Here is a 71,270-nt window from a genome sequence, read left to right on the forward strand (position 1 = left end):
CGCAGCTAGCGCTACTAGCGCTACCATACAGAAGGGAAAGTTCACGTGCTAGTTTGATGTACTAACTTACAAGAGTGGGCGCTTTCATGCGGCAATACCCCATCACCTTCTTCTTTTTATATTACTCTCAACGGCAGCATCATCTTCATCTTTCGGTAAGTGATGAGTACTCTAACCTATTATACTATAGTTGGTAACTTGGTATATAGAGGCTTTCGGATAGACCTATCATTCCATCCCTATACCAACTATCATTAAACTACACCATGGAGAAAAGAAAAAAGAAAAAAACCATTAATACCAACTACCATCACGTAATTAGAGTACATAATTGATACATAACCGTACCAAATCTGTCTCATTGACGAGGATTGTTCATCGACTTCATTATTTGAATCATAGTACTCCAAAGCAACATTCTTTTGCAATTTAATTAGGATAGAGTTTAATTATGGGGGGTCTAAGAAAATAGTCTCGATTTACGTCCATAGGTTTTTTTTTTTTCTATTTAAAAAGAGGATCAAAGGGTTTCACTTCTGCCCCTATGTTGACTCGAACCCATGACTTCGTACATAGGTAGTGGGTGCTCTAAACACAATATTGGTGCAAATCAAGAGTACTCTATATAGGAATGTGATAACCGGGCGGTGTACGTGTTGTGTGAAATATCACACCGTTTTTTCTGGTCATATATATTCGATCCTCACAGTAATTTACAGAGAAGAAGAAAGAGGGAGGGAAGAGTTTTCTGGTAGGAGTCTCTTTCAAGCCATCGGTGGTGTTATAATTAGTTTTGTTCTCCATGCATACCAGACAATGAGCCATTAAATGTGTCATTGGAAGGAATATTTTGTACTTATAACCCATCTTGTCCTCATCTCACTCACCCTCTCCCTAATAGCTAGCCAACTCTCTTTCTCTCTCTCTCTTTTATCCATATGCATCGTCCTCCTCGGTTCTCACCCGTTCATCCTCAGACCTCAGTACAGGCGCCTACACCACTGAGATTACTTAAACCCCAAGCCATCCTTGTCCTTTTCTTCAGATCATTTCAATAACAGAAGGGCATTCTTGCCAATTCAGGAATTACTTTTACTTCTACATACATATATACCCTCAACTCCATCATTACCCACTGCACCAAAATAATGAAGAACAACCAAGAGTACTACTTGCAAGAATCCGTCACTTTCCCAGGGAAACCCTCCCCGTTCGCAGCAGAATGCTGGTTCGACGATGCTTGCATTCTCGACATGGACTACTTTGTCAAAACGCTAACCGGAATTAAGGCCAAAGGCGTACGACCCGACCTCATCGGCTCAATTATCACCCACTACGCCTCCAAATGGCTTCCCGACCTCTTGGGTGATGTCTTCTCTGACCAAAAGAGCAGCCTGACCAACTTTGAGTCCTCCCCGGAAAGCGTTACAGCCTTGTGGATGAGAAAAAGGTTCTTCGTCGAAACCCTAGTCGGGGTTCTGCCTCCGGAGAAGGACTGCATCCCGTGCAACTTCCTCCTCCGGCTGCTAAGGACCGCCAACATGGTGGGGGTCGAGCCCTCTTATCGAGCAGAGCTGGAGAAGAGGATTTCGTGGCAGCTAGACCAAGCGTCACTAAAGGAACTCATGATTCCTTCTTTTAGTCACACGTGCGGGACATTATTGGACGTTGAACTTGTTATTAGGTTGGTGAAGAGGTTTGTGAACCTGGAGGAGTCTGCTGCTAAAAGTGGAGTTGCCATGGTGAAGGTGGCGAAGCTCGTGGATTGTTACCTTGCTGAGGCCGCTGTGGATGTGAATCTGAGCTTGCCGGAGTTTGCGGCCCTCGCTGGAGCTCTGCCTAGCCATGCTCGAGCCACAGATGATGGGTTATACCGAGCCATTGATACTTATCTCAAAGTAAGTTATAATAGCATCATTTGAGTAGTTCATCACTTAATTAATCACTAAGAATTTTGGATAATTAATTTGAGTTCATTAATTAAGATGAGTTGGATGATTCACTCTGTATCTATAACGGAAACAAGATAAGAAAGAGGGGAGCTTAGGACGTAGACAGTACAGAATCCAGTGAAAGAATTAAGCTTATCTGTTAACTGGTCCTGAAGATCGAATGGAGCCATATATGGCTGTGTTGTCACCAGCAAGACATCTGAAACTGTTTAATTAGGTGGCTTCTTGGACGACTCTATTAGTAAAATGACATAAATGCCCTTTGTTATGTACACAGTGGTCGGCCTACCCAGCTCCAAAATTTGGTTTATCCGTTGTTCCACTCTGCTGCATAATTAACGTTGTGCATATATATATATATATATATGATTAAATTAATTAGGGTCCCTGCCTTTTTCAATATATATCACATTGTTCTTTCATAAGTAAGGATGTGCTATCCGGGAATTTGCATCCCGGAGGACGGACCGTTTATTTTTAAGGTCTTAGTGAATTAGAGTTCATTTAACTATTTGATTACCAGACAAATTCATAAGTTTAATGCACATTTTAGATCGATGACCGAGTAATAGCATCCAATTGGTTAGTTTTTACTTTTTAATTAGAATTCCCCTGAAAGAATAGTACGTAAGAAAGAGGAATTACGATGATTGAATTGCATATATATAGACTATAAATATCTAGCATGTTGTGTTTAATTATAAACTAACTGATATATGCTTCCTTAATTCCGGCCATATATTGCTGCATGCAGGCACATCCTGGAGTATCCAAGCATGATCGCAAGAGTCTGTGTAGACTAATTGACAGTCGAAAGCTCTCCCCTGAGGCATCTCTTCATGCTGCTCAAAACGAACGCTTGCCGGTCCGAGCTGTAATCCAAGTCCTCTTCTCCGAGCAAACCAAGCTCCACAGAAACATCGACTGGAGTGGCTCGTTCAGCGGCAGTGCAAGGAGCCCAAACCCCTTAGCAGATCCAGGCGCCGCCAGATGCCACTCAAAGCGAGACATGTCGAATCTGCATACGCAGATAAGGAGTTTGAAAGATGAGGTCCTTAGGCTGCAGAGCCAATGCAATTCAATGCAAATGCAGATGGAGAGGAAATCAAGGGAGAAAAAGAAAGGGGTTTTCAAGTGGAATGTTTTTGGAATACCTTCATTTAAGAGCGGGAGTGGTCTGGTGAGGATTAATGAGGGTGGAGAAGGGGAGGTTGGGTATGGGAAACAAACGCCAGCGATGGATATGAAGACCAAGTTGGTTAGAGGTAGAGTTACTCCGAAGTGGAGGAATTCTATGTCTTAAATGTTGAAGGGGGTTGGAAATTGGTTGGCTTTCGTGCTTTTTCTAGCTATGGGACTGATTACATTTATGTTGTATGTAGTATTAAGTGTATTGTGCAAAGTTTTTAAGGAAAAAAAAAAAAATTGCATGTGTCGTGCATTGACAAGTATGATCTGAAATTAACAAAAGAACTTAACCCTGATGTCATGATCGCATTCGTTTATACTATCTTTCCTATATGCTAGTGGAAAATTACGATCGCAAATGCGAGATTTTTTTTATTTATAGTTTAATAATCAACTTTTCTTCTGATAGATTGCACCAAACACATGCATCTTGCATGCCTTCCTCGCTTGTGCATGCACATATTTGAGTTTGCGTGTTTGTTGACTTTGATATTACTTTAGGGCATCTCCAACAGGTTATTTATTTCAAAATAAATTTAATATTTAGTTAATTTTATGCTAAAATTCTACTCTAGCAAAATACCTAAACAAAAGTTAAATTTAACTTTTGCTAAATTCTCTAGCTATATTTAGCTAGGATGAGAGACAATTTAACTAAAACCTAAATTTAACTTGGGATTTAGGTATTCTGCTGGAGCATAACTTAATAGCTAACTAGTTATATTTCACTTTTAGCAATAAATATAAGTATCACTGCTGGAGATGCTCTTAGTCCATATTGAATAAAAAATTACCGATCAAATTCCATTGTTGTAGTATATAAGTTGCATAAAATAATGCTCATCTAATAATAAGTGCAGAGATCTTCACGCGCGTGATCAATGGTGAGCATGAAATTCATGATCACTCACCACTGGATTTAAATTTAAGGGTTTACATTAAATAAAGGTATTTTAAGTGTTCTAATATCAATAATTGAATCTAGATCAAATAGTAGATGATCATGAAATTTTTAGTCACCTGGTGACGAGGTGAACAGTAGTCGTAATAAGAAGTAACACGATAATTGTCAAAAATCAAGTGACATAAGATATATGAATAAGCATATGTAAAATCAACATGTGTATATACACACACACAATTATATAAACGCAAGCATATGAAGTCATTAGAGGCCCAAATGATGAAAGAAGTTGAAGAATTGGAATAAGATTAAGGTTAGGTGAAGGGTTCGACAAACAAAAAAAAACATATGTGTTCTTGTGTTCTCTACACTAAATAGCTTAACAGAAAAACAATTTTTTTTTTTTTTTGATCAGATAAACAACTCAAATGCTACAACTAGTCTTTCGAAAGTCAAACTCACAACCTCCCACTTACGAAGAAGACTCTATGCCACTAGACCAAATGGTACTGGGCGAAAAACGTTATCTTTGTTATATACATATTGATATTGAGATTTTTTTTTAAAATAAATAAGATGATGATGTGTAACGTCCCGAACCTGAATTCACCGGTTTACTAGTCATTTGGACGGTAAACGATCTTTACTTTCACTTTTACTATCGTTTCAGTACTTGTAGTGGCCCTAAAAGTTGACTTTTTGGTCGGGTCAAAATTTGAGAAAATGTTCTGTATGAAAGTTGTAGAGGACGTTAAACCGAGCGCGTGCATATGTGGTACGTAAAAATTGGAGTTCGTATGCGAAAGTTATGAGCGAAATACGAAAATTACTATTCATAGTAAGTTTCTATAAAAGGTGGAAACTACTGTGGTAAGTTTCCATTTTCGGAAACTTACCGAGTTTTCTCTCTCCTCTCCCCCGATCCTTTCCTCCTCTTCGGCTTGATTTTTCCTCCACCGATTTCTTCCTCCTCCGGCCACCCCACGACGGAATCTGGGCACCGGCAAGCTCGCCTACCTCCTCCTCCTTGTCACACCTGCGGTGTTGTTTTTCGATGACTCGACCGGAGGAGCTCGGATTTGAGCCGTGAAGCTCACTGTAGCAATTTGGAAGTTCCGGCGATTTCGACCGTTTCCGGCCACCAAACCACCGTCGAAGGTGCGGCTTTTGCCAAGGATCATTTTGCCACTAGCCTTGAGCCACGATTTGCAGTGTAGAGGGAGAATTGATCGAAACCCGATCCTAGGGTTCTTGGAATTTCTGGGTTTTCTTCACCGGCCAAATTCGATCACTTAAAGGTAAAATTGGAACATGTTGTAGTTATGAAAATTGTTGGGTCTATTGAGTAGGTGGTGCTGCCAAAATTTGGTGGCCATTGGAGGTGGTGGCCACCGGCGCGTGAGCCCCACGCGCCACCACGTGGAGGCGTGTAGGGCAGTGTTTTAATTCCAGTTTTTAGCCCATTAAATTCTATAAATGTTGTAGAGCTTGTATGTGAAGTTTGGTGATTTTTGGAGAAACTTGGAATTAATTATGAATTTTTGAAGTTTAGGGTTTCGATTATCGAATTACGAGAATCCGACCGTCGGATATCTCTCGGTTCTGCCTTGGAACCTTTAAATTAACGAATTGGTATTAGTGGTATAATTTGGGTTGAATCCGAGGAGAAGTGGAGATGTAATTATGATCAGGAATTGATTTTAGGAATCATATTATTTTGTTGAATAACTATTCACAGAATATAATTGTGTACAGGGCGACGTACCGAGCTATTGCTCGATGAAGGAACTCGTATGCGTGATCGTCGGAATAGTACTGTGAGTGGACTTTTGTTTTTAAGAATTGATGCATGCGTTGTTTATTAAATTAATTAATGCTTTATTTAATTAACAAATTACTTTTCGAGCATATGAATTGATTTCGGAATTTGATTTCGGTTTATCTCGTGGATTTGCTTTCACTAATGATTTTTAGAGATTGATTACGATTTATCTCGATTATGACTTGCGGATATTAATTTGTTATGCTCGGATTCGAATTTATAATTTTTGTTGATTTTCGACGAATTATTTTTCCGAGGTGATTTCCGGAATTCCATATTTATTTTCATTCGTCGATTTGAGATTTCTGAAAGATTTTCGAAATGGGATTTCGATAGAATTATTTCTTGTTTATTTATCGACTTTCGGTTTTGGCATTGGGAATGCCTCGATGATGATTTTGGAATTGGTTTTGTTTCGAACTATGGAGATACTTTTGGCGTGTGGGACACGTCGTTGGAAATTCATTTGCGAGAGTTGGGGAAGCCTTATGTATTTATGGATTTATGGTTATCGGATTTCCCTTTTGCCATACTGTGGGTGACTATTATCATTGCTAGCATTGATCTTCCGCCTTTGTGGCGAGGTGATGGGATCACCGAAGCCCGTCCGCCTTTGTGGCACTGGTTATTGTCTTTGTGACAGTAATGCTGAAGCCCAGTATCCTAATCGCTACACATAGTGGCGTGTGGGTATATAACGGGAGTATATGGGAGTACTTTAGCCTAGGAGGCTATCACCCGAGCCTGAGCGGCTTATTCGTATGGCTATCATCTTCCCCTACTCATTATATTATTGCTGGGCTAGCGGGGTCTAGTCCGATTCCCTTAACCAGCGGGGCTGGTCTTATTTTCATGAGTATCAGAGTTCTTTTCTCTTTGCTTGGTTGTGGCTAGCGGGGCTAGTCGGTTTTCTTGAGCTGAACTAAAATTGTTGTGTTTCTTTAAATTGTTGCATGCATCGGGTTTTTAATGAAATAAATGTGGGAAAGTATAAAATCCTTTTTCTTTTCAATTATTTATTTTTGTCCACTCACGCTAACGTTTTATGTACTTTCCCCTGGGTCCTTCGGTTTCAAATGCCCAGTTTGCAGGCGAAATTAGTTGAGGTCGGGCGTACATGGAGTCGAGTCATAGCCAACAGCATTGCTTCCGCGTACTCATTCTATTTCTGTTTTCTTTGGTACCTAGTGGATTAGTATTGCTCGATATCCTATGAGATTAATATTGTTTTTGGGTTGAGACTGATATTTGTGAAATTGGAGTTGTGATTTGGGGAGCAGATGGCTCCAGGAGATTAAGGATGGATGATTTAGAAGTATAAATGTTTCCCTACAGGTTTTGGGTAGCCTACTTTTAGGGGAAGTTCCTCCAAATTTTTGGTAGAATTTCTTCTAAAGTGAGCCCCGCAGGGCCACTTCGGATTTCGGGGTGAAATCCAGGGGCGGGTCCTGTCATGATGTATCTCTTAACAAAATTAACCACTTAAAACAACACACACACACACACAAAGAGAGAGAAAAGAAAATCTAGCGGTGCCATATTTACATAACTAATCAATTCTTCTAGTTTCTAAAACATCTTAGCCTATCTAGATTTATATAACAACAAAATCTAACAATATTGTGCCCATGCCAATTGGCACTATCATAGCCTAAAGAAAAGGTTTCAATCGAGGCCAATAAGCAATAACAAATTTTATTTCAGAAACAATAATTAACAAATTCCAACTTGTGCTTCTAAGGCTTCAATTCTTTTTGTGCCTATTTTAGGATGAAAGTTGTACTTATAAATTTTGAAAAAGCTCATTTACCTCTTGCCATCCATAATTAAAACTAATATTAAATCATGGCAGTTGTGTTCAAGACAATGAGTGTTTTGTGCCTAATTATGTTTGCATTAGTTTTGGTTGAAGAAGTAGATAGCACACGGTATATACACTACGAACCTATTGAAAGAGGTGATCCCACTCCTGGATGCAGCCCAAAGTATCCACAGAATTGCAACCATGGAGATGCAAATCATTATCAAAGAGGTTGTAACCCGCAATTGGGATGCAGGGAAGGTCCCCCGAAACCTGAGGTGTAAATGCAACCAAAGGATCAGCACTATGCCTGCGATGACAAATTAAAGATCATACCTATATCTAAATTAATACAGCCATCATAATCCACATTGTATCAATTACATATTTAAAGACGCTATATGAAATAAATTGAGAAATTGTCTGTGTACTTTATCGTCAATTTAATACCCCAATCGTACTACTACCCTTTTTAGTGGTCATTTACTGTGTGGCGTTTAAATTTGTGTTGGAGTACTAATGTTATGCCCAAGGTTCTAAAAACCGCTAGACGCTAGCCGGGCGGTGCCTAGGGACAAGAGCTCACGCAACTAGGCGGTTTTGTTTTGTTTTTTTTTTTTTTTCATTTGTTTTTTATTTTTATAGCACATAATTATAAAAATAAGAACATATAAAGACTTAAAGAGTAATAAAATTGAAAAAAAAAATGACACCATTTTCACAAAATCTAAATAGTAGAAAATTAGAAAAAATAAAAGATAAAAAGCTTGCTACACAAAGCACATTATCTATTGTCCAAACCAAAAAAAAAAAGTTAAAAAAAGCAAAGCACAATATCTCTCTCTTCTATAAAAAAAAACCAAAAAAAAAAAAACAATATCTCTCTCTTGAAATCCCAATCTCTATCCTTAATACCTTATGAAAAAGAAGAAAAAAAAATTCTCAATCTCTATCTTTTTCCCTCTCCATCTCTGCATACCCAGGCTAGGTACCACCATTTTCCTCTTCTGCTCTTCTTCTTCTTCAACCCAAACCCATCACTCCTCTTTCTCTCTGTTAATGTTAGAAACCGAAGGCTCTAATTAACGTAAAGAATGAGAGAGAGAGAAAGAGCGAGACACAAGAAGTATAGTGGTTCGTCTCCCGCCTTAGCGGGAGAGTACGTCCACTTGAATATTGTACTATGTGTGTTTGGGCCTTGCGGCCCAAAGGGGATTACAAAGTGTGTAATGGGATGATGATCTAAGAGGGTGAAGGTCCCTTTTATAAGTAAGGAAGCCTCCCCTCTTACACTTGTTTTCCAATGTGGGATGCAAAACACTATTCTAGTCTAGAAAGGTTCACTATAGAGGCAACTTGGCAAGGCCGGGAAGGTGGCTTCCCGTCGAGGTATTGGCCGCTTCTGACTACCGTGGCGTAGCTCGGATATCGGGCTACAAGATGCAAGTCGCGATTGGATCCCACCATGGCATGTGGGCCCCCAAAGAGGATGTTACTTATGCTTGGTGCGATAGCAAACTAGCTTGCTAGTAGAGGTATCTACACTCTCATTTCTCTTTGTTTCAGACAAAAAAAGCTCTTGCCTTTGAAACCAAGAAAGCTCCCATCTTTGAACCCCTCCAAAGCTGCTATGTCATCCACATTCCTCTAAGATTTATCCATCAGACCCATCTCAGTATCTCTCTACCAGATCCATCTTTCTATTTTTTTTTTTCAATCCAAAATGATGTTGTTTGTGCACATCTACCCATATCTGACCTCCCGAGTCTACTCGAAATCGATCACTGCCGCTTAGCCCAACCGCTTAGGCGCCTAGTTGTCCGCCTAAGCAGCCGCCCAACCCTAACCCATCCAAATCCACCGATTTTCCATTCCTCATAGCGGAGACCCACCGCCCAGCGCCTAAGTTGCTGAGTTTTAGAAAATCGATTATGCCTAAAAAAAAACTTATAAAGTTTGGGCCTAAAGCGTGACCCTAATTGAGGGGAAATAGAAAAGAGTGTAAAGTACAAAGCAATGGGAGCTTTCAACTACTTTCTCCTAAACGGAATAACCACTTAACTCCGGTCACCAACTTTTTTTATCTGAGATTGTTTTCAAGCAACATCCTTCGATTGTTAAAGATTAAAGAAACACCTCTTTTTTTTTAGAATGTTCCAGTCACCCAAATCTTGCCCCACATGTCTTGGTCTCTCTTTCCCAACCTTCACTTGTTTCTCTGGTCATTCGGGTGTCACAGTTAGAGTCATTCCTAATAGCTCCGATTCAGCCGAGGCCGTGGTGTTTCATATTTGATCCATGCAAATCTACTGACCCAATAACTAGGAGAAGTCCATCTCGCTCTATCTTACTTTTGTTGGCCCATGTTAACATTGTCGAGTTAACGTTAGAGAAAAGGGGAGAGACAGAGACAGAGACGATGTATGGTGGTTCGTCTCCCGTTAAATGTTTGACTATATGAGTTTGAGCCTTAAGGTCCAAGTGGATTACAAAGGTTGTAATGGAATAGTTATCTAAGTGGGAGGAAATCCCTTTTACAAGTAAGGGATTCTCCTCTCTTAAACTTATTTTCCAATTTCTAGTGAGGGAATTTTTTTTTTTTTGCCATTTTAAGTTTTTGGCCGCCATTTTAAGGGACAGTTTATGAGACCCACTTTTCGACTACATATCGGCACTTGACTGTTTAGTTTTTAGGTTTCTATGAGTACATAGGTTGCTTGTGCAAATTTTCATCCAAATTTATAATGGTTAACGTACTAAACTAAATAAAAAAAAAGGACGAACCAAAACTAGCAATGCCATATTTACATAACTAATCAATTCTTCTAGTTTCTAAAACATCTTTCTAAAACATCTTAGCCTATCTCGATTTGTATAACAACAAAATATAACAATACTGTGCCCATGCCAATTGGCACTATCATAGCCTACATAAAAGGTTTCAATCGAGGCCAATAAGCAATAACAAATTTTGTTTCAGAAACAATAATTAACAAATTCCAACTTGTGCTTCTAAGGCTTCTATTCTTTTTGGGCCTATTTTTGGATGAAAGTTGTGCTTATAAATTTTGAAAAAGGTCATTTACCTTTTGCCATCCATAATTAAAACTAATATTAAATCATGGCGGTTGTGTTCAAGACAATGAGTGTTTTGTGCCTAATTATGTTTGCATTAGTTTTGATTGAAGAAGTAGATAGCACACGGTATATACACTACGAACCTATTGAAAGAGGTGATCCCACTCTTGGATGCAGCCCAAAGTATCCACAGAATTGCAACCATGGAGATGCAAATCATTATCAAAGAGGTTGTAACCCGCAATTGGGATGCAGGGAAGGTCCCCCGAAACCTGAGGTGTAAATGAAACCAAAGGATCAGCACTATGCCTGCGATGACAAATTTAAGATCATACCTATATCTAAATTAATACAGCCATAATAATCCACAATGTATCAATTACATATTTAAAGGCGCTATATGAAATAAATGGAGAAATTGTTTGTGTACTTTATCGTCAATTTAATACCCCAATCGTACTACTACGCTTTTAAGTGCTCATTTACTGTGTGGCGTTTAAATTTGTGTTGGAGTACTAATGTTATGCCCAAGGTTCTAAAAACCGCTAGACGCTAGTCGGGCGGTGCCTAGACTAGCGCTCACGCAACTAGGCGGTTTTGTTTTTTATTTTATTTTATTTTTATAGCACATAATTATATAAATAAGAACATATAAAGACTTAAAGAGTAATAAAATTGGAAAAAAAATGACACACCATTTTCACAAAATGTAAATAGTAAAAAATTAGAAAAAAATAAAAGATAAAAAGCTAGCTAAACAAAGCACATTATCTATTGTCCAAATAAAATAAAAAAGTTAAAAAAAGCAAAGCACAATATCTCTCTCTTCTATAAAAAAAAAACCAAAAAAAAAAAAACAATATCTCTCTCTTGAAATCCCAATCTCTATCCTTAATACCTTATGAAAAAGAAAAAAAAAATTCTCAACCTCTATCTTTTTCTCTCACCATCTCTGCATACCCAGGCTAGGTACCACCATTTCCCTCTTCTGCTCTTCTTCTTCTTCAACCCAAACCCATCTCTCCTCTTTCTCTCATTTCTCTCTGTTTCAGACCCAAAATTTTTTTGCCTTTGAAACCAAGAAAGCTCCCATCTTTGAACCTCTCCAAAGTTGCTATCCCATCCACATTCCTCTCAAATTTACCCATCAGACCCATCTCAGTATCTCTCTACCAGACCCATCTTTCTCTTATTCTTTTTTTTTTCAATCCAAAATGATGTTGTTTGTGCACATCTACCCATATCTGACCTCCCGAGTCTATCCTAAATCGACCACTGCCTTAGCCCAATTGCTTAGACGCCTAGTCGCCCGCCTAAGCAGCTGCCCAACCCTAATCCACCCAAATCTACCGATTTTCCATTCCTTACAGTGGAGACCCAGCGCCTAAGCGGCTGAGTTTTAGAAAATCGATTATTCGTAAAAAAAAAAAAAACTTGTAAAGTTTGGGCCTAAACCTTGACCCCAATTGGGGGGAAATAGAAAAGAGTGTAAAGCGCAGAGCAATGAGAGCTTTCAACTACTTTCTCCTAAACGGGAGAACCACTTAACTCCGGTCACCAACTTTGTTTATCTAAGATTGTTTTCAAGCAACATCCTTCGATTGTTAAAGATTAAAGGAACACCTTTTTCCCAAATCTTGTTAACCCCACATGTCTTGGTCTCTCTTTCTCAACCTTCACTTGTTTCTCTGGTCAGTCTGGTGTCACATTTAGAGCCATTCCTAATAGCTTTGATTCAGCTGAGGCCGTGGTGTTTCATATTTGATCCATGCAAATCTACTGACCCATTAATTAGGTGAAGTAGATCTCGCTCTATCTTACTTTTGTTGGTCCATGTTAACATTGTCGAGTTAACGTTAGAGAAAAGGAAGGAGAGAGAGGGAGGGAGAGAGAGAGAGAGAGAGAGAGAGAGAGAGAGAGAGAGAGAGAGAGAGAGAGAGAGAGAGAGAGAGAGAGAGAGAGAGAGAGAGAGAGAGAGAGAGAGAGAGAGAGAGAGAGACGAAGTATAGTGGTTCGTCTCCCGTCTTAGCGGACTACGTACGTCCACTTTAAATGTTTGACTATGTGCGTATGGGCCTTGCAGTCTAAGTGGATTACAAAGTTTGTAATGGAATGGTTATCTAAGTGGGAGAAAATCCTTTTTATAAGTAAGGGAGCATCCTCTCTTAAACTTATTTTCCAATTTCTAGTGAGAGAATTTTTTTTTAGCCATTTTAAGTTTTTGGCCATTTTAAGGGACAATTTATGAGACCTACTTTTCGACTACATATCGGCACTTGACTGTTTAGTTTTTAGGTTTCTATTAGTACGTACATAGATTGCTGTGCAAATTTTCATCCAAATTTATAATGGTTGAGGTGCCGAACTAAATTAAAAAAAATGGACGAACCAAAACTACCAATGCCATATTTACATAACTAATCAATTCTTCTAGTTCCTAAAACATCTTAGCCTATCTAGATTTGTATAACAACAAAATCTAACAATATTGAGCCCATTGCCAATTGGCACTATTATGGCCTAGATAAAAGGATTCAATCGAGGCCAATAGGCAATAACAAGTTTTGTTTCAGAAACAATAATTGACAAATTCAAACCGGTGCTTTTAAGGCTTCGATTCTTTTTGTGCCTATTTTTGGATGAAAGTTGTTCTTCTAAATTTTGAAAAAGCTCATTTACCTTTTGCCATCCACAATTAAAACTATTATTAAATCATGGCGGTCGTGTTCAAGGCAATGAGTGTTTTGTGCTTAATTATGTTTGCATTAGTTTTGATTGAAGAAGTAGATAGCACACGGTTTATACACTACAGACCTATTGAAAGAGGTGATGGAGTAATTCCTTGATGCAGCCCGAGGTATCCTTAGAATTGCAGGCATAGAGATGCAAATCATTATGAAAGAGGTTGTAACCCAGAATTGGGATGCAGGTCAAGTCCCCCGAACCCTCAGGTGTAAATGCAACCAAATGATCAACACTCTGCCTGCGATAACTGATTTAAGATTATATCTATATCTAAATTAGTATAGTCATAATAATCCATGATGTATCAATTACATATTTAAAGATGCTATATTAAATAAATTGAGAAATTGTATGTGTACTTTATCATAAATGTAATACCCTAATCGTACTACTACCTTTTTAAGTGGTCATTTACTATGTAGCGTTTAATTTTGTTTTGGAGTACTAATTATATGTCCATGGTTCTAAAAATCGCTAGACGCTAGTCGGGCGGTTGCCATAGGACTGGTACTCAGGTGACTAGGCGGCACCTAGGCGATTTTGTATTTTTTAATTTTTATTGCATTTTTTTTATTGCACAATTATATGAATAAAAATATGGTGGTTCTATTCATACCTCCCATAATATTATTTGGACCTCTTTGGATACTTTTTACCATCAAACATTCAATTTTTCCCCTCTATCTTTTTTCTCTACACCTCCTCTCATTTGTGAAAATGATTCAGTAGCAAACAAAGAAGATGATGCCCAATTTCAAATAGTTGCAGAAAGACATCAACTTGACAAAGATAAATACGGGGTCGTTAAGGATTTTGCAACAAAGGATAACACCAGTTGATTAAAACGGCTTGCTCAATTGATCTTTTCCATATGATAGCTGGAGCGGTGGAGCCTCATAAAGTTGTTTGGGTGGCCCTTTAGAAATTGGGTGCTGTGCATAAAGGCTTATTGGAATGTAATGTCTAGTATTTGATTGAATATATTATTTGTGTATATGTGTTTTTTTTTTCTTCTGTTATGCTTCTGATTTTAGTGAATCAAAAGAAAGAGAGAAGGTCTTAGGTAGGGCTGCCACGTGGTGGGGCAGTGAGGCCCTCCAATCACCCCCTAGCATGGGGGTGTTTTGGGTATTTTATTTTGCAAATTGAGGACAGTTTTGGAACAAGAATTTTTTTTTTTAAGTTTTGATTGGTGGGCCGCACTGCCCTACCACGTGGCAGCCCCTACCCAAGACTTTTTCTCTGGGGATATAGAGAAACTAGACCAGACGAGACACATGGATGAAAGAAACTGGATATGAGAGACGCAAAATAAGATTTTTTTTTTATCTCAAGAGGGACAAAATAAGATTTGTAAATGTTCAAAAATAAGATGAGGTCTAGATACTATTATGAGAGGTGTGAACAGAAGCACTCATAAAAATATAGTAGCATGTGCCCACACTGTATGTGTGTGGGTGTTTTATTTTTTTGATAAGAAAGTGGGTGGTTTCCTAACCAATGCAAAACAGTTTTTTTATAACAATAACTACTATTTGTTTTATTTTAAGGAATTTAATTTCTTTTTTATTTTTTTAAATTGACATTATTGTCCCTGTTGGTTATTTCAGTTTCTAAAGTGTTTTAAAAATTTTCAGTTTTGGAGAGCAAGCTCTCTTCTCTTAATAATATTATACATAAAGACTTAAGGAGTAATAAAATTGAAAAATTTAGGTTGTGTCCTGTAATGTTTTATGAAACTATTTTTGTAATACTGAATTGTAGAATGAAAACAGGGAATTAAACTACAAGTTTTTAAGATCTAAATACATGTTCGGTGCAGAGTATTGTGAAGGAGATTGAACAAGAAGAACCAAATCCCCCAATTTTGTTTATAAAATATATCATATGAAATTGCAAGCTATTGAATCTTTAGTTCAAAAAGATAATTCAATCAAATGTCCCAACCTTAGTTGTTAATTCCTCTAACCCGTGAGATAATCCAATTATATTGAAGCATAAATGCGAAGCTTTCACCCTAAATCATCCGTATAAATTAGATCTGACACATGAAAGAGGGATTTTCTAAATCCTTCATTCTTCTCTACTGCATGATTCTGCAAGTTTCAATTGATTGAAAAAGACGGGGAAGAAGAAAGTTAAAACAACAGATATAGTAGATGAGATCATGAGAAGAGAGGATAAGTCTCAATGGAAATTGTGGGAGAGAAAGAGAGAAAGATCGATAGAGAGGAGAAGAGTTTGTGGATCTATGTGCTTAAAGGTAAAAAATAAATAAATTGTTCAAATAAACCCTAATTTGTGCATCCTCGCGACATACCTGCAGCATCCTCGCGGTCTCGCGACATCCCCGCAGCAGTCGCATCCCCGCAGCGGCCCCACAACAGTCCTCGCGACATCTCCGCAACATCCTCGCGACATACCTGCAGCATCCTCGCGGCCTCGCGACATCCCCACAGCAGTCGCATCCCCGCAGCGGCCCTGCAACAGTCCTCGCAGCATCTCCGCAGCATCCTTGCGGCATCCTCACAGTGACTCTGCAGTATCCCTGCACTGCCCAGCCAACAACTTTTCCAGTCAAGATTTCCGGCTATTTTTCAAGGTAAACTTTTCTAAAAGTTCCCGGTTTTGAAGTTTTTCAATTTCTTCTTCTTTTCTCGGGGACTTCCAACATCCCTTCTTCTACCCCCCCCCCCTTTCTTCTTCATAGGGGAGACCAATAGCCGAACTGTGGCGGTTCGTGCTCACTCCAAGCTTAGAGCTTGTAGATGTCACGCCCCGAATTTTGAATAACTAATTCAAATCCGAAACATGAATAAAAGCAACTAAACCAAATAAATGTTCTGAATTTTTTTCTCATAAAACAAACACACCTCACACCACTCAATAATACATACCCAAATCCTCAAGGATTTTGTTTATTACAGCACACTCTCTCCAATTATAAATGTAAGCTCAGATGAGCATAACAAACCTCACAAACGAAAGCGAGTAAAACAAATGCTGCTACTCTAAACAGCTCGATCACCGCCCTGGTTATCCTGACCTGCAGGATTATCCGCTACACCGTTTGAATAGTGTACCGGGATTGCAACAACACAAAACCCGGTAAGCTTTTCGCAAAGCTCGTATGAGTAAAGGAAATAAAACAGTAAATCAACAACTTTTACTCAAAACATTCTCAACTCAAAACAAAATATTCCACCTCCGTTTCCAAACCATTTTCCAACAAATCTCATCACTCACCACTCGACACATCTTATATAATAAATATGTATTCATGATCACGATAACTCGCTGTATTCATGTCACATTATGGCAGACAGACTAGAGCTCTAACTGATCGTATCCACTAACCCGGCCAAAGGCGTGGAGTTCCGATTTTTCTACCCACGACCACATTTGGTGATCCACGACCAATTTGATGATCCACGACCCCTGACTCGTAAGTCTTTGGATCCACAGTATAAATACCAAACATTTAAAGGAGACGCACTGAACCCAAAATGTTACACGATACACAATACTTTTCAAAACAGATATTTATTTCCATAAAACCTTTTTCACTTTAATCACAACATAATAAGGAAATTAACGACATTTGGTTCGTAATATGAACCATGTGAGATTTACTCACCTCTAATCCCGCTGCGTCTTCTTAACAGCTCAAAATACGATCCACAATCGTCCACCAACTCAAACCGTCAATCACCTAGTCAGATACGATCTTAACTTAGCAATCATTCATAAACCACACATATACGGAAATCCAACGGTCGGATTCTAATTTAATGATGATCCAACGGTCAGATCGAATTTATATGATGATCCAACGGTCGGATCCTCACGGATCGCCCTTAGGATCATCCTCCAAAATTATCACGAAGATCCAACGGTCAGATCTTCTTGAATCACTCTAACAAACATCTCCTCAAAATTATACGAAAATCTGACGGTCGGATTCTCACGAATCGCCTTCCGAATCACCATTTCTCAATTATACGAAGATCCAACGGTTGGATCTTTGCCCGTGACCACACAAAGTCATCGGGACAGTCATACGATCAACATATCTAAATTTGAAGTAAAACCGATGGTCAGATCTTCGCAGATCGTAAACTGAAGATAAAACGTAAAAACGTTAAATAGTAACGTAAAAACGTTAAATAGTAACGTAAAAACGTAAATCTACTATTTATCAACTTTTTCTAACATAACCTTGTTATATATCAAAACGCTCGTATGGATGCGTAGATCATCGCCTAGATAATGAAAACTCAAAAAAGGGTCCGACGCGCCGCCACACCCGGAGGTCAGACGGCGGTCAACGTGGCGGTCAACGTCAACAACCTCAGATGGCAAAGTGACCAACTACAAACTGGTTCAAAATGAAGGGTTGATCGACTTTCATACCTGGAGCTAAGCGAGATTCGGTCTAGATCGTCCTAGATCAAGCTTGGAAGTCGGATTAATCCTGTGCGTCCGATCAGATTTCAGATTAAATCAGGGACGTCGAAAAAGTCAAACCTTGATCTAGTGTTCTACACTCAAAATCGTGATGAAAGACTTACATGGCGATGATCAGGGGGATGAGGAGATCACGAAAATGGGGAGGATCGGCCCGTGCAACGCCGACACGGCCAAGATCCGGTCGGGTCGAATGCTAGGCTCTGGGGGGCTTCGATCCACGTCTGGGGGCAGCGGCGATGGCACCAGGCGACTGGACGGCTCACGGCGAAGCCAGGGATGGCCGGGTCGTGGCCGGAGGACGGCGGAGGACGAAGATGGGTCCGGGTCGGGTCGAGCGTTTCGGCCGCGTAGGGAGGGGAGAGAACGGAGAGTTTGGGGGACCAAATTACAATTTTGAGAAAATTTCATCCTTCCGAAAAAAATTCAGGTTTTCCACCTATTTATAGAAAATTCTCAAATTTCAAATATTCATAACTTATTCATACGAACTCCGAATATTACATTCCACATATACACGCGATCGTATCGACCAGCTCTACAACTTAGAGTTTGTTGAGAAGAAAACGATCGACCACATACATCGTCGTTTCTATCTAATCCAAAACCCCTCTTGGAATCGGATTTTCTTGGAAGCGACTACGCTCAGAAAGTCCCTAATTTCTTGGAAGCGACTACGCTAAATTTTTTTATAGTTTTTCGTGGTAGCATTTTTCGCTCCGAAACTAACCCTATTTTCTTGTTGTTTTTCAGGATGAGTAACCTGAACAAGTTGAGCTTCGCTCCACTAGAGACAACAGGCGCTGGATACCACAAGTGGGTCCGTGATGTGCGCCAGCTTCTTAAGGCTGATGGGATCCTGAGTACGATCCAAGAGCCAAGTCAGGACGTGCGTACTCCTCAACAAGCTGCTGCTTTTGAAGAAAATAGAGCTACGAGAGAGGCGAATGAAGCTAAAGCCATCATTCTCATGACAAGGCACATGAATGACGCGCTCCAAAATGAGTACCTCAATGAGGAAAACCCAAGAAGACTATGGGTAGAACTCGAGCAGCGTTTTGGCAACGTCCGTGATTCCCTGCTTCCAGACTTAGTAGTGAGATGGCATAGCCTCCGCTTCTGTGATTTCAAGTCTGTACTTGACTACAACTCAGAAGCACTTCGTATCAAGTCTATGATGGAATTCTGTGGACAGAACATCACTGATACGATGTTGATCGAGAAGACTCTCTCCACCTTCCCCGTCCCTGCATTGATGATAGCCAAAAACTATCAGATTGATGTCAATGCTAGACATATCACAAGATTTCATGAGCTAATTGGTGCCTTGAACGTAGCTGAAAAGCACGACAACATACTTGTGAAGAATTATAACTCCAGACCCGTGGGAACCAAGTCAAATCCGGAGTCTAATTATAGTCGCGCCTCCAAGGGAGGACGCAAGGAGCGAAACCCTAAGAGTAGGGATAATTCTGGACGTTCTGGTCCATATTCTCTCCCTAAAGAGGAAGGAAATCGCCAAGATAGGCGTGCACGGAACCATGGAGGTAAACGTGTGAAGAGAGAGAGAGGACAAGCCTCCGGTTATGGTGGTAACGCCACCAAAGGAAATAACCGTCTACAAAACGCTCCCAGAGCGCCTCGATCAAGGGAACCTGACCATAATGATGCTTGTCTCAGATGTGGATCAAGTGGACATTGGGCAAAGAAGTGTACTGCATCCCAAAACGTTGCAAACACATACAAGATGTATCGTGAAGAAAGGGAGGAAAATTACATGGAACAAGAAGATCAAGATGGAGATCTCGATCTAAGGGTGGAAGACTACAAGGATCAAGACCCAGAAACTGGCGATTTTGATTAAGTCTTTTTATTTCCAAGAGAATGGATGACACGGACATCCATTCTTCAGAGTGAGAAGAAGCAAGAATCGAAAATTGATTCCAGGACTTAGCAAGACCGCAACAATTGCATCATCTGGAGCTGCAGCCGTCTTGGGGAGCCATAGGGCCGCCCAAGTCCCATGTGATGACGCCATTAATGGCGCCAACCATGAGCATGACGCCATGGTTGTTCCTCCTAGTGGCCATGACGCCACACACACCAATTTCCATGGCTCTAACGCCATAATGGGAGATGTAGTCACACACTTTGCTTCTAATAGCGCTACAGACGCTCAGGCCCAACCAAAATCCTCATTGGTTGCTTCTAAGGCCCCTCGCTCTTTCTGCAAAGCCTGTTCCTTCGGGAAATTAGGACCGAGACCGTTCTACGCAAAGGATCCCAAAATACTCATTCCGTTCTTACAGAGAATCCAAGGGGATATCTGTGGACCAATTCAACCATCATGCGGACCTTTTAAATACTTTATGGTATCGGTTGATGCGTCGACACGCTGGTCACATGTCGCGCTATTATCCACTCAAAATGCTGCTTATGCTAAACTCCTCGCCCAGATTATCCGTCTACGGGCTCACTACCCTGACCATCCTATTAAGTCAATTCGACTTGATAATGCTGGGGAGTTTATATCGAAAATGTTCGATGACTATTGCATGTCACTGGGGATTGATGTAGAGCATCCAGTTCCCCATGTTCATACCCAAAATGGTCTCGCAGAAGCCGCTATCAAACGACTATAGATGATAGCACGGACATTGGTTATGCGCACCAATCTCCCTGTTTCTGCTTGGGGATATGCAATATTGCATGCAGCGACGCTAATTCGTCTACGACCCACTGCCACCCAATCTTACTCTGCGTTACAGCTAGTGACTGGGTACGAGCCTGATATCTCACACTTACGCATTTTTGGGTGTGCCATTTATGTGCCTCTTACGCCGCCACAACGTACTAAGATGGGTCCACAATGACGAATGGGCATTTATGTTGGATATGAATCTCCAACGATCGTCCGCTACCTTGAACCCTTGACAGGCGATCTCTTTACCGCTAGATTTGCGGATTGTCACTTTGATGAGACAGTCTTCCCATCGTTAGGGGGAGATAAGAACACAGATGTTCAACAGGAACGACAGGAATTGTCGTGGTCTGTCCCCACTATGTCTCATCTCGATCCACGTACCGCACAGTCCGAACTTGAAGTGCGAAGAATAATCGAGCTCCAGAACGTAGCAGACACTCTGCCGGATGCATTTTCTGATGTTGCCAAAGTGACGAGATCACACATACCTGCTGCAAACATGCCTGCAAGGATCGATGTCCCAAATACTGGACACCACGCCACTCCTGTGACACCAGGAGATGGCGCCATTGCCCAACATGACAATGATGTGGCATCTATGGCCGCAGGTCCCGCAAGAAAGCGCGGTAGACCGATTGGTTCGAAGGATACTCGCCCTAGAAAGAGAGCGAATGAGGCACAAACAAATCCTTTGATCATCGATACTCAAAATCCGTCCCGTGAGAATGTTCCGGATTATGGTTATGTCCAAGAGACATCATTGGGGGACGCCTCAATGTCAGAACCTATCCCTGAGAACGTAGAGATCTCTGTTAATTACACTAGTGTACATGGGACGTGGGAAAGAAACTCCATCATCATTGATGATGTATTAGCGTATTCAGTGGCGCGTGAGATTATTGAGACCGATGACATCGAACCACGCTCCGTTGATGAATGCCAACGTAGAGCTGATTGGCCAAAGTGGAAAGATGCGATCCAGGCAGAACTTGATTCTCTAGCGAAAAGAAAGGTATTCGGACCAGTTGTGCCAATACCGCCGAACACCAAACCAGTTGGTCACAAATGGGTATTCGTTAGAAAGCGTAATGAGAAAAACGAGATTGTAAGGTACAAAGCTCGCCTTGTGGTGCAAGGTTTCTCACAACGCCCTGGAATCGACTACGAGGAGACCTATTCTCCCGTAATGGACGTCATAACGTTCCGCTACCTTGTCAGTTTGGTAGTTTCTGAAAAACTGAACATGCAGCTTATGGATGTGGTTACTGCGTATCTATATGGGGATCTAGATACAGAGATATACATGAAGATTCCAGACGGAATTCAGTTACCCAAATCAAGTTGCTCTAAACCACGGAGCGCGTTTGCGATTAGATTGAAACGCTCACTATATGGATTGAAACAATCCGGACGGATGTGGTATAACCGTCTAAGTGACTACTTGATTGGAAAAGGGATATGTCAACAATGAACTATGTCCATGTGTGTTCATAAAAAGGACAAGTTCCGGATTTGCAATAGTAGCGGTTTATGTCGATGACATGAACATAATTGGCACCCTTAAAGAGTTAAGGGAAACCGCTGAACACTTGAAATCCGAGTTTGAGATGAAAGATCTTGGGAAAACACGGTTTTGTCTCGGTTTAGAACTTGAGCACCGTAGAGATGGTATCCTGATTCATCAATCAGCTTATACCCAAAAGATGCTTAGGCGTTTCAACACTGACAAGATTAAGCCTTCAAGCACCCCAATGGTCGTCCGTAGTCTTGATCCAAGGAAGGATCAATTTCGTCCAAAAGATGACGATGAAGAAGTGCTAGAGGCAGAAGTGCCCTACCTAAGTGCAATAGGCGCATTATTGCACTTAGCACAATGCACAAGACCGGATATATCATTCACTGTGAACTTGCTAGCTAGATATAGCTCTGCGCCTACACGACGCCATTGGACTGGTGTTAAAGATATCTTTCGATACCTAAGTGGTACGATCGATATGGGCTTGTTCTATCCCTACAGAGAGAAGATGGATTCGGACTCATCATGTACCAGGGATGCCACACATGGTGGACTGCGTTCCCTCTCCCCATTCCAAAACGATATAAGTGTTTTGGAAGGTTTTGCTGATGCTAGGTACCTCTCTGACCCACACAAAGGTCGCTCCCAAACTGGTTATGTTTTCACCATGGGAAAGACCGCGATATCTTGGAGGTCTACAAAACAGACCTTAGTCGCTACTTCTTCGAACCATGCAGAGATTATTGCTCTTCACGAAGCAGTTCGTGAATGTATATGGCTTCGATCCATAGTTACGCATGTTCGAAGCAATTGTGGTTTGAAGTCTTCCACAGATGAGCCAACAAGCATTTATGAGGATAATGCTGCTTGCATTGAACAAATGAAGCAAGGCTACATCAAAGGCGACAACACCAAGCACATATCGCCTAAATTTTTCTACAATCAACAACAACAGAAGCTCCTCAAGATCAAAGTGAACCAGGTTCGATCTGAGGACAATGTGGCAGACTTGTTTACTAAGTCATTGCCCAAATCCACGTTCGAGAAACATGTGGCAAGAATTGGCTTGCGGAAATTATCTGAACTCCCATGATCGTAGTCATCAGGGGGAGGTGCAGACATCAGGGGGAGATGTCTACATATTCGTCTCGAAACGTGAAGGGTGTGTTGTGCTCTTTTTCCCCTTCGACCGAGGTTTTTTTTGTCCCACTGGGTTTTTGTTACTCTGCAAGGTTTTTTAACGAGGCAACGAGAGAAGCACCGCGTGTGGGCAACACAAGGGGGAGTGTTCAAGTAAACCCTAATTTGTGTTTGGCCCAAACTCTAGGTTACTTGACCTAGTGGTAATAGGGTTTAATTAGAAGAATCTAGAGATTATCTTTCCTTGTATGATTGAGACTCTATGCATTGTAATCCTCTATAATCTATATAAAGAGGCCCCTGTTATCAATGAGAAGACACAACAAATTTCTCTCAATTTCAGTTTCTCTACAACATAAATCACTTTCTTTAATTGCAGGGTGGGTTGTTTTCAGGAAACAATGAAAACGTCAAAAAGTCATTTCCCATATTTATTCCACTTCCACTACCTATGTACGGAGTCATAGGTTCGAGTCACCATGGGGGCAGAAGTGAAACCCTTTGATCCTCTTTTAAACATAGAATATAAAAAAAATTTCCCATATTTATTCATAGTTCCTAAATTGTTTCATAAAATTTGTTTTTCCTGTTTTTCAAATTTAATACACCAAACGCTAATTACATAAATTTTTGAATTCGTAAAATAAAAAACAGTATCGTAAAATGATACCGAACGGGCCCTTAGGCTCTTACCAACTCCACCCTGTACTGGTTATCGGTGGAGTTGCTTTTAAGAAGACAAAGATTTGATAATAAATTGCGGTGGCCGTTAATCAGGTCGTTAATCAGACAACACAATATCATAATATTTCTTGTCCATAAAAATATACATTTTATCCATTAACCGTTAAACCTCCAGCAAAAACCCCCTCTTACTCTTTGGAACACAGACAATGCTCTCAGTGCCCACAAATGGCGGTTTCAGCTAATACCTCTCAAATTCCTCACAGCCAACACCTCCCAAATCCTCAGTTCCCCAAAACCCACAAGCTCGAAACCCTAAGCTTCTCCACCAAGCTCCAAAGTCCCCATATTTCTTCTAGAAAAACCCAAGAAATCACTGTCTGCAGCACCTCCTCCATCACCACCACCAACACCCAGAACCCCAACTCCGACCTAAACGAGCTCTGCCGCCATGGGAACCTCGAGAAAGCTCTGAAGCTCTTGGACTCTATGCAGGAGGTTCAGGTTAAGGTGGAAGAAGATGCTTATGTTGCTTTGGTTAGGCTATGCGAGTGGAAGAGAACACACGAGGATGGGGCTCGTGTGTACAAGTGCATATCGAATTCGATGACCCTTTTGAGCGTCAGGCTTGGTAATGCGTTGTTGAGCATGTTTGTGAGGTTTGGCAATTTGGTTGATGCTTGGTATGTGTTTGGGAGAATGGGTGAGAGGGATGTGTTTTCTTGGAATGTTTTGGTTGGTGGGTATGCGAAAGCCGGGTTTTTCGATGAGGCTTTGAACTTGTATCATAGAATGTTGTGGGTTGGGATTGTGCCTGATGTGTATACATTTCCTTGTGTTCTTAGAACATGTGGGGGAGTGCCGGACTTGGCGAGAGGGAGGGAGATTCATGTGCATGTGATTCGATTTGGGTTTGAATCCGATGTTGATATTGTGAATGCTTTGATTACAATGTATGTGAAATGTGGGGTGGTTGGTAGTGCACGGGTGCTGTTTGATAGAATGCCTAGGAGAGACAGGATTTCGTGGAATGCAATGATTTCGGGGTATTTTGAGAATGGGGAGTATTTGGAAGGACTGAGATTGTTTCTCATGATGCGGGAGTTTTCAGTTGATCCGGATTTGATGACCGTGACTAGCTTGTTATCTGCTTGCGAGGTTCTTGGTGATGACAAGTTAGGGAGGGAAATACATGGTTATGTTTTGAAAACAGAGTTGGTGGACGATGTTTCGGTGTGTAGTTCTTTGATTCAGATGTATTCAGTTGTTGGGGATTTGGGGGAAGCGGAGAAAGTATTTTCCAGGATGGAAGATAAAGATGTGGTGTTATGGACATCGATGATTTCGGGTTATGTGAATAACGCACTGCCTGAGAAGGCTCTGGAAACCTACAAAGTGATGGAGCAGGAGGGTATTTTGCCAGATGAAATAACTATAGCCAGTGTTATATCTGCTTGTGCTTGTTTAGGGAACTTAGATATGGGTATCAAGCTTCATGAGCTTGCTGACAGGACTGGGCTCATATCGTATGTGATAGTTGCTAATACTCTCATTGATATGTATTCTAAGTGTAAATGCATTGACAAAGCATTGGAAGTGTTCCACCAGATCCCAGGAAAGAATGTCATATCTTGGACTTCAGTCATACTCGGCCTTCGGATAAACAATCGGTGCTTTGAGGCTTTAATTTTCTTTCGGCAAATGAAACTCAGGTTAAAACCAAATTCTATTACCTTGGTTTCCGTCCTAGCTGCTTGTGCTAGAATAGGAGCTCTGATGTGTGGAAAGGAGATTCATGCTCATGCACTAAGGAGTGGTGTAGCATTTGATGGTTTTTTACCCAATGCACTTCTTGACATGTATGTAAGGTGTGGAAGGATGGGATCCGCATGGAACCAGTTCAACCATAACAAGAACGATGTCACTGCATGGAATATCATACTAACTGGGTATGCCCAGAGGGGGCAAGGAAGGAATGCCATTGAGCTATTCCACACAATGGCTGAGTCAAGGGTAGACCCAGATGAGATCACATTTATGGCGCTACTATGTGCTTGTAGCAGGTCTGGTATGGTTAGTGAAGGTTTGGAGTATTTCATTAGCATGACACTTAATTATGGCATTACACCTAATCTGAAACACTATGCCTGCATTGTCGATCTACTTGGCCGCGCTGGGCAATTGGCTGAAGCTCGTGAGTTTATACAGAAGATGCCTATAAATCCAGATGCAGCTATCTGGGGAGCCTTGTTAAATGCTTGCGTGATCCACAGGCAGGTTGAACTTGGTGAACTTGCAGCCCAGAAAATATTTGAATTGGATGCCCAAAGTGTAGGGTATTACATACTTATCTGTAACCTTTATGCAGACAGTGGTATGTGGGAAGAAGTTGCAGTGGTAAGAAACATGATGAGGGAGAGGGGGCTAACTGTAGATCCCGGGTGCAGTTGGGTTGAGGTAAAGGGAAAAGTTCATGCTTTCCTAAGTGGCGATAACTTCCACCCTCAAATAGAGGAACTTAATGCAGTTTTGGAGGGATTTTATGAGAAAATGAGATCATTGGCTTTCACAGAGCCAGAAAGTAGGCTTAAAGATGAAGTTGAAGCTTCAAAAGCTGAGATCTTTTGTGGACACAGTGAGAGACTAGCAGTTGCATTTGGCCTCATTAATACAGCCCCGGGGACGCCTATATGGGTGACAAAGAATCTTTATATGTGCCAAAGCTGTCACAGTACTGTCAAATTTATCTCTAAGGTTGTGCGCCGGGAGATTTGTGTAAGGGATACTGAAAAATTCCACCATTTTAAGGATGGCTTCTGTACTTGTGGGGATGAAGGTTATTGGGGAAAGCCAGATAAGTGAGATGTTAAACACATGTTGAGTAGAATTCAGACATGACAACCTCCAGGTCATACTCAACAACTAGCAGTGCGGGCCTCTGGATCATTGAGAACCCCTTGATTTTAAAGTCTATAAAGTGCTAAGCAGAGATCAGAGAAGCATGGAAATTGGGATAAAAAGATGGTGTTCAATTGAGATCTCAGTTTAGGAGGAACGGCCATTATTATAGTGCAGTAGAAAAGATGATTGGATTGTGGGCTCTTCAAAGGAAATTTTGGTATTACCTCAGGGCATTGTTATCTTACGACAGTTGTTAGTATAGTGTAGTCTTGTTCTCTACTTGTGATATACATAATTCCCTGGAAACTTGAAAAGGGGGTGATTAATTAAAAACAAATATGGTACCATGTTGAATATGTCTTTCTCATTATTTTTGTAGCATCGTTTATTAACACAACTCTCAGGGTAACCTTACTGGCAGAAATATGAGCAGCCTCATAAAATTTGTTCTTCCTGCAACAAATCATTATCGTAATACAAGCCTTGTTTAGTGGTTCGAGTGTTAAAATGAAGATGCAGTGAACTTGCCCGGAACTAGTTATGAGATAACAGATCCGTTCCAGCTCCTGGCAATGTCTAATAATGGCTCTGTATCCGGTAATCTTCTTACCCTTTTCTAGTCATTCTTCATTTTCTTCTAGCAGAGCTCATTTAAGACTACTCTGGAAACCAAGATCTTGTAAGAAACGTGAATGGATCTTTATTTTAGAAAAATAGAGTAAATGAATTACTGCAGAGAGAAGGAAAAGAAACTTGATTTTATTTAGTAAGACAACAAGCTGTTATAAAGTATCACACAAGCCAACACAACAACAGAATACCTGACACTCTTATTCTCTCACATAAGGCGTCAACGCCTATGCTTGCACTCTTCAATCGAAAAAAAAAATATCTATAAAAGAATGATAATGGAATAACAATGGACAAGAAAAAGAATGAATAACACAGTTTTAAGCGATGGACAAATGGAACTGAACTTCTGCTCACATTTTCACCGCCTTCTTGATTGTCTTCATGGATGACTTCATGAAGCTGTTGTTTTCCATAGCATAGTTCTCTTCATCATCACTACTTACAATGGGCTTCTTTCTCATGCAGTCAACACCCTTCTTCATTCCCAAGATAATAGATGGGGAAGATGGGATTCGTCGAAAGACTCTTGCACTCTCAGACCTTGCAAGTTTCCTTTCCTTTCCATTACTTCTGTCCCTTCTTTCTCTCCCTTCAAAGCTCGTCCTGCTAACAACTCCCTCAACAGCAGAACCCATTTCTTGTGCATTGTTGTATTTCTCTCGGACGATTAACTGCTTATTTTTCTCATTGACCTCCCCATTACTTCTGTCCCTTCTTTCCCTCCCTTCAAAGCTCTTCCTGCTAACAACTCCCTCAACAGCAGAACCCATTTCTTGTGCATTGACGTATTTCTCTCGGACGATTAACTGCTTATTTTTCTCATTTACTAGTGCCATACCTTCTTTGGCATCAGCTTCTGGAGACTGCAGATTCTCCGCCTCCTTCTGTGGGTACTTCAAATTCAATTTTTTGATTATATCACTAGTCCCGTTTGTTTCATTTTCATTCTGAGAATCCAATTCCTCTTCTGGAGAACTCTCCAACAGAATTTGAAGCCACTTCTCTACATTCCCCTTTCCACGCTGTTTCCTGCTTTCTTCATCTTCCTCGATTTCTGGTTCTCGAACAACAGGAAATTGAAACTTGTGCTTCTTCCCTTCTATTTCCAGTGCTCTCATTTTGTGCTCTAATGAGTTTTCATCCTCTAGTTCAACAATGAACCTTCCATGCTCCCCAAGGTTGTCAATGGACAACCGCTTTGTAGGTCTTTTAATCTCTTCAGCTAGTTCTATTTGCCTTTCATCTTCATTCTGTGATAAGGCAGCATCAGATGCCTTTTGTTCTTCCTCCAGAAACACTCGAAGTTCCTTGTGTAAGTTTCTCTTTGGCTTAATCCCTGGTAGATAAAGAACTGGCCTACTTTCACTCGCCTCATTCAAGCTATCATCGGTTCTTGATCTCTTCCTCGCATGCTCCCATTCAGGCCTTATCTGTTTCTCAATCTCATCTCTCTCTTTGTATTTCTTGTGGAGTTGGCTCTCTGATGCATCACACATCGCCTTTTGTGCCTCAAGTCTTGCCATGAGCGCATTAGTTGCTGCCTGGTTCAATCTCAGCTGCTCTTTGTAAAGCACAGACCTAAAAGAAAAAAGAGAGTTGAATAATCAATTTGTCAGAAGTCTAAGAGAAATAGAAAATGGCAAGCCCTCTACACGGATATTGTTATTAATGCTCAATCTTACTGGTGCATAGCATCTCGAATCATCTTTTCGAGTGTAGTCTTATATGATGACTGTGCCTCTGCTAGCCGCCTGCACTTCTCTGCCCTTCTCCGACGCTTTATCAATGTCAGTTCCAAGTTTTGAATGGTGACCTTTTCATCTTCATTTTTCTGCCTCAATTCGTTCACTTCATCATCCAAGCTTTTTATCTCTGCCTGCATCTTTGCAGCTTCTTCTCTTTGTTTAAGGGAATCTCGAGCCATGACAATGGCTTGGTAGGGGTTCGTAACAAAGTTTGGGTCCTCGTTTTCATTCGAAAAAGTAGGCTTCACTTTTCTTGCAGCTAACAAAAAAAAAAAAAAGGAAAAGAACACAAGGTTGTGAGTTTTTACTAGAGAAGCACACTAAAAATCATTGAGCAGTTGCACTAACCAATTGCCGGATAGTATGGCCGTATCTGCTTGTTGTGGTCCAGGGATTTTAAAGCAGATGAAGAGCCATATGACTCCCTTCGAGATACAACAATGGCAGCCGGAGCTAAGCCGACATTCTCTTTTGATTCTTCAAAATGTTGTGGAAAACAATGTGAATCTACAGTCTGTAGTGAATTGAGTTCCTCATTTTCACCTTCAGCGAAGAGAAATGAGAATGCCCTATGCCTGCAAAAGTCATAGAAGCACACAAATTACTAAATCATCAGCAATACATGTTTTTACATTGAAAAACATGTGCAAGTAGTCTTACCTGAAATCTGAGTTGGAAGAAGCAAAAATGGATAAGAACTGGTTCACAGATATGCCCAACTGTAAATCCCACCATGGAATGAGAAACTCTAGCTTGTTATGCTTCCTCTTGCAAGCTTGCCACTGCAGTATCCTCAAATTGCTTGGCACAGTCAATCCTCCCCCTAAATTTTCATCAAAAAACACAAGTTACTTATGAGGGAGAGAGAGAGAGAGAGTAGTGAGTGACAGGTTATGAGAAGTATACTTGAGCAAGGAAACCAATGATCTATATCCCAAGAAAGAGGAGAAGCAGAATCAGCATGGTAATACAGAACATTGCCATATGGGTCTACTCGAATCACTGCAGGATCAAATCCAGCATTCCTGAAATTCAAAGTAGAAAATGAAGTTAGATTATCATCAATTCATCATTTAACTCCCAAACTTTGTTCATTAAGAAGGTTTTATGTACAGAAGTATAAGAGGGGCTACCCAAGGTGGTTGAGCTGCTTCCACAGAAGACTAACAAAAATCTTGGGCCTGGCAGTAGGTTTTGCCTTGGGGTCGACAATGGGAAACATCTTCTCAAATTCTCTTGCTCTCAAATCCTGGAAACCAAATTACATCACGAAAACCAGCATTCTCAGAAAAGAAAGAGAACCCAATTATCGAATACAAAATCCGAAACCAGTTAATGCAAATCCATGCAGAGAATAAACTATGGAGTTTCAAAGACAATTGGAAATTTCATAATTCAATTTCAATAACCCACTTTCAAGCTGATCTTAAATATTTCAGGCTAAGACCACAAATTCGAATCAAATTGATGGAACTACCCATGACCATACTATTTCCCACAATCAATATATTAATCAAAATCTCTCTCCAATTTTCTTGCACATCCTGAGCTGATTTTTCTAGTTTTCAAAAACCCAAATCTGAATTTGCACTTCTCTTCCTATAGTTCTCTCACTTTATGAGTAATCAAACAGGAATCTCAAAAAGAGCATTCTCTCTGTTTCCTATGACCCAAATCAGCACCCAAATCTTAAATTCTCTGAACATAAACTTTCTGTCCTAAAGCCCAATTATAAATCTTCTTCTTCAATCTCACTCTCAACTCCTAGGTAAGCAAACAGAAACTTAAAAAGGGTACATTCTCATACCTCTTGTTGCTGCAGACAATAAGGCATGAAAGTGAAGGGAGGACCATGACTATACAACCCAGCGCGGCGGTCACGGCACAGCTTAGCGTAGGCATTTGGGTACCCAACGCCGTCGTCGATTTTCAGTTCCTCTTGTGTGAATGCGTAATCGAAAGCCATCGTCTTCAACTGGAAGAAGAGCAGAGAAACAGAGCGTATTGTTCTAGCTGAGTAATGGGCACAGGTTCAACGGTCAAATAGGGTTTAAGAAAAAAAAAAAAAGAAAAAAAAAAGAAGGGAGAAATTCAAAAATGAGATGCCACGTGGTGAGGTAACGGTAGAGGTGCAACGGCTAGATGCTGGGCAGGTCCACAGATAACTTATGATAATTAAATGTTGTGACAAAAGTCTTGCCTACTCCAACTCATCTTGGATTCTATACTCTTTATTTTTGGACCTATTTGTTTGTTACAATTCTTTGATTTTTTTTGCCATTTTGAATTATGATTGAGATTTTTTTTGTCTGATTATGTATTGAGCACATTTAGTTTATTTTTGAATTAGAAAATAGATTGACTTTCATTTTCAGTTAAGAAAATTATGATCAATTTTAGGTTATTATAGACATAAGGTCAGATTTAGTACACTATGCTTATCGTAGATTCAGTCCAATAGCGGAAGTTATGATAATGATATTTATTGAAAAATTTGCTCTTGATCGAAGTTTTTCTAAAACAATCATATGATCATATAACATTATATTATTTTGTTGTTTGGTAATTATCGTATTCATCATTCTTGCAAGAAATTTTACTACTTTAGACTATATTTTAAATTTCCAGTCTTTGAATTTATTTATTTTATCAAAGAGTAACCTGAGTTTAAGAAGTTTTGTTTTGTTTTTTTTTTTTTTTTTAGGAAGTAAACATTTGAAAAATGAAAGTGCAGTTTCTTCAAATTAAAAGCACTGAAGAACTTTGACCCAAAAAAGAGCACTGAAGGCAATGATTTCCTTTATCATTCTAGTTTGAACAAAATATCAACACAACACACCCTTTAAAGCTAGCATCTTATAAAGGCCCTTTTAGCACAAAGTCCACATTCAAGATATTCAACTTTTGGTTTTCCTGCATGAAAATTAGACTCGTGCAATAGAGAGAGCATTTCCGCATGAATTTAGTTGTCATTCTTTCATGGCAATGCATTGAGCAATGAAACAAGCATGATGGGGATTATGAATTTGAATTAGCAATGAGTCTCATTATAAAAGACTTGGTTTATAAGCGAGTAATGGTATGTAAGAAACTACCGTTTATAAGCGAATAATGGTATATGTAAGAAACTACCATAGTGAGATATAAGGGGAAACTAAGCTGGAAAAAGATATGTATCCCAATATAAAAATCTAGACGATTTTTACACTTCTTCTTTTTAATTTGTTTTTGGTTTTTGAGTTTTGGTTTATTAGAAGGATTGATTGTTAATATTCAATTGAGTTTGCTTTCGAATTGATAGATTATAGCTTGCTGCTATCTTGGGTCTATGGCACACTCAACAAATTTCAACTATATAGATCTTATATTGAAGCCAATTATGTTTTAAATATTTTAAAGATTGTAATAAATCAGAGTAGAAGGATTTCTAAAACAGTTTTTTTGTTTGGCTATTAGAGATGGCTTTTTGCAGGAAACCTCGTGCTTTCTTGAATATATCTACATGTAAATGTAATTAAAAAATAATGAAAATCAGCTAGAGATTTTTCAGATCCTTTTTTTTTTTTTTTTTTTTTTTTTTTTCTCAACACACTTCAAAGCTACAACTTGCAACCGCATGTTTTCTTTGAAGTCATGACCAAAATTTAGAGATATGTTATTTTGTACTCCTCAATTCACAAATTTTGATAAGTAAAGATAGCTTTGACACTACGAAATATTAGAATTAGATCGACATAAGGAAAATTTTGTGAGCTAAGTAACTGCGGATACATGAACCATCAATTTTTGTTCTTCTAAACTAACATGGCCTTGAATAAGATACGTAAAATAATTAAGAAAATGATTATTAACCTTATTAAGGCATAAAGCCTTATTTTTATCTAGCATGCCATGTTAATCACGAATCAATTCATCATTTGCCAAATCATATTGGTAGTTGCATTGCATCAAATCATCATCAGTATTCAGTCCTTGTCTAAACTTTCAATAAAGAATCGTTAGTCGTGTACGGCTCGATTTGGCAACGTGTAGTTTAGATTCCCTTAAAATTTCTTGTCCAAATTTTTTGAGGGAGGCAACGACAACGTACAATGACACATATCGGGTAGGATTTTGATAGAGCACGGTAGTTTAACTTAAAAATGGGAATACCTATCGTTTGTATGACGTAAAATAGTAGTTTCATGTAGCCTTGACATTAGGTAAAATGTTAAGTAAAGATTAATTCAAATTTCTCTAAATGATGGTGATTCGTTATTGATAACGATGTGCAATGAAATTTGTTATTGCATAGCATTGATATTGTCACTAGTTAATTAACCTTGTTGAACAATAACAAGTTTAGATTTTCTTCCAAAATTAACATATTGGGATCATTGTCACTAGTTAACCATGTTAATTACAATAGGGGGTAAAATCCCATTATATTCATTGATTCGAGTAGGCCAAGAAATTTAACAATATTTAGACAATAACTCTTAAGACTTTAACATGGACTCTGACTAAAAAAAAAACCTGGTTAATCTGTTCGATGATATTAGATCAGATTCACAATTGACATCATCATAGATTTCGACAGATTCTGCGGTCTCCCCCACCCACTTGTCATATTGTTGTGGATAACATGTATATATGCTAATACGGAATACCTTCATTTAAGAGCGGGAGTGGTCTGGTGACTGGTGACATTAGGGGTGGCCAAACGAAACCGAAAACCGAAAAAAACCGCACCGAAAACCGAACCGTAGCCGAAAAAACCGAACCGAACCGATTATGTTCGGTTCGGTTTTCGGTTTCGGCTAGGTGAAAACCGAACCGAACCGAACCGAAATATTGTGAAATTTTATGACCATGGTTTACCAATCCGATCGGGTTCGAAACTATTGTGAAATTTGCTAAATTTTTTACCACACACATAATTTATTGTAATCATCGCATCCAACGGTCAGTTTTTTAATTTTCTTTGAATTTATAGAGGTTTCTCTTTGGAGTGTATGATATATAAATATAGGTTTATAAGAGTAACTAAGTTTGACCTAGTTGATCGAATTCGAAACGAGAACCAAATCGGCCGGATTTTTTACAACAACCATAAAACATTACAATCTCTCCATCGAGTGGTTGGTTTCTCCAAATTCATTTTTCTCTTCATGGATGCTTTAGAATGAACCTCAATAATTTAAATACAATATATAAGTCATACTACTTTAGGAGACAAATTGGTATAGGCCAATGTATTGGTAATTAAAATTGAAATTTTTATCTTATGTCAACGCACATCCATCAATGAAATATTTACAAACATGATGTAAAAAAATAAGCACGTTTCGCGGTCGTCACTTCATTGGTCAACCAAGAAAACATACAAGTGACTACGGTTGACCAATCCGATCGGGTTCGAATCTATTGTGAAATTTGCTAAATTTTTAACCACACGCATAATTTATTGTAATAATCGCATCCAACGGTCGGTTTTTTTATTTTCTTTGAATTTATAGAGGTTTCTCTTTGGAGTGTATGATATATAAATATAGGTTTATAAGAGTAACTAAGTTTGACCTAGTTGATCGAAATCGAAACGAGAACCAAATTGGCCGGATTTTTTACAACCACCATAAAACATTACAATCTCTCCATCGAGTGGTTGGTTTCTCCAAATTCATTTTTCTCTTCATGGATGCTTTAGAATGAACCTCAATAATTTAAATACAATATATAAGTCATACTACTTTAGGAGACAAATTGGTATAGGCCAATGTATTGATAATTAAAATTGAAATTTTTATCTTATGTCAACGCACATCCATCAATGAAATATTTACAAACATGATGTAAAAAAATAAGCACGGGGTCGTCACTTTATTGGTCAACCAAGAAAACATACAAGTGACTACGGTTGACCAATCCGATCGGGTTCGAAACTATTGTGAAATTTGCTAAATTTTTAACCACACGCATAATTTATTGTAATAATCACATCCAACGGTCGGTTTTTTTATTTGCTTTGAAATTATAGAGGTTTCTCTTTGGAGTGTATGATATATAAATATAGGTTTATAAGAGTAACTAAGTTTGACTTAGTTGATCGAATTCGAAACAAGAACCAAAGCCAACCATTTCATATAATGAAGCTTTGAAATTTGATTATGAACTACGAAGCAAAATTATTGTCTTGCCAAAAAAACAAAAAAAAAATTGTTTTATTGAAAAAAAAAAAACTGTTTTATTGAAAGAAAAAAAAAACGAAAAAAAACCGAACCGAACCAAAAAATACACAAACTGAACCGAAAAATACGCAAATCAAACCGAACCGAACCGAAAAATACACGGTTCGGTTTTCGATTTCGGCCTAAAACCGAACCGATCGGAACTGAACCCACCCCAGTGGTGAGGATTAATCACCAATTCACCTCGTACATTTTGACACGTTTCTGCTCATGAAGGACTAGAAAGGATAAGGTATATGCTGATGGGATATCATTATGCAATACTATTATTGTAAAATTAGTAAAGAGAAAAAAGAAAAAAAAACGGAACTAAATGATTTTGGTTTGGTAATTGGTAAAGCCACTAACAAATTCGAACTACCAATGAATTCTTTTCCTTTCCTATTGAAGTACATGATAAACTCTAAACTCTAGCAATTATTATTACCTATTGAATCTACTAAAACCAATATCCTAAAAGATTTGTTTGGCCGATTAACCTCGCATGTATAACCCTTAAATTCATCCAACCAATGAGGATGCCATGTGTATAATTTTAGGAAAAGAAAAATGCATTTACCTTCTTTCACTCTTTCATGGTGGAACTTCCCTCCAAAACTATGGCTCATCATAAATCACCAAGCTTTAAGCAGCCCCAGTTGCGCTTGCGCAGTATACAAAAATATTTGGATTTACGGATAGTGTCTTCTTTGGAGTAAAAAGGGTGGAATCCTTCATCTACACTTACCATCAGCTGCCCAACTCCACCATGGAAGAAGCGTCACTCTCCTCCTTCACCACCACTACCCCTTGGAACCGATGGCGCCACCACCTCCGCCTCAAGACCACCCTCTGCGCCGAACTCTCCGGCGCAGTCGGCGACCTCGGCACCTACATCCCCATCGTCCTGGCCCTCACCTTAGTCTCCCACCTAGACCTCAGCACCACCCTCATCTTCACCTCCCTCTACAACTTCGCCACCGGCCTCCTCTTCGGCATCCCCATGCCCGTCCAGCCCATGAAGTCCATCGCCGCCGTCGCCATCTCCGAGTCCCCACACCTCACCCTCCCCCAGATCGCCGCCGCCGGCCTTTCCACCGCTGCCGTCCTTCTCCTCCTCGGCGCCACCGGCCTCATGTCCTTCCTCTACCGCTTCATCCCCTTGCCCGTCGTCCGCGGCGTCCAGCTCTCCCAGGGCCTGGCCTTCGCCTTCTCCGCCATCAAATACATCAGATTCGAACAAGACCTCGCCGCCTCCAAGTCCGGCTCCTCCCGCCCCTGGCTCGGCCTCGACGGCCTTATCGTCGCCCTAAGCGCGCTGCTGTTTCTGATCCTCACCACCGGCTCCGGCGATCACGCCGATCAAACGCAACACCCGGTTGATTTATTGCCGCTTTCTCAATCTCGTCTCCGCAGAAGGTTAAAGATACTCTCCTCCATTCCTGCAGCTCTGATAGTCTTCTTATTCGGGTTAGTCCTCTGCTTTATCCGCGACACTTCCATTTTCGGCGACCTCAAATTCGGCCCCTCCAAAATCCAAGTGCTCAAAATCACATGGGAGGATTGGAAAATCGGGTTTCTCCGCGGAGCAATTCCCCAAATCCCCTTATCAATTTTGAACTCTGTGATTGCGGTTTGCAAATTATCAGGTGATTTATTCCCGGATCGGGAAGCTTCGGCCAGGACTGTTTCGATCAGTGTTGGCATCATGAACTTTGTTGGGTGCTGGTTCGGGGCAATGCCGGTGTGCCATGGAGCCGGTGGGCTAGCCGGGCAGTACCGATTCGGGGGCCGGAGTGGCGCTTCTGTTGTGTTCTTGGGGATTGGTAAACTGGTGCTTGCTTTGGTGTTTGGGAATTCATTTGTGATTATTTTGAATCAGTTTCCAATTGGGATTCTTGGGGTGCTTTTGCTGTTTGCTGGGATTGAATTGGCTATGGCGTCCAAGGACATGAATACGAAAGAAGAGTCGTTTGTGATGTTGGTCTGTGCTGCGGTTTCATTGACAGGATCTAGCTCTGCGCTGGGGTTTGGGTGTGGGATTGTGCTGTTCTTGGTGCTCAAGTTGAGGCAGATGGAGTTTTCTACTTCTGGGTTTGGATCTCCCAAACTGAAATCGGAATCGGCCATAGCTGATGCAACTACTAGCTTGATTCCTTAAGATTAGACCTGATATTGCAACTGAAGGTCTTCAACACCGTGTTGGATACATTAGAGTTCTAGCTGCTATGCATTCTTCCTCTATAGTATAGTGTTAACTATCAGCCTTGAATGTGCCTCATTGCCTCAATTGGGCATAGTTCTATATATTGAAGGATTTAAGTAGTAAATGCAATATCATGATGCAGGTTTCCAAACTCCTTTGAGGTTCATGAGTCATTTCAATGGTAAATCTTTTTACCTTTATCCCACAGTTAATCCATGACTAATAAGTAATAACCATAGTAAGAAAAGCCTAATCCTAGAGTAATTTGATATCAAAAATCTATACGATACGAAACGTTAGTTGTCACACCATACATGCTTAGCTCTCTAGATCATTCCAACAAACCAATATTTGGGATCCCAAAGCTTTAGATTGTAGTTGTCATTTTCTCATGAAATATGATAATGACATAAGTGTGAATATGGTATCAATATAAATAAGCATGAGTTCTTGGCTAAAGAAGGGAAACATATTAAAAGAATTTTTTGAATGTATTTAACAATACAATGGTACGAATGTATTTCAATGTGGAAACAATACAATTGTACCAGAAAACATCGATCACTGAGATATAGGGGAAAACTAATGACAAGTGGGGAATGATTGATTAATAAAGGGTCTTTCTAGATGTACCCAGCAAATTTCTATTTAGACCCAGCAAATAAAAATTATTTCTATATTTCCAATTTTACCCCTATTGTTGGAAAAATGTTCAGCCAGCAGTCCTCAACTCCTCACCTGAGTCGCCTCCCTTCTTCTCAGATTTTGCGACATATACTGATCATATTTGCGCACGTTCAAAGAAGAATTAACCATCTTAATCTTCAATAGTTGAACTATAGACCACCCTTCTTCTTCTTCAACAACCAAACACCCCCTCCTCTCCGACTTAATGCCCTCCACATACTTCATGTATAGGTCGACATACGGCAACTGGGAAACGCTCGCAAATAAACCTCTGGTATGAGAATATTGCACCTGTTAGGGAGTCGATTTAAACCCCAAATTGCAAACGAAAAAGAATTCATCGTACTTGCCATGTAACTGTTTGTGTTGTTTGATATGTGTGCGAAAGTGGAAAAACGTAATGCATGACTTGAGTTGATGTAATGATATTGAGGGTTTGGGTTGTTCGGTGTTTCAATTCATTCTCTGTTGTGTGTGATTAGGCTTTCGTTCTCAGTTAAGCATGAAGTTAATTTGGGTTTAAGAATGCTACTCAGCAATAGTTGGAGCTAAATTTTCAAGTGCAGGCAGCTGCTTAAACTTATAAAGTATAATGACTCATAATTCTTATCTCAGCTTTCTCACAAATGAAGTAGGGGTGCGCGGGAAGGCTACCTCCATTTTTTGATCGATTTCTCTCTTTAGTCAAAGGATTGGTGCAAGAATGGTGGTCAGGTTTCGATGGATGGATAACTTGTTAGTGTCTTGTTTCTTTAGACAAGAAAACCGATTGTCACCGAGTTGAAAAGTTGAAAACGAAAGGGTAACGAGTGTGAGAGAGGAGAGAGAACGTAGAGGGAGAGGGAGGGAGGGAGGGAGGGAGGGAGAGGGAGGGAGAGAGTTATCAGCTACGGTCGGCGTACCGGTGCTAAGTTCAAAGAAGGGTAAAATTAGACATTATTGGGCAATTGTTTTGTAGCTGGGTCTATTAAGAAATTTGCTGGGTACATTTAGAAACACCCTTAATAAAAAATCATTTAATTTATGTTTACTTTAATTGCACAATTTTTATTTTTATGTGGATGAATATAGGGAGTAAAACTGTATAATTCACATGGATATAGTAAATCTCGCTTGGGCTGCTTTAATGGTAGTCTTTACATTTTCCCTTTCACTCGTAGTATGGGGAAGAAGTGGACTCTAGAAGTACTACTAATTGTAATTGAGTTTAGGAATTAAACTGTATCCATTTTTTTTTATTGCTACTGCACTGTTTATTCTAGTTCCTACCGCTTTTTTACTTATAATATACGTAAAAACAGTCAGCTTTTTAATGATTGATTAATAAAATGATTTGTAATTCATGTTTACTTCAATTGCACAATTTTTATGTGGATTAGTAAAACTGTATGACAAGACATTGGTGATTATCTATCATCTTTGACAAACCATGGGTGGTTATAAGTAAAATTCTAGTTAGAAAATAAAACCTTAAAGACTCATAAGTTATAAGTACAAAAGTGCAACATTTACCTTAACCCCACAGTTAAAAATCCCCATCCAAAAGTAATTGGATATTGCAGATAAACTATTCTTATATGTTAATTGTCACACGTTAGATGCTTAGCTCTAGATCTTTTTGACAAACAACTATTTGGACTTTTGGAGTCGCAGAACATCTTCGCTTGATATTGTTATTAGTCATATCAAATCATGTTTGAACTCCAGCTGCGAAGACTTTGAGGTTCATAAGTCATTTACTCCAACGGTAAATCTTTATACTTTTACCCCACAGTTAATCCATGAATAATAACCATAGCAACAAAAGCCTCCTAGGGTAATTTGATATCGAAAATCTATATGATACGAAACGTTTAATTGTCATACCATACACGCTTAGCTCTCTAGGTCATTCCAACAAACGAGTTTTTGGCTCAAAGCCTCAAAGCTTTAGTTTCATTGTAGTTGTCATATTCTCATGAAAATGCATCAAACAATCAAATAAATGTGATATGATACCAATAAATAAACATGATAGTTCTTCCCAAAATATCTTCTCGTGTGGAAACAAAACAATGGTAGCGAAAATATTGATCAATGAGATACAAAGAGAAATTAACAAGTTGGGAATCACTATGCCAATAACCTCATCAGACGACAGACAGTGACCGTCGTCTGATATGCAAAAAATTTGTCGTCTATTAAGCTGATATCTGATTGATGTTCAGACGACGGTCAAAGCCCGACGTCAGAAATTCACTCAGACGACAGACACCTAAAAAAAATCTGTCGTCTGAATGTGCTTAAATATGTACAAATTGTAAGTATATGTGGTTAGATATGAAATAGAGCGACAGTTAAATGTTGTTGTTGTCAAACTCTAGCAACAGACTTTACAAATAATCTATTGTCTGTTTTAATGCGAGACGACAATAAAATGTCGTCTGAATGTGTAGGATTTCCATGTTTCTTTGCCAAATCTGTTGTGCGAACTTTATTGAGACAACATCCACTATTAGTTATCTATTGTCTCTCTTGTTGTAAAAGGACATTTAAATGTCCTTTGAATGTGTAGATGCTTGAAGTATCTTTGATCTTTCTGTTGTGTATACTTGTTTCAAACCATAGTTGTTGGTAACTTTCTATTAATGTTTGATATTATTTAAAAAGACATAACTTCCAATGTATTATCATATATCCCAATGATGAAAGTCATAATCAAACCATGAAATATAGTTTGTTAACATCAGCATAAACTAATCTACCCCATTGATAGAAGTTTTAGCACATTGCTCCAACCTCCTCAAAAGGTCCTTCATGAAGAGTGTACTTGTCCCATGAGAAATCAGTAGTGTATCTATTGCGCAATGGTCAAAGACTTCACTACTTGTTTTCTGATTGCCTTCTGCAGACTACGTACTGTCTCTACTTCCTAACCATTTATGCCCGGATAGATCTCTGCTTCCTAAATGAGGACTACTTTTCTGTGACAACATCAACCAACATTAGTTTAGTTACCATTGGGCTAAACACATGAAATATAAGTCAAACTTTTATAGTCAAATTGCTTGATTAACAGTATCAAGCAGAAAACTCATTTGCAAAACTCAATCGAGATGCAAATGTATAGTTGACTATACTTCATGAATAGAGGTAACAAAAAAATGAACAGGGAAAGGTAGTAGTGAGTATATACCTCAGTCCCTACTTTTCTCTTCTCTTCCAAGTCAGCCTTGTTTCCAGCCAAGAACATTATTAAAGTTGGATTTGCTAATATCAAACGAGAAGTAAAATAAACTTGAGTGAGTTAGTAGTCTTGAAGAATATTAGTTACTCAAGTTATATCAATCCAAAAAGCGGTCACTCCAAAACTTTTCAAATGTACCTTGTCTTTGCAATTCAAAAACCCACTTCTTAGCTTGCTAAAAACAAATGACTCCTGCAGCCAAAAACAATATGCATCGAACTAATTACACTTAAAAAGTGCATGACTCATATTACAAATCACCAAAGAGTCTCGTATCATTTGACAGATAAAGTCTAAGCAACTCATATTGTAGATCATTAATGACATAGTCTTCTATCATTTGATAGATAAAATTATAAGGCTTACAATGAGCATGTCACAAGTGGCTCATTCTGCTTTCGAAAGTTATATATCAAAGATGCTAAAGTCTTTGCTTCAAGAGTATCGAAAACATAAAAACTTCAAGTCAATTACATATAATCTGCAGATACTTATAATGGAACCATTGCAGGGACTATATAATGTTGAAACTTGAAAGTCTAATGTTCTGTGAAATTACAAACACGAACTTGCAAAAACCAGCAACACATAAGGACATCTGAACCTAAATTGGAGAGTTGAATGATTACCATGCTTGTGATATCATAGACCAACAGCTGCAGCTGCACTGCAGTAATACATGGGAGTCAGGCTATGGTAACGTTCCTGACCTGCAGTGTCCCATATAATAGAGTGAATCAACCAACATATATTCCTCTTGCTATAAAACAAGTAGACTACTATGGACCACAAGAATTTATTACTACTACATCAATTTATCATTACAACATGTAACTGCTCCTACATGCTTCAAATGAAAATGTTCAAGACCTTTTTTTGTTAGTCATATTTGAATTAATGATCATGTCACTACAACAAATAAACCACGTAGCGAGCATGAATCTAGTAAGCACCAGTGCAACAAAATCTGTACTAAACCAAAATAAACTAATGACATAAATAATTTACCACAACAGAGCATCCGAGGAAGAGTCATCATGGGGGCAATTGTCCACTAAGTACATAGAATCATTTGATTGTACTGCTAAGAAGATAAAAATAAACTGTTTCATATCCAGATAAGCATACATATACACCATGCTCGAAAGTAATCTTGAGAACCAAGACTTACAATTACCAACCCCAGCCTTTGTTGATAATGCCTCTTTGTCCAGTAATTTTCAGAGCTTGAAGAATAATATTGGTCATCTTCTCTGGAACTTGAAGAGGCTGATACAAGGAACAATAAAAGAAAGAAAAAAAAAACATTAGCATATAGTGAGCCAATTTACCACATCAATGAAATGTTCAGCTTAGTAACCTTTAGAATGCAAGTAGTGTATAATTAGTGCATAATTAAAAACTGAAACCAAGTGATCGATGACATGAAGATAGTCACTAACCTTTAGTAGAATGCACTAGTCCGATCAATCCCTCTATCATTATTGGAACATCACTATGAATAACTGCAGCACTCGGACTCGGTGTGGGGGTCGTCCCTATGCTAGAGTCTGCAGTTTCAGCTGGTATAGAAGTCGGAGTTGCAGAAATCCCTTCCATAATCTACAAGTAGCCATGAAAAAAAATGAAACTCAATCAACAACAAATATGCAGTTCAACTCTCTAACACTGCATTATATCTTAAATAAACCTGGAAATTTGAAAACCTGCAAACTTGAAAAAAAAAAAAAAAATCAACTAATCATCAAATCAGCAAACTTGAAATAAACATATAGTTCAAATCTGAAATAAACATACATACCAAATTCCCAACAAGTCAACAACTAATCATCAAATCTGAAATCTGAAATTACACAAATTACACAACTAATCATCAAGTCAGACTTCAAGCTTCCTCCAAGCAATCCAGCTCCTTCACTTCATTCCTCAGTGTCACTAACAGTAGTATCCCCTCCATCTGTCCATCAAAATGTCAAATTCCCAACAAGTGCAGAATTAACAATGCAAAACACAGCTATTTTACAAAACATTAAGTTCAAAAAAAAATTAAAATGGTGAAACCCTTACCAATACTATGAAATAAGAAAGCCCCAAACTAGAACAGAGAACACAAACTAGTCACATTTCTTGATTTCAAAACAAGAACAGAGGACACAAAGTCACAAACTAGCTAGTCGCATTTCTTTAAACTAATCTGATAGTCTCATCATTGAACTATCACACAAACTAGTCTCATCAGTTATCACACATTCACACTCTCATAGACTATCAACTGATTTTGAACATAATAACTGGAAAAAAAAAAAAAAAACGCATGAATAGTAACAAACCATCACCAGTTCACCACCATAGTTACAAAATAATGAAACATAACCAGCATCTGATTATCTAAACCAGATATCTAATCAACCTAGCATCCAATTATCTAACCATTAAAGCTAGCTTATAAGTTATACCTATAAGCAGAAGCATTACCGAGAGGGGATGGGTTCTGTCCGTGAGAGAAGGGAGGCCCCGGAGGCGATGAGGTTCTGGACGTGCGAGAGGGGACACGTGAGGGAGGCGCCGGAGGCGATGGGGTTCTGGGCGTGCGAGAGGGGACACGTGAGGGAGGCGCCAGAGGCGAGGGGTTCTGGCCGTGCGAGAGGCGACACGCGAGGGAGGCGCCGGCGGTGGTGGGTAGTCGTCTGAGAGATAAGGAGAGATGCTGTGGGACTCTGGGAGAATAGAAGAGTAACCTATCTGAAGATGAAAGTCAAAAATGAAGGAAGCGGCGGAAGCTTCAACTAGGGTTAGTAGAGTAGAAAATACTTCTTTCTTACCATTTGAACTTACCTCAGAGTTAGTCACTTTTGAACTATTATCCACATGAGATAAAATCACATTAATTATCCAGAATCAAAGAAAGGAACACAACCCAGAAACCAATGCAAGCAATTACAGATTTCACCGTTAACTATAGAGAAAAAAAGCAATTATCGTTACCCTCTGCTCTTCTCTTGTTGAATGAAACAGACTCAGTTTTATCCTCCATTGCTTCGTCTCAGTGTCTGAGAGTGCTTTTGCTTCTGGGTCCAAAATCGAAGGGCTTAAGCTTGGGTTTTTAATTTGACCAAAATCGGAGCAACTTCTAACCTCAGCTAAAGAATGGTCAAGGACTGGAGATTAAGCGGCTATGGTTCAGATCCAGAAAGAAAAGAAACAAAGCAATAAGAAACCAATCCATAATACCATGAAAGATAGATACCAGGACAGTGATTGGCATCGAAAGCCGTATCAGTGAAGGCTCCATCCGGTTCATCAATAGCTACAGATTGCCCAACTTTAATGCCCACAAACAAAGATACATCAAGCTGCAAAATCCCAATTAAAGATTGAAACTTTAACCCAAAAAATGAAATGGGCTACTGTAAAAACATGTAAAGTATCAAAATTGAAAGACAAACCTTGAGGTAGTGTTGAAGGACGGTTTTGGTGAGTTGGGTTGAGTAAATCGGGTAAGAAAAGTGGGAGGAAATCCCAGTGGAGTGGTCTTTGTGGGCGTGAGTTAAGAAATGGTGCCTCTTTCTCTTTGAAGAAGAACTCCATGTATCAACTGAAAAGGGGAGCCCTTTGGGCATTTCGATCGACATGTTTGGCTCTCTTGCTCTGTAGAATGAATCTGGGTAAGAAATGAAATTTCGGTTTGAGAGAGAAAGCTGAGTGTATGTGTCTTGAGTTGGGGCTGCTAGTTTCTTCTGTGCCTAAGGGAGAGCGAGATAGATAGGGTTTCTGCAGAAGAGAACAGTATTCAAAAGGTTAAATTTGTCGGGAAAGAGAAATAGCTAGCTTTAAAATTTGCCATATATCCCTTCACATTGTGGCCAAAAAAAAAAAAACAGCTACGAAAAAATTCAAAGCGAATTTATCTCCTTTGACAAGACGACAGATATATGTTGTCTAAACACAAACAAAAAAAACAGCTACAACAGGAATCAAAATCAATTTATCTCCTTTGATGAGACGACAGATAACTGTTGTCTGGAAACAAACTTAATTCTCAAAACTAACTTTGTATGGTATGTTGCTATATTCAGACGACAGTTTTTACATTGTCTGAAAACAAACTTAATTCTCAAAACTAACTTGTCTGTCGTCTGAACTCTGTTGTCTGATAAGGTTATTGGCATAGTGAATGATTGATAAATAGAATGATTTATTTTTCATGACATGTGAGTTTAGACAATCTAGGCACGCATGTATAACATATATAACACTTTCCTTCCATCTGTAGAAAGTAAAACTTTCTAACAAATAATGTTACACTGAAGTTTATGCTTGATATAAGCAGGGTCTGGTAATTCAATCTCGTTGATGTCTCAATACCCTTTACGTTCATAGGATGTGCAAATTAGATGCTTTTCCTGTTTCTTATTTTTTGATATTTTGGTATTATTGGTTCTGTTGAAGGAATATCGATTTAGTGTGCCTTATCAAACTAGGAGTAGCAATAGGAGAGAAGGTTCTAGATTTTCCAATCCTACACGGATTGGTATTCCTTGTAACATTAGAACTAGTACTTTGTAATCCCTATATATAGGGCTCCTATTCTCAATAATATGATTACAATTCTCTCTACAATTTCTCTCAAATCTCTTTTTCCTTAAACACGTTATCAGCACGACTCTAACCACAAACCAAAAACCAAAAACCCAAAAATCTTCTTCATCACCGCAGCTCCTAGCCCACACTAGCCTCCCCTACGTGCCCCTGCGCACGCATCCTTGCCGCCCCTGCACACCGCCGCACGTCTGCTGCCCCTGCAGCACCAACGCACAACCACTGCATCCTTTTTTCCGTTTCTGTGCACATCCGTCTGCTTGCAAGCCCCGAAACGTCTATTTCAGAACCTCAGATCAAAATCCTTTCTTCATCAAAGTTGTTCGTCTCTGTCTCTTCCATCTGACCTCCGAATTTCAGCCTTATCGGAGTTGTTTTGAGACCGGTACACCAATCGAAGTGCAAGCTGTTCAGAAGAGAATCTGTTCCGAATTTCTCCTTCTTTTTCTTCGGGGACTTGCAACCTCCCTTTTTCTACATCCCACCTTTCTTATAACGTGGGTTCGATTCTTGAGAAAGCGGAATCGTGGGGATTCACGCAATTAACGAACTAAGAGCGTTCGTAAGACTTCGGACTAAGAGCGTCCGTAAGCATCGATTTAACGAACTAAGAGCGTCCGTAAGCTACGGACTAAGAGCGTTCGTGAGCATAGATTTTGACCATTTAAACATCATTGTTTCGGTCTAATCCAAATATTCTTGGAAATCGATTTCTTGGTAGCATTAAGGCTCAGAAATCTTATATTAGTTTTCGTGGAAGCATTGACTCCGAAACTAATACGTTCTTGCTTTCCTTTCAGGATGTAAGATTTGAACGAGCTCGATTTTACTCCATTGGATTCTACGGGCACGGGATATTTATTTGTCTACAATCCAAGAGCCCTGTTCTAAAGGAACCGCTCAAGACTCACAAACTGAGATAGAAAATTCCAGGGCATTTACCCTGATGAAGCGCCACATGAAGATGGCCCTCCAGTTTGAGTACATGAATGAGGATAACGCTAACAACCTTTGGGTTGCGCCTAGTGAACGTTTTAGTAACATTCACAACTTTCCGAACATAGAAGCACGATGGAATAATATCTGCTTCACTATAACTTTGAAAGAGTTATGAAATATTGTTCGGAGGCTCTCTGCATCATATTATTTATGCATGCTTGTGGAAAAACACAAAATAACAAATTGATTGAGAAAACCCTAACATGACCATAGGAGTCACGACGTTGAGGGTATAGGGTTGGACACCATGGCGCCATTTTTGGCCATGATTGCACTATTCCAACGCCATTGGTTCTAGGGACCATATGTATTGTGTCAATACACCTCAATCAAGAGAGCATCCTCTTCATGGTATTTTATGGAGTACCTGATCAATGGTAATATATCGAGCTATAAAAGACTTTAAATCTGGCGATGAAGATAGAATGCCGCAGATTTTTATTTAGAATAGTCTTTTAATTTCCAAGAATTATGTAATGGCAATTATGCCTTAATCAATAAAATGACTTATTGGATTATCTCTTTTCCTCTAGGCGTACTCAATTAAGTATGATGTCTAGGAAATTAATTGAGATTAGTGGTACTTAAGAGAGCTTTGCTCCACCGACATCTCTCTCTACTTCCCTGGTCATATTTAATTGGAATTACCGAACGAATTGAGTGACTACAATTTGTCTAATGTTTGATTTTACTTTGGATTAGATTATGGTCACGAAACTTTGATGTAATCATTGGCTATTATTAATAAAGTATCGATTTATTTTATCTCATGTCATGGACATATTTTTCGAACTTTATTACTTCAAAGATATAAGAGCCAATGGTTTTCATGTGGAAACACATTGTGAGAATGGACAAGAGTTCCTTTGCATCACCTCTAATGACTACGGACATAAACGAGTATTAGAGAAACTTATGTGTCGATCTAGTGGGTTGTATGCAACCACTATTCGAGTAATTGAATCCAATCATGTTATATGATTTATGGGATTCTGACACATATAGGCTTTGGCATGACCGTCTGGGACACCCAGGTCGTGATATGATGATCCGTATATTAAAGACTTCACACGGACATCCATTCTTCAGAACGAAGAGAAGTAAAAACCAAAAATTGGTTCGAGGAGATGCACCTGCGCCTCACGGCGCCAAGACTGTGCAAGACCGGCCACTTAGGGCCGGCGCCGTCTACCCCCTACGGCAACAACATGGCATTGACGCCATGGATCATTGTTTGACTCCTCCTTCTACTTCTAAAGTCAATTGTGACTTCATGGCTAAACCAAAATCCTCATTGGTTGTCTCTAAAGCCCATCATTCGTTCTGCAAAGCCTGCTCTTTAGCAAAAAATTAGGATCGAGACCATCCTATGCAAAGGACACTAAAGAAAATATTCCATTCTTGCAAAGAATCCAAGGTGATATTTGTGGACCTATTCAACCACCATGCGGACCATTTAGATATTTTATGGTGTTGGTTGATGCATCGACACGCTGGTCACATGTCATGCTATTGTCCACAAGGAACGCTGCATTTGCTAAACTCCTAGCACAAATAATTAAGTTAAGGGCTCACCACCCTGATCATCCTATTAAGTCTATAAGATTAGACAATGCTGGAGAGTTTACATCAAAGACTTTTGATGATTATTGCATGCCCATTGGGATTGATGTTGAACATCCTGTTCCTCATGTTCACACCCAAAATGGTCTCGCAGAAGCCGCCATTAAACGACTACAAATGGTCGCTAGGGCATTGGTAATGCGCACCAATCTCCCTATTTCTGCTTGGGGCTATGCAATATTGCATGCAGCTCTGCTTATTCGTCTGAGGCCTATTGCCACTCAACCCTTCTCTGCGTCCCAGATGGTGACTGGGTATGAGCCTAATGTCTTACACTTACGCATATTTGGGTGTGCAGTTTATGTGCCAATTGCGCCGCCACAGCGCACCAAAATGGGTCCTCAACGACGATTAGGCGTCTACGTTGGATATGATTCTCCAACAATTATCCGCTACATAGAACCCTTGACAGGCGATCTCTTTACCGTAAGATTTGCGGATTGTCACTTCGATGAGACAGTCTTCCCGTCGTTAGGGGGAGATAAGAACATCAATGTTCAACAGGAACGACAGGAATTGTCGTGGTCTGTCCCCACTCTGTCTCATCTTGATCCCTGAACCGCACAGTCCGAAATTGAAGTGCGGAGAATTCTCGATCTTCAGAACGTAGCAGAATCGATGCCTGATGCGTTTTCTGATATCGTAAAAGTGACGAGATCACACATACCTGCTGCAAACGTGCCTGCAAGGATTGATGTCCCTAAAATCAGAGGACATGACGCCATCTCAAGGGCAATTGAGCATGGCGCCAACGTCCCCTCTCACAGTGATGGTGACGTTGTGGCTAGGCCCATGGCTCCTGCCAGGAAGCGCGGGAGGCCTATAGGTTCGATGGATTCTCGCCCAAGAAAGAAAGCGAGTTTGGCACAAAATAATCCATTAATCATCGATGTGAATAATCCATCTCATGAGAATATTCCGGATTATGGTTATGTCCGAGAGACATCATTGGGGGACGCTCCAATGCCAGAACCAACTCCAGAGAATAGAGAGATCTCCATAAATTACACTAGTGTACATGAGATGATGGATAGAAATTCTATGGCAATTGATGATGCGTTTGCATATCATATTGCAAAAGGAATTATAGAATATGATGATATCGAACCTCGCTCTGTTGAAGAATGTCAACGAAGAGCATATTGGCCTAAATGGAAAGATGCGATCCAGGTTGAATTGGATTCACTAACAAAGAGACAGGTATTTGGGCCTGTAACGCAGACACCCCCAAGTGTAAAGCCTGTTGGTCATAAATGGGTCTTTGTTAGAAAGCGTAATGAGAAAAATGAGGTGGTAAGATATAAAACCCGCCTTGTGGGGCAAGGTTTCTCACAACGCCCTGGAATCGACTACGAGGAGACATATTCTCCCGTAATGGACGTTATAACGTTCCACTACCTTGTCAGTTTGGTAGTTTCCGAAAAACTTGACATGCAGCTTATGGATGTGGTTACAGCATATCTCTATGGGGATCTAGATTCAGAGATATATATGAAGGTTCCAGATGGACTTCAATTACCCAAATCAAGTGGCTCTAAACCACGGAGCGCGTTTTCAATAAGATTAAAACGCTCACTATATGGATTAAAACAATCCAGACGGATGTGGTATAACCGTCTAAGTGACTACTTGATTGGGAAGAGATATATTAACAATGAAATATGCCCATGCGTGTTCATTAAAAGAACAAGTTCCGGATTTGCAATCGTAGCAGTTTATGTCGATGACATGAACCTAATTGGAACTCTAGATGAGTTGAAGGAAACTGCTAAATACTTGAAATCCGAATTTGAGATGAAAGATCTTGGGAAAACACGGTTTTGTCTCGGTTTAGAACTCGAGCACCGTAGTGATGGGATTTTGATCCATCAGTCTGCATATACTCAGAAAATCCTAAGGCGCTTTAATGAAGATAAAGCAAAGCCTGTGAGTACTCCCATGATTGGTCGTAGTCTTGAGCCCGGAAAAGATCCGTTTCGTCCAAAGGATGAGGACGAAGAACCATTAGAGGCCGAAGTGCCCTATTTAAGTGCAATAGGCGCATTATTGTACTTAGCTCAATGCACAAGACCAGATATCTCATTCGCAGTGAACTTGTTAGCTCGACATAGCTCCGCGCCAACACGCCGCCATTGGATTGGTGTAAAGACAATCTTTCGATACCTAGGAGGTACGATTGATATGGGCCTATTTTATCCCTACAGAGAGAAGAGGAATGATGGAAGAATGGGATCGGACCCCATTTGGCATGGAGCCGCCGTCCACCATAACATAGTGGCCGGCCATGTAGCCGCCAACACCGCCACCATCACCAAGGGTGGCCGGCCTCACTCTATCCCCCTCCATCAAAACGACAATGATGTTTTGATGGGTTTTGCTGATGCAGGGTACCTCTCTGACCCTCACAAATGTCGCTCCCAAACAGGTTATGTCTTTACCATGGGAAGCACTGCGATATCTTGGAGGTCTACAAAACAGACCCTTGTCGCTACTTCCTCAAATCATGCAGAGATTATTGCTTTACATGAAGCCGTACGAGAATGTATATGGCTAAGGTCTGTAATAAGACATATTCAAGGAAGTTGTGGTTTGAAGTCTACCACAGATGAACCTACATGCATTTATGAGGATAATGCAGCTTGTATTGAGCAAATGAAGTTAGGTTTCATCAAGGGCGACAACACCAAGCATATATCGCCTAAGTTCTTTTATAATCAGCAACAACAATCACTTCTAAAGATTGAAGTGAATCAAATCCGATCAGAGGATAATGTAGCGGACTTATTCACTAAGTCGTTACCTAAATCCACCTTCGAGAAACATGTGAACAGCATCGGATTGAGAAAGTTATCCGAACTCCCACGATTGTAGCAATCAGGGGGAGATATCGACATCAGGGGGAGATATGATGTCTACATGTTCGATCTCGAAGAGTGAAGGACGTGTTGTGCTCTTTTTGTCCTTCGACCAGGGTTATTTTTATCCCACAGGGTTTTTGTTACCTGGCAAGGTTTTTAACGAGGCAACGGATGAAGCGTTACCACCAAGTTTGAAGCGGCACAAGGGGGAGTGTTGAAGGAATATCGATTTAGTGTGCCTTATCAAACTAGGAGTAGCAATAGGAGAGAAGGTTCTAGATTTCCCAATCCTACACGGATTGGTATTCCTTGTAACATTAGAACTAGTACTTTGTAATCCCTATATATAGGGCTCCTATTCTCAATAATATGATTACAATTCTCTCTACAATTTCTCTCAAATCTCTTTTTCCTTAAACAGGTTCTCTATTTTGTGTGTAATTCTTCTTAATAAAATTTTGTTTTAACAAGTTGGTTTCTCGTCTAAATTATTCACGCGAAAAAAAATTGCTTGTTTTCGTTAAGAACTTAAACCTCATAATAGTCATAACTGCCAAAATGCAACTTTTTACCTTCACCCCAAAATTACGCATAAATAAAAATCATGGTGGAAAAAGCCTCATTCAACAATAATTTGATATTATAGGAAATAATATGTTAATTGTAACATCATAGATGCTTAGCACTAGATCTTTCTGACAAACAACTATTTGGACTTTAGGGTTTGGAGTCGGAACATTTTCGCTTGATTGTAGTTGCCACCTTTTCATGAAAATGCATCAAACAATCAAATACATCAAATAAGCATGATATCAGTATATATAACATGAAGTGGCTTATAAAAGTTCCAAGTACAAAGTAACATAAATATTCATACCTGAACCATACATTTATGCTGCAGGCACTCACTTCTTCGCTTCTTCGTAGAAATCTGCCTCAGGAGTCTGGTCTCCACCCTGTGAACCAGATGAGGAGCTACCTCCAGAACCACCAGACATGTGCTCCCCAATCTTTGAGACAGCTCTGTTTGCAGCATCAAGCTTGGACTTAAGTTCATCCACATTATCCTCTCCCATTGCCTTTCTCAAATCTGCCACTGAATCCTCGATTTGTTTAGCGGTTTCACTTGGAACCTTGTCACGGTACTCGTCTAAGCTCTTCTCAATGCTGTAGATGCTGGTCTCTGCACTGTTTCTGAGATCAACGAGAGCTTTCCTTTCCTGATCTCTCTGAGCGTGCATCTCTGCTTCCTTGACCATCCTCTCAATTTCCTCTTCACTGAGCCGACCTGACGTGTTGTTGATAGTAACCTGTTGTTCTTTACCAGTGGCTTTGTCCTTGGCAGAAACGGTAACTATGCCATTGGCATCAATATCAAATGTGACTTCAATCTGAGGCATGCCTCTTGGTGCTGGAGGAATGCCTCGGAGCTCAAACTCTCCCAGGGGCTTGTTGTCACAAGCCATTTCACGCTCACCTTGTAGCACCCTGACACCAACTTGGGTTTGGTTGTCAGCTGCTGTCGAAAAGACCTGCAATGTTGCAGAAACATATAAGGAGCACAGTCCATGACACAAGGTATGTAAGAATGTAACATGCAAATACTTTCAGCAACATGTGCAGTTTGCGCGATTGAAATTCAAGGCTAACTGGAGAGGCCAAAATGCATATTGATCAGGGACTTAATTTATGACCAAGATTCAAAGACTTGGCAAGCAAGTTAGATTAAAGTTTACAGCTAGGTAGCTAAACAAGTAAATAGAGACTGCAAGTGGAAAAGGCACAACCACAATCATGTCAACTAGGCGTCCCACTTCATATTAACTTCTGTGATAACTAATGTGAAACCAATAAAATTATATTCCAGGGCAAGACGATTGCAGGGCAATCATCTTAATAAACTTTTTTAAGGCTTTGATCGAAGACTGACCTGACTCTTCTTTGTTGGAATTGTTGTGTTCCTGGCAATCAGCTTGGTGAAGATACCACCCATTGTCTCAATGCCCAGTGATAGAGGAGTGACATCAAGAAGAAGCAACTCCTTAACATCACCACGGAGGATACCACCTTGGATGGCTGCTCCCAAGGCAACTGCCTCATCAGGATTGACCCCTTTGCTTGCGCTTTTTCCGAATATCTCTTGCACCACCTCTTGCACTTTGGGAACACGAGACATTCCTCCAACAAGAAGGACCTCATCCACATCCTTAATTGTCAAGTTGGCATCCTTCAAACAATTCTGACATGGAGCCTTTGTCCTCTCAATCAAGTGATTTACCAGACTTTCAAATTTTGACCTGGTCAGGGTGATGTTCAGATGTTTAGCACCTGAAGCATCAGCTGTAATGAAGGGCAGGTTTATCTCTGTTTGGGATGTTGATGAAAGTTCAATCTTAGACTTCTCAGCTGCCTCCCGAAGCCTCTGCAAGGCAAGCTTATCTTTCGTAAGATCGATCCCATCAGTCCTTTTGAATTCGCTCACCAAGTAGTCCAGCAAAGCGTTGTCAAAATCCTCTCCTCCCAATAATGTGTCACCATTGGTTGCTTTCACCTAGATAAGTCATAAGAGAGACTTCTTATTGACAGCTTCCAAATTATAGTAATAAGTTAAGGAAGAGAGAACTTAACTGAATGGAAAAACCATGCATGCTTACCTCAAAAACACCATTTGATATCTCCAAAATGGATACATCAAATGTTCCACCACCAAGATCAAACACTGCTATTATTCCTTCCTTGCTGTTCATACCGTAGGATAGTGCAGCAGCAGTTGGCTCATTTATGATTCTGAGTACTTCGAGGCCTGCAATCCTTCCGGCATCAGTTGTCGCTTGTCTCTGAGCATCATCAAAATAAGCTGGAACTGTAATCACAGCTTTCGACACAGACTTTCCTAGGTAAGCCTCAGCAGTTTCTTTCATCTTTGTAAGAACAAAGGCTCCAATTTGGCTTGGGGAGTACTGCTGCCCATTGATGTCAACCCATGAATCTCCCTTTGGAGATTTGACTATCTTATATGGAACCATCTTCATTTCTTTTTGTATTAGGGGATCATCAAAGCGCCTAGCAATCAGACGCTTGGCTGCATAAACTGTATTCGATGGGTTGGTGACCGCTTGACGTTTTGCTGGAGTACCAATTAGTAGCTCTCCTTTCTGATTGAAGGCAACTACTGATGGTGTGGTCCGAGCACCCTCAGAGTTCTCAACAACTTTGGGAATCTGTGAAAAATCCACAATGAGACATAAACCACATGCAACAAAAGTAGCATATACGATGTATTCGTGCAGAAAATTAATAAGAACATGTCACTGGCCTTTACCTTTCCTTCCATCACAGCAACACATGAATTAGTTGTACCCAAATCAATCCCAATCACATCATTGCCAATAGGTCTTGAACTGTTCAAAGCACAAGATATCACTAAATTCATGCCAATACACAAACCAAAACAATAAAAAAAATGCTCAATTACTAATCGGTCTAGGCATGTCCAAAGTACCTGAAAGATCTTGCCAAACTTGTCCACTTGTGACCCAGATGCGGCGATGACTTGACAGTGTTATTCAACTGCAAAAGAAAGAAACAAACATAGGACTAATCTGCTTCAAACAACTGTTTGATTCATATTGAAGTGTCATATAAACTTCAAACTTTAAATCAATGTCTACTATCTCATGTCTTTATTACATGACTAGAACCACGTCGATGTAATATCGTCTATCATCTTGCCCCTCTTTTACAACTTCAAAGAGAAACTAGTCTAAGTTACAACCCTTTACAACAAATTTGTCAAGTTAAAGGTCCAAAGTCTAAACACCATATAGTTGTCAAAAAAAAAAAAAAAAATTTCTAAACACCATACGGAATTGCTAAGAAACACTTTGGGTCGAAATTTGTCAAGCTAGCTATGCAATAACTTATTGGGTTTATATCTAATCTTCAATAAGATATATAAAGCATAAAACTTTTTAAGCATCAATCATGTGGTAGTCAGAAGGAAAACCCAAATTTCAGAGCTCATAGCTATCGACAACCCAATCAAATCCAAAAAAGAAAAGAAAAGAAAATGAAAAATGTCAGAGGCGGGTATTTAGAAAACACATTAAATCATTTACTTAACCATTTCTACAACCAAAAAACTCTAAAAGCGTATGAAACAGAGAAATAATCGAGAGTCAGAGCTAGCTTATGAAGAGGAAAATTAAAGTAGGGAAATGGAAAGGAATGTGAGACATACGGAGCGGTAGGCAGAGAGGGAGGCGGTTGCAACATTACGACTGCGTAGTGAACGGAGCAATGCTGCGGTGGCCATGAATTTTGGGTGCTTAATTACAACTCAGACGGGGAGAGAGAGAGAGAGAGTGAGAGACAAAATTGAGAGGCGATGTGAGGGTTTTAGAGTGCAGGGTTTAAGATAGGAGAAGAAGCTTTTTTCTTGAGCAACAAGCCGCAGTCCCAAAGCCCAAGCTGCTTGTTGTCAAAGAAAACATTTACGTGAGAGATTTCTGTCTCACCAAAAAAAAAAAAAAAAAAGTAAAACATTTGCATGAGAAGGCCAATTTATTTCTGTCACCTAAACCTTTTATTTGAAAATTCTAGAATATACACATAACTTTTTTTGTTTAGCCTGCTAAAAGTAGTTCATATAAAGTGATATTATGGATAATTTGACCCACCCGAATTGGCACATCAGGGAGAGTTTGGAAGAGATGGAGAAAGAGGAGAGTCTGAGTGAAATAGTGGAAAAAAATGAGTGGCAACACATAATTTTTGTGAAAGTTCCTTTAAAGGAGAAATTGATGGGGGCGGATCAATGGCATACAAAATTATAGTTAAGATTATACTTCAATTTTAGTTCATTGGATTAGTACGAAATTAAGGGCTGAGATTAAATCTTATATTTTTCTCTTGCATCTTTAATTAAAGTTAATTAATTAATTTTAAATTCTAGAAACTTAAATGAAAAATGAAAAAAAAAACTGTTTGCCGGTTGCCAGAGAGAGCGTAGTCGCCAATCCTTCACCCAACAGTCCCACCCACCAAGTTGTTCTCTTCGCCACCTCCGCCATCATTGGCGTCCTCACCACCTTAACGACTACGTCTCCGTCTTCACTTCGACTTTAATCAGCGCACCCCTTGTTCGCCTTCATACTTATGATGCAAAAGTTTACGTTATATTCTGGGATTGAATTTGCCGAACATCTAGCATATGGTAGGTTTTGTTGATGGTTGCAGGCCGGTTTTGTATGCGTTTGTGTTGCATATAAGCAAAGCATCAAATATGCTCTAGTTTTGGGGTTTTAACTAGATGGTTTGGTGATAATTATTTAGTTTAGATATGTATGATAATGGCCTGTGCTTTCTTCAATCCCTTTTGATTTTCCATCAAGGGATGAAGAAGACGTAATAGGAGGCATCTTCATCTACCTTAATCCTTTTTGAATCCTCAGGGCAGCTATGGCTTTGTTTTCAATTTACTTTTTTTATTTAATTAAAAATCAGTCAATTTTAATTAAATTAAATTAAACATGAAAACAAAGAAATAAAATGTTTAATCTCAGCCCTTAATTACATACGAATCTAATGGACAAAAATTGAAGTATAATCTTAACTATAATTTAAGATGCTACCGATCCGTCCCCGAAATTGATAGCGGAATTAGTTAATCGGCTAACAGGGCTTCTTCCTTTTTTTTTTTCTTTTTTTTTAAAAAAAAAAAACATACTTATGGGCTTAGGGTGAAGGAATTGTGTCCTAAAACAATCATTTTGATGTAATTATTATTGTAATTATTATTAATCAAAAGGGCAAGTTTATTGTTCATTGCTTATATTTAATATTTGATTGAACAAGGTCCAAGGAATATGAGTTAAAGAGAAAGTAATCTAAAGAGTTAGATGTGTGAGACCTTTACTCTTTCACACTCTTATCCTAAAAGGTTCCTAGTCATAGGATTATCACTTGGACATTGATAATCCGGAAAGACTAGCACATACTATGTATGCTCAATATGGAGGATGATATGTCTCTTGTCATTTGTGTAGAGACACTAATACAAGTATGTGGGTGCTCTTAACTTAAAGAGTACACTGAACGCGATCATTAGAGTTCTTGTATGGAGTCTTACTTACATGTCAAACTTGAACTCTAAATTGCAATAATACAAATTAGTCCTTTGACCTGAGACACCATAGTTGTCTTATGAGTGAATGGATTATCTCTTGATGATGCAATAATATTGTGTCCCTTAATGGATATAATAGATGCATTCATTGGTATAATCAATTCGGTCATGGAGACATGTGAGTGTACAATAAGGAATCTCTATCCTTAAGTAAATAATGTGTATGTTCAAAGATGTGATTCAATGAGTCTTTGGCCAAAGCATTGAATGAGATTAAAAAGGAGTTTTTAATCACATTCTAAGAATCACATAAGAATGAAAATCACATTAGGGGATTGACATATCAATTCCATACCCCGATGATGTGATTTAGAACATAGTGTTAGAGAAGGACCGTATTGTATTGTAATTCCAATTGAATAGGTTCTTTGTCATTCTACATTAACTAGGGTAGTCATGATATGTTGCAAGACGTCACTCATGACTTGTGAAGTCCCCGAGGATTAATAAACATTTATTATCCTAATAACAAGGGAGAATCAAAAATGGAGTTTTTGATTCGTAAACAAAATAGAATGGTTTCTATAAACTTCACTGCCTTGTTAATTAGAACCTAAGAGATCGCACACCATATAAGTGGATCCTTGAGATTGTATATGAAGAAGATTAAACAAGAGTTGGTTATGACCAAATAATTAATTAGATTTATTATTTGGACATAATTAGAATTTTCGGGTAAAACCGAACCTATTGGGCCTAAACGATTGTCGGGTTTTTGGTGTGGACTTGGGCTTCACTAAATGAGATTTAAATGAAAGCCCAAGACACATTTTTAGTGCCCAATAACAAGTATGGACCAGCCAAAATATTGGCTTTATGAAAGTCAATATTTTCTTTTAGTAATTGGAGTTATTTCCTATTATATAAAAGTGAAAGCATGGACAAAGAGAATAAGGGTGTCTCCACACTATTATTTTCAGATTTGAGATTTGAGAGAGAGAGAGAAAGAGTTCTCTCTCGGTCCATTACAGAAATTAAAGGAAAGAAGAACACTTGCATAATTTCTTCTTTTCTTTCATCTTTCTTCATCTCTTGATTCACTTGGTGAAGATCCTTAGAGGCCATATCCTTTTGTGGCTTTACTTGTTACATCAAAGAGAAGATTACAAGCACAAGAAGGAGTACAAGAAGGAGTTCTTAATCCAAGGTGCTTCAAGGTGGAGGAAACACACACAAGGAGAGATCAAGGAGAGGAACTTTGGTGGTTCACTTGGATCGGATTAAAATCACGCTCCAAGGGTGAGTAGAACATAAACTCCCTCTTTGTTCTTCCTTACTATGCATGCTATGTTTATATACATATCACAATAAGCCAAGATCATGGGTTAAAGGAATGGATTTTATGTTTAGTTAGTAGTTTAATTGTTAAACTAATTCCGCACTAATTAAAAAGTTTTGAAATCCATCCATTCCTTCATAGGGGTCATCATTTAGCCCGTGGGCCTAGTGGGCCGATGGAGGCCCGCCGGCCCGCAGGGCCAAAAGTCCGGCCCGGCCCGCCAAAAAGCCCGCCATAGGCCCGGCCCGGTGGGTAGAGGGCCGGGCTTGGTTTAGGGGTTAGAAACCCGGCCCGGCCCGTAAAAGCCCGCAAATAAATATATATTATATAAAATTATATATATATATATATATGTATGTGTGTGTGTTTATATATTTAGGTTTATATAGATATATATGTGTGTGTTTATAGATATATATACATGTGTGTGTTTATATATATATATATATATATATATCCATATATATAGAAATATGCATGCAGACACACAAACAAATATATGTAAACACAATATCCATATATATAGAAATATGTGTGTTTACATATATTTGTTTGTGTGTCTGCATGCATATTTCTATATATATGGATATATATATATATATATATATGTGTGTGTGTGTGTGTGTTTACATATATTTGTTTGTGTGTCTGCATGCATATTTCTATATATATGGATATATATATATATATATATATATATATATATATATATATATATATATATATATATATATATATATATATGTGTGTTTACATATATTTGTTTGTGTGCCTGTATGTATATATATATATATATATATGTGTGTGTTTACATATATATATATATATAGATATAATATATGTACATATATATATATATAGATATATATTGTGTGTGTGTTTACATATTCATATAGACACACACACATATTTATCTTATGTCCACGTACATCCATCGATGAAATATTTACAAACGTGATGTAAAAAAATAAGTAAGTTTTGTGGTCATCACGTCATCGGTCAATCAAGAAAACATGCAAACGATTACGGTTGACCAATCCGATCGGGTTCGAAACTATGGTGAAATTGACTAAATTTTTAATCACACTCATAATTTATTGTAATAATCACATCCAACGGTCGGTTTTCCCATTTTCTTTGAATTGGTAGAGGTTGCTCTTTGGAGTGTGTGATATATAAATATAGGTTTGTAAGAGTAACTAAGTTTGACCTAGTTGATCGAATTTGAAATGAGAACCAAATTGGCTGGAATTTTTACAACCACCATAAAATATTACAATCTCTCAATCAAACGGTTGGTTTTCCCAAATTCATTTTCCACTTCATGGTTGCTTTAGAATGAACCTCAACAATTTAAATGCAACGTATAAGTCATACAACTTTAAGAGGCAAATTGGTATAGGTCAATGTATTTGTAATTAAAATTGAAATTTGTATCTTATATCTACGCACATCCATCGATGAAATATTTACAAACGTGATGTAAAAAAATAAGCAAGTTTTGCAGTCATCACGCCATCGGTCAACCAAGAAAACATGCAAGTGACTACAGTTGACCAATCCGATCGGGTTCGAAACTATGGTGAAATTGCGTAAATTTTTAACCACACTCATAATTTATTGTAATAATCACATCCAACGGTCGGTTTTCCCATTTTCTTTAAATTGATAGAGGTTGCTCTTTGGAGTGTGTGATATATAAATATAGGTTTATAAGAGTAACTAGGTTTGACCTAGTTGATCGAATTCGAAACGAAAACCAAATTGGCTGGATTTTTTACAACCACCATAAAATATTACAATCTCTCCATCAAACGGTTGGTTTTTCCAAATTCATTTTCCACTTCATGTTTGCTTTAGAATGAACATCAACAATTTAAATGCAATGTACCAAGTCATACAACTTTAAGAGGCAAATTGGTATAGGCCAATGTATTTGTAATTAAAATTGAATTTTTTTATCTTATGTCCACGCACATCCATCGATGAAATATTTACAAACGTGATGTAAAAAAATAAGCAAGTTTTGCGGTCATCACGCCATCAGTCAACCAAGAAAACATGCAAGTGACTACGGTTGACCAATCCGATCGGGTTCGAAACTACGGTGAAATTGACTAAATTTTTAACCACACGTATAATTTATTGTAATAATCACATCCAACGGTCGGTTTTCTCATTTTCTTTGAATTGCTATATGTTGCTCTTTGGAGTGTATGATGTATAAATATAGATTTATAAAAAATTAATGTCTTTAAAAATTTATTTATCAATAAATTAGTATCTATATATAAATATAGATTTTTTTGGGTACAATATAGATTTGTTATCTTTGGTTGTATTTGATCATTATCCAATGAATTTCCAAAGCTTGATTAAAAAAAAATAATATTTGTGTCTTTAAATATTTATTTATAAATAAAGCCCGCAAGGCCCGGCCCAAAAAAGCCCGCAAGGCCAAGCCCGGCCCGGCCCGAAAAAGCCCGCAAGGCCCGCTTTATATGGACGGGCTTGGATCCTTCGATTTTTAATAAAGCCCGGCCCGACCCGGCCCGCCATTATTTAAAACTATAGCAAGGCCCGGCCCGGCCCGTTGACGACCCCTATATGGGCTATGGGGAATATTTTCAACTTTGCCCCTTTCTTTGAAAGAAAAAAAAAAAAAAGGTCTAAGCACCCCCAGCTTCCTCAACTCCTTTCAAATGATGAGGCAGAAGAGGTTTTCTTTTTCCCCTTTGACTTGCTTCCTTTTACTCTGATGATATCCACACACTTTCAGCAGTTCTTCTTTCATCATCCAAAGGAGTTTTTTTTTTACTCGATCTTCAGAAAACATGCAATGTTCATTTGCAAATGATATAGAACTTCCATATGGGCGTTGAGGATTTTCATGGTTTGGAATATTGGGGCTTTGGTTTCTCATGCAATTGGGTTTTACTAAGAAACATGGTTTGTTTGGAGATGGATTCATGATTCAAGTTTAAGAAAGCTGACTTTGGAAGTCTCAATTAGCTAGAGCAATCTTTGAGAATTGGGCGAATAGAGAGAATGGGAAGGAGCCTGGTGGTCATTGGATCGATGGAGAAGATGGTGAAGAACATAAATAATAATATCTATGTAGTTGATTACTGCAAACTATGGTTTGGGGACCTCAGCATCCAAGTTTGAGAGGAGGCAGCCAGTGTTGTATGCTCTAGACTTTAGGGGGTAAATTTTGATAATTTTTTAAGTGCTGGGTACACTTAGATATTTGCTGGGTACGAGAAAAAGGTCTCACACGGAGAATAAGAGGGAACGCGCCCCACGCGCGGAGAAAAAGGAAAAATCTCGGAGGTTTGTTCTCTCTCGGTCGAACGCTGCCGGCGCTTCTACCGCCGCGTTCCGGCCCGGGAAGGGATGTCGTTGCTGATTAGTGGCAGGCCCTCAGTGCAGAGATGCGGTTCAGGGGAGGAGGGTGGGCTCTTGAAATCTGGTTGGGCAGATCGTCCTCGATCTGTCCTTCTGGGTTTTAGGGCGACCACGGCTGAGGTATTGCGGTGGCTTGTTTCTTTCCGGCGGTGGGACATGGCGTCATCAAATATGCGGGATGGATTGTGGCGGAGGTGGGTAGATCGCGGCAGAGGGGATCCCCGTAGAATCTGTTTCTGTCGTGCGTTGGGATCTGGTTGTGGTTGTCAGCAGGATGTAGATCCTGTTTGCAACTGGGCAAAGTGGTGCGGCGGTGTCAGGGAGCGGCGAGGCAGTGGGGGGATGACGATGGTGTTTGCCGGCGGCGGGGAGGGGTATCTGCAGTGCTTGATTGCTGGTGGGGGAAGTGGTGTATGGGCCGGGTCCCTGTCTTTGGGCCTTGTTGTCGTTTGGGTTTAATTAAGGTTTTTTGTTTGGTTTTATTTAGGGTTGTTTGTTTGGTTAGTTTAGGTTTAATAAGTCCCTACTCCTTCGAGCTAGGGTTTGGGAGTCGTGGTCTGCTTGGCGTGCCATTATTGTGGCGTTTGTAATAACCTCGTTTGAGGATCTCATGATTATAGAGCACGGCTTTAACCTCGTTTGAGGGTCTCATGATTATAGAGCACGACTTCTCGTTTGAGGGTCTCATGATTATAGAGCACGGCTTTATCCTCGTGGGGAGGATCTCTTGTTTATAGACCGTCTTTATTTTTCTCTCTCTTTCTCTTTCTCGTCCGAAACCCATTCGAAAACAGAGCACAGCTTCTCCAATCTCTCTCTCGCACCACAGGCCACCAAACGACGCCAGACCACGTCCTACGCCTTCGCCTCTTCCTTGCGCAGCTGTCGGTGGAAGCCTCTCGCTGTCTTGTGGGCCGTACACGGCGGTGGAGCTCGAAGCCGGTTTAACCCCGATTTGGTTCCAAGCTCGATATCACACACTACCAGCCACCGATCCTTGCCAAACTTCATCCTCGTGCTCGCCACAACTTCCTGAAGCTCCCAGAAGCAGCCTTACACGGCGGCGCGGCCCGTAGCAGCGGTTACAAGTCAACCCCGATCTTGATCAAACGGAACTTTCGATCCGGATATCTCGAGCTGTAGAGCTTCGTTTCGAGTGATTCTTGAACTGGGGAGATCACCTTGAGTTGCCGAACAAATCTCCAGAAGGTATCGAAGCGAGTAGTGGAAGTTTTTACGTCGAACTCAAGCTCGCCGAATTCTGGAAATTTTCCGGCCACCGTGACTATTTTGGTAATTTTCGACCTCTTCTCGTTATTTTCTGATCTTGAGCTAGTTAGGAGAATCGATCAGCATGTTAATATTAGGAAGTGCAGCCCGGCCCCGACACCATTGGTGGTGGTCGGCGGCGGCTCTGCCACTAACTCCGGCGGCCATTTCCTGCCACCTCCGGGGGTCGAAAATATGGTTTCTGTACATTTTTAGATTCTACATTTCAATACGATCTTGTCGATATATTATACGCAATTTTTGGATATCGTATAATTAAGTTATGAATTTTACGATTTCGATCAATTTCGATCGTTCGATTTGTGATATGTGAAGATCGGACCGTCCGATAGACTTGTAGTTTTGATATGTTGATCTTATGACTGTCCCAGTGGCTTTGTGTGGTCATGGGCGAAGATCCGACCGTTGGATCTTCGTATAATTGCTAAACAGTGATTAGGGAGGCGATTCGTGAGAATCCGTCCGTCGGATTTTTTTGTATAAATTGGTGAAGATGTTAGTAAGGACGATTCAGGAAGATCGGACCGTTGGATCTTCGTGATGATTTTTGGAGGATGATCCTACAGGCGATCCGTGAGGATCGGACCGTTGGATCATCATTTAATTTCGATCCGACCGTTGGATTGTCGTTTGAGTATGCTTTTGAGTTATTGGCTAAGTTAAGGTCATGTTTGATTAGGTGATTGACGGTCTTCCTTGGGTGAGCGGTTTCGGTGTGTATTGTGTTAAATTGAAGACGCAGCGAGATTATCGAGGTGAGTAAACCTCACGTGGTTCATATTACGAACCGAGCACTTTTAATTACTTTATTTTAGTTGTAATTGTGTGAAAATATTTATGGAATAAATATTTGTTTTAAATCATACGGACTTGATCAACGACGGTCCATAGGTAAGTAAAACGATTTTAATTATACAAAATGAATTTCACGATTTTCTTGTGTGAACTATAGTTGGTATTAGTGGTCATTCCTGAGTGGGTGATTACGTATATATATATTTACGTGATTATATGTGGAATGGTGTGACATTGAAGAGTGTGGAATTGGGATCGATGATTAAATTATTATGAATTGAAATGTGACTTACCATATTTATATGTGATGAACATGATTGATGAGTTCTTGTTAATATTCATGATTTACATTGGAGGATGTATAGAGTTGGAGAATGTAGGGTTCTGAGGACGAGGTGTCCGAAGTTCGACGGTTAAGGATAACCGGAGTGTTTGTGTGCTGAGGACGGGGATGTCCAAAGTGCGACGGTTTATTATTAACCGAAGTATATTGTGCTGAGGACGGGGATGTCCAAAGTGCGACGGTTTATTATTAACCGAAGTATGTCGTATTACTTGCACCTAGGCCAAGGTGACTGGTAGCGATGTAGTTAGAGCTCTAACGTATTGTTGGGATGGACCAAAGTGGTGATATATGGGGTTGGGTGATTGTAGGACCAGAGTGGTGACATTGTGGTTAGAGGATTTTGGAAATGTATTCTTTGAGGATTTCCGTGAGTTGGGTGATGTTCCTTGCAGATGTTGAGATTTTTGGTTGTTACTTGAGTTAAAAGTATTGTGTTATAATAAATCAACCGTTCATTCTTGTTTACTCATACGAGCTGTCAAAATCTTACCGGGTTTGGTGTTGTTGCAATCCCGGTACACTATTCAAATTGTGTAGCGGGTAATCCTGCAGGTCCGGAGAATCAGGGCGGTGATCGTGCGGTTTAGAGTATTTATTATAGTTTTACAGCAATTGTAATAGTGAGGCGAGTTAAGCTCATTTGAGCCTTACAATTTGATTTGGTGAGAGTGTGCTGTAATAAATAACTTGAGGATTTGGGTTATTGTAATTTTGAGAGGTGTGAAGTGTGGTTGTTTGTGAGAAAAAAATTCAGGACGTTATTTGTAATTGTTATTATTCATGTTTCGGACTTTGAGTTGATTATTCAAAATTCGGGGCGTGACAGCGTTACTCCGAATAATTATGGGTTTTAATTTCGGTGCTTTCTGGTTGTCAACATGAGGGTGGATTGCCTTTGAACGTGGTCTGGCGGTACTTGGACACGGTGTTGAAGAGGGTAAATTGGCTCGGTCTAATGTTGGTGGCAAGGTTGTATCGGTACTCTCGGGAAGAAGCTCGTCGTTTTGGACGTAAAATTTGGTTAGGGGTTGGGCTCATTTGACTCATGGATGTTGCTATTAGCGACGGACCCATAACTATGGATCTTTGTAGGAATGTGTGTCGTGGTGTAGTACCACAACCGGTCATTCCAATGCGTTGTAATCTTTTCGGTTATTAATGGATTTTATTTCTTCTAAAAAAAAAGATATTTGCTGGGTACATTTAGTAAGACCCTTTATATGGACCAACACTGAGGGGAGTACATACATTATTTTCAGACTTGCATGTGTAGTCTTCTTTTAGTGTGGTGTTTGGTTTCCTAGCATTCCAAACAAAAAACACTACAAAGGCAAATATTTTCCCATGTTGAAAGCAATATTTTCTCATTGCTAGCATTGCAAACACTGAGAGAAAAATAAAGAGATTTTTTTTGGGGGGTATATAATGAGAGAGATAGAAGAGGAGGGTCCTCTCTATCACTCAATGAGATTAAAGGAAAAAATATTACAAAGGAGGGGACAAAAAACTTAAACCTCCCAAACCAAAAATTCTAGCTAGTTAACGAAAACGAAATTGCAAAAAACCCAACCAATCATTCCTATAGCGCAAAACAATAAATGAAGATGGTGAATCCCACCACACTATTCTAGAAGTAGATGAATCATAATTTGTTTTTTTCTTTCTTTTTTTAAAAAGTGGATCAAATGATTTCACTCATACTCCCATTGTGACTCAAACACATGACTTTGTCATTAGGTAGTGGGTGCTCTAACCATTGAGTTATCATAATTTGTTAAAATATCTGTAACTCTTAGAAAGATTATTTTTTCATCGAAATAAGCCTACCAATTAATCTCAACAATAGAGAAACTTTTTTCCATCAAATCTACTCTTATTTCTAGCATACCAAACAAAACAGAAAACTGCAGTTAAGCCAATCAAGCATAATAGAGAGATTTTTTTTTTTTTTTTTTTTAGGGGAATGGAAGACTGATCCATTGATATAAAATCATATGACCTCACTCGGTCAAGCATGAAGGGTACAAACACCCCTCATATTACAATCATTGCTCAGGTAGTGCACTGACTGCACATAAAAATGACTACTAGCCTAGACTACTACACCTTGAACAATAAGAAGCTACAACACCAAAAAATCAGTACATCCGCCTAAGACCCTTATGGTGTACATCAATACTGATCAATGGGCACATTGTAACATCCTAAAGAACAAAGTATACAGGGCCAAGACCCACTGCACCCACCTGTAAGAGATGGAACATTATTAGACAAAAGAACTAACAACAAAAAAAGAAATTGGGCCCAAAACACAGCCCAGACCCAAAGGCACTCAAACCCTAGCCAAACTTCCAAGTTGCAGCAGCCACCACGCCTCCACCACGGTTACAAGACTCTAACCACCGCCACGAGTAGCCGTCGGCCACCATCCACTCCTCCATCATCGCCAGCACGCCGACAAAAGCACCTCCCCGCATGGTTCCGAAACACCCATCAGATATTCGATCTGAAGAAGCCCGTCGAAACCCCGCCTCACATTATCCTGCCAGCCGCCGCCGATCAAGGGATAGAACACCGGTACCAGCAGGCTGCTCCCTCTAGAATCTCTTAGCGATCAGAAAACGTAGGACCACCATAAGGCTTGCAAGCTCGTCAAGGTTCTATCGACGCCGCCGCAGCACAGGCTGAGATACGGCTATCAAAAAAAGATCCCCGCCCGGCTGCACTCACCACTCACCGACCAGGCAAAAGCCTGGCAAGGCTCGGGAGCCGCCGGACGAGAGCCTCCAAGCTTACCCAAAAACCCTAGCCGCCCTCTAACTTCGAGAGAGAGAGAGAGAGAGAGAGTTGTCTTGATAAGCATAATAGAGAGATTGTTTTCCCATATCATGGAAAAAGACAAAACAATTGCTTACATTTATGCGAATCTTTTAGAAATTGGTACTCTTAGAAAGTCACTAAAATCGAGATATAAAAGCCAAGATTATATGTAGAATGACCCAAAAAAGAAAAGAAAAAATAAACCATGATAAAATGTTGTCTGAGTAGCAATTTTTTCAATTTGCTGGTATCAGCCTATCGATCAAGTCTATCAGCACAATAATCAGTAATCACCACCACCACACGAGTAATCACCACCACCACACGAGTCATAGTGATTGTCAAAATTATCAAAGCCGCCACCATGCGTGTTAGAGCCACCGCCAAAAGCTTCAGGATCATTTTTAGAAGCCTCGCCTTCATGGTATTCCCCATCATTGAGACAACCAGCGGGATCATGGTCACCAACAGAGTCATCATCAGAATCAGGGCCCCGGTACATGTGCTCCCCAATCTTTGAGACAGCTTTTCAAGCTTCGCATTAATCTCTTCAGCATTACCCCCTTCCGTTGCCTTCTGCAAATCTATAATTGCAGCCTCAACTTCTCTAGCCAAGTCACTTGGAATCTTGTCTCTGTGCTCCTCTAAGATCTTGTTCATAATGGGGATGTCTGAGCCAGACTGATCCCAAGAAGCTTCACCTCCAAAGTACCCGCCACCCTGCTCATCATCACTAAACTGATCCCCATGTGATCCCGATACAACAGAGTCATTTCGACATGCCAAGTTCTCGTCCATCTTGGATTTTGGTTCCCTAAAAACACTCTTCCCTCTACTTGCTTTTCTCAAATCTAAAACCTCATCCTCAATTCTTTTAACAATCTCGCCGGGAATCTTGGTTTTGTACCTCTTTATCATCCGAATGTTCCATATGACCATCTCCGCATGTTTTCTGATTTCAAACCCCAGCTGATAATATCACAATTTATTAGTTAGACGTACATAAACTATATCATAAACAATGAATGTGGTCATTTGAATGATCAACAAGAATATTATAAACATCAAGATCTTAACCTTTTTCTCCATCTCAGCCACAGATGAGCTGGTGGTGACCGAGTCAATCCCCTTCACATCATTCCAAACAGGTATGCAACTGTTTAGAGCAGAAGATCGATGGTATTGAAAACAAGCCAAAACCGAAACCAATTAATAGAGACTAGCTAGGAAAGTCCAAATTCCAAATTATATTTACCTAAAAGGTCTTGCCAAGCTTACCCAGTGGTGACCCTGAAGCGAGGACTTGACAGTGCTATTCAACTGCAAGATGAAGGATAATAATAATAATAATAATAATAATAATAAACCAAACATATAAACTAATCAACCCTAAATGAGCAACATGGAAGGGCCCAGGTTTCCCCTAATGCATTTAGAGCTTAATAAACCATGTGTATATATATTTGTCAGAAAGCATGTTATATGTAAAAAAGGATCAACCCTATACCTAGCTCATCAGAAAACTGATACCATTAGAGTGAAGAAATGCATAATCTATAGGAATAAAAGCATGAAAGGAATCAAATTTCATAACTAGGTATGTTCAATCCAATAAAACCGTATCGGGACATTAAATTAGTTATTAAAAGTCACGAGCTAGAAAAACACAGATAGAAGAAGCTGCTTCATACAACTGTTTGATTCATATTGAAGTGTCATATAAACTTCAAAGTTTAAATCAATGTCTACTATCCATGTTTTTATTACATGAGTAGAACCGCATCGATGCAATATCGTCTATCATCTTGAGCCTCTACAACTTCAAAGAGAAACTAGTCTCAGTTACAACCCCTTTCAACAAACTTGTCAGGTTAAAGGTCCAAAGTCTAAACTCTAAACATCATACGGAATTGCTAAGAAACACTTCGGGTCCAAATTTGTCAAGTTAGCTATGCAATAACTTATTGGGTTTATATATATCTTATTCCTCAATAAGATATATAAAGCATCAAACTTTTTAAGTATCAGTCATGTAACAGTCATAAAGAAAACCCAATCTCCACCAAATTTCAGAGCTCATAGCAATCGCCAACCCAATAAAAAAATAAAAAATAAAAAATAGGGGTATTTAGAAGAATTTTTTTTTATTAAATTGGGGTATTTAGAAAGGCACATGAAATCATTAACTTACCCATTTCTACAACCGAATAATTCTATAAGCGTATGAAACAGAGAAATAATCAAGAGTCAGAGCTAGCATATGAAGATGAAAATTAAAGTAGGGAAATGGAAAGGAATGTGAGGCATACAGAGCGGTAGGCAGAGAGGGAGGCGGTTGCAACATCACGACAGCATAGTGAACGGAGCAATGCTGCGGTGGCCATGAATTTTGGGTGCTTAATTACAACTCAGACGGGGGGAGAGAGAGAGAGTCACAGACAAAATTTGAGAGGCGATGTGAGGGTTTTAGAATGCAGGGTTTAAGAGAGGAGAATTTAGAAGCTTTTTTCTTGAGCAACAAGCCGCAGTCCCAAAGCCCAAGCTGCTTGTTGTCAAAGAAAACATTTGCTTGAGAAAGTCAATTTATGTGTCACAAAAAAAAAAGGTAAATTTTATTTGTATTAGATATGGACTCTTTTATTTGAAAATTCTAGAATATGCACATAACTTTTTTTGTTTAGTCGGCTAAAAATTATTCATATAAAGTGATATTAGGGATAATTTGACCCACCCGAACTGGCACATTAGAGCAACAGTTGAAAATTCATCTACTAGCTCAACAAATAGCATGGACTATGGAAGAGATGGAGAAACCAAGAAAGAGAGAGTCTAAAAAAATAATTTTGAGAATGAGGCGTCTCCGAGTTTCTCGGAGTGTCCTTGGTTTTCGAAACCTAGGTTTCGAATTGGCGGCGGCGATCTTCCCTCAGGCAAGGCGATCTTTCCTCAGGCAAGGCGGTGATCGTGGAGCGGTAAGATGCGGCGGCGCGGGGCGGAGTCTCGACGTTGATCGTGCGTTGCGGCGCGAGGTTTCTGGGTTGGAGTCCTCGCTAACCGTGTTTTTTGCGGGGTTCGATCCGGTCTTCGAGCGTCGTGCAGCGTCGACGGAGGTGATTGTCAGCTCTGATCGCGGTAGTAGACGAGGCCGGTGGCTGGGAGGTGTAGATTGGTGCTTCGATCTGGGAGTCGCCATTCTGAGACATCGATCGAGGTTGTTCTTTGAGGGCGGCAGTTTTGAGGCGGCGGCTCACGACGATCTCCAGCCGGCTGTGTTCACCCAGACGTCGGTGGACAATTGGATGATGTGGGTAGGAAGGCCGCCGGAATTGATGGCAGTGGTGGAGGCGGAGTGGCAGAAGAGGGTCTTGGCTCCTGCTAGGTTGGACTGGAACGTTTCTTCCTTGTGGGCTTGGGTTTGGGCCTGGGTCTCTGGGCCTGGGCTCAACTTCAGGCTGATGGGG

General features: G+C 39.7%; 6 protein-coding genes and 1 long non-coding RNA gene across 15 annotated transcripts; 3 read left to right on the top strand and 4 right to left on the bottom strand.

The window, feature by feature from the left end:
- The first annotated feature begins 908 nt into the window (after nt 1–908).
- On the top strand, nt 909–3,393 carry LOC133739331 (root phototropism protein 3-like). Its single transcript, XM_062167087.1, has 2 exons — nt 909–1,898; nt 2,707–3,393. The coding sequence occupies exons 1-2, from the start codon at nt 1,149–1,151 to the stop codon at nt 3,253–3,255; spliced, it is 1,299 nt and encodes a 432-aa protein (XP_062023071.1). The 5' UTR covers nt 909–1,148; the 3' UTR covers nt 3,256–3,393.
- A 20,738-nt stretch (nt 3,394–24,131) lies between these two features.
- On the top strand, nt 24,132–27,256 carry LOC133725152 (pentatricopeptide repeat-containing protein At1g15510, chloroplastic). Its single transcript, XM_062152285.1, has one exon. It carries the CDS (start codon nt 24,230–24,232, stop codon nt 26,861–26,863), a length of 2,634 nt encoding a protein of 877 aa, XP_062008269.1. The 5' UTR covers nt 24,132–24,229; the 3' UTR covers nt 26,864–27,256.
- A 383-nt stretch (nt 27,257–27,639) lies between these two features.
- Nucleotides 27,640–31,313, bottom strand: LOC133739338 (uncharacterized). Its single transcript, XM_062167093.1, has 7 exons — nt 31,088–31,313; nt 30,414–30,529; nt 30,187–30,305; nt 29,941–30,103; nt 29,629–29,855; nt 29,218–29,539; nt 27,640–29,113 (listed from the first exon to the last, which is right to left on the bottom strand). The coding sequence occupies exons 1-7, from the start codon at nt 31,244–31,246 to the stop codon at nt 27,886–27,888; spliced, it is 2,334 nt and encodes a 777-aa protein (XP_062023077.1). The 5' UTR covers nt 31,247–31,313; the 3' UTR covers nt 27,640–27,885.
- A 4,587-nt stretch (nt 31,314–35,900) lies between these two features.
- LOC133725154 (molybdate transporter 2) lies at nt 35,901–37,852 on the top strand. The gene has a single exon (XM_062152286.1). The coding sequence runs from the start codon at nt 36,256–36,258 to the stop codon at nt 37,645–37,647; it is 1,392 nt and encodes a 463-aa protein (XP_062008270.1). The 5' UTR covers nt 35,901–36,255; the 3' UTR covers nt 37,648–37,852.
- Nucleotides 37,853–41,016: 3,164 nt separating this feature from the next.
- Nucleotides 41,017–45,408, bottom strand: LOC133739349 (uncharacterized). Of its 9 annotated transcripts, XR_009860577.1 has the most exons (12): nt 45,052–45,408; nt 44,853–44,958; nt 44,081–44,763; nt 43,407–43,562; nt 43,296–43,311; nt 43,048–43,207; nt 42,777–42,874; nt 42,614–42,686; nt 42,235–42,315; nt 41,744–41,797; nt 41,555–41,628; nt 41,017–41,342 (listed from the first exon to the last, which is right to left on the bottom strand). It is a non-coding gene; the product is annotated as an uncharacterized LOC133739349 (long non-coding RNA). The 9 variants fall into 9 exon arrangements; XR_009860574.1 differs by lacking the exon at nt 43,296–43,311; XR_009860575.1 differs by having other exon boundaries at nt 43,048–43,311.
- Nucleotides 45,409–52,379: 6,971 nt separating this feature from the next.
- LOC133739362 (heat shock 70 kDa protein, mitochondrial-like) lies at nt 52,380–56,058 on the bottom strand. Its single transcript, XM_062167142.1, has 7 exons — nt 55,925–56,058; nt 55,187–55,254; nt 55,007–55,085; nt 54,339–54,905; nt 53,615–54,235; nt 52,562–53,216; nt 52,380–52,446 (listed from the first exon to the last, which is right to left on the bottom strand). The coding sequence occupies exons 1-6, from the start codon at nt 55,997–55,999 to the stop codon at nt 52,590–52,592; spliced, it is 2,037 nt and encodes a 678-aa protein (XP_062023126.1). The 5' UTR covers nt 56,000–56,058; the 3' UTR covers nt 52,380–52,446; nt 52,562–52,589.
- A 12,006-nt stretch (nt 56,059–68,064) lies between these two features.
- Nucleotides 68,065–70,237, bottom strand: LOC133729302 (uncharacterized). The gene is made up of 4 exons (XM_062156803.1): nt 70,119–70,237; nt 69,065–69,129; nt 68,887–68,965; nt 68,065–68,778 (listed from the first exon to the last, which is right to left on the bottom strand). The coding sequence occupies exons 1-4, from the start codon at nt 70,191–70,193 to the stop codon at nt 68,065–68,067; spliced, it is 933 nt and encodes a 310-aa protein (XP_062012787.1). The 5' UTR covers nt 70,194–70,237.
- Nucleotides 70,238–71,270: the final 1,033 nt, after the last annotated feature.

This window comes from Rosa rugosa, chromosome 1 (genome assembly GCF_958449725.1).
Source record: "Rosa rugosa chromosome 1, drRosRugo1.1, whole genome shotgun sequence".
Lineage (NCBI taxonomy): Eukaryota > Viridiplantae > Streptophyta > Magnoliopsida > Rosales > Rosaceae > Rosa > Rosa rugosa.

What these genes read in the sequence shown, in the direction of transcription:
- LOC133739331 (XM_062167087.1), top strand. Translation starts at nt 1,149, where the DNA reads ATGAAGAACAACCAAGAGTACTACTTGCAAGAATCCGTCACTTTCCCA. An exon ending in CCATTGATACTTATCTCAAA is followed by an intron (nt 1,899 to 2,706) that starts GTAAGTTATAAT and finishes TGCTGCATGCAG; the next exon opens with GCACATCCTGGAGTATCCAA.
- LOC133725154 (XM_062152286.1), top strand. Translation starts at nt 36,256, where the DNA reads ATGGAAGAAGCGTCACTCTCCTCCTTCACCACCACTACCCCTTGGAAC.
- LOC133739362 (XM_062167142.1), bottom strand. Translation starts at nt 55,999, where the DNA reads ATGGCCACCGCAGCATTGCTCCGTTCACTACGCAGTCGTAATGTTGCA. An exon ending in AGTTTGGCAAGATCTTTCAG is followed by an intron (nt 55,086 to 55,186) that starts GTACTTTGGACA and finishes TGCTTTGAACAG; the next exon opens with TTCAAGACCTATTGGCAATG. An exon ending in TTGCTGTGATGGAAGGAAAG is followed by an intron (nt 54,906 to 55,006) that starts GTAAAGGCCAGT and finishes GATTTTTCACAG; the next exon opens with ATTCCCAAAGTTGTTGAGAA.
- LOC133725152 (XM_062152285.1), top strand. Translation starts at nt 24,230, where the DNA reads ATGGCGGTTTCAGCTAATACCTCTCAAATTCCTCACAGCCAACACCTC.
- LOC133729302 (XM_062156803.1), bottom strand. Translation starts at nt 70,193, where the DNA reads ATGGCCACCGCAGCATTGCTCCGTTCACTATGCTGTCGTGATGTTGCA. An exon ending in CCCTCTCTGCCTACCGCTCT is followed by an intron (nt 69,130 to 70,118) that starts GTATGCCTCACA and finishes TTCATCTTGCAG; the next exon opens with TTGAATAGCACTGTCAAGTC. An exon ending in TGGCTGAGATGGAGAAAAAG is followed by an intron (nt 68,779 to 68,886) that starts GTTAAGATCTTG and finishes TGATATTATCAG; the next exon opens with CTGGGGTTTGAAATCAGAAA.
- LOC133739338 (XM_062167093.1), bottom strand. Translation starts at nt 31,246, where the DNA reads ATGGCTTTCGATTACGCATTCACACAAGAGGAACTGAAAATCGACGAC. An exon ending in TCTTCCAACTCAGATTTCAG is followed by an intron (nt 29,856 to 29,940) that starts GTAAGACTACTT and finishes TGACTTTTGCAG; the next exon opens with GCATAGGGCATTCTCATTTC. An exon ending in ATTCGAGATGCTATGCACCA is followed by an intron (nt 29,114 to 29,217) that starts GTAAGATTGAGC and finishes TTTTTCTTTTAG; the next exon opens with GTCTGTGCTTTACAAAGAGC.